Genomic DNA, 71,269 nt, shown 5'->3' with positions numbered 1-71,269 from the left:
AAAAGCCTCTGCTGATCAGGCAACTCAGCTGGAATCGTCAGAGCCTTTTGAAAGCATTTTTAAGAACCTCTTCACCGAAGAGGTTGTAGAAAAAATGGTTTTAAAAGTAAAAGAAAAAATTGGCCACGCCCACCGAGTCACATTACCCCACCACCACCACCAAGCCATGCCCACAGAACCGGTAGTAACAAATTTTAGATTTCACCACTGAGGGTGGGAGAGAGTGAAAGAAAGAAAGAGAGGGAGAGAAAAAGAGAGAAAGAAAATGAGAGAAAGAGAAAAAAAAGAAAGGAGAAGGGAGAGACAAGAAAGAAAAAGAAAAATACAAAGAAAGAAAGAGAAAGAAGGAAAGGAAGGGAGAGAGGGAAAAAAAGAGGAGCCCTGGTGGCGCAGCAGACTAAAGCACTGTTATTAACATCAGCTGCCTGCAATTACTGCAAGTTCAAATCTCACCAGGCTCAAGGTTGACTCAGCCTTCCATCCTTTCAAAGGTAGGTAAAATGAGGACCCGGATTGTGGGGGCAATAAGATGACTTTTTTATAAATATACAAAAGTATGAAGGTTATTGCTTAATGCATTGTAAGCCGCCCTGAGCCTCCGGAGAAGGGCGGCATATAAATCAAACCAAAAAAAAAAAAAAAGAGAGAGAGAATGAAAGAAAAAGACATAGAAAAAACAAAGAAAGAGAAAGGAAGGAAGGAAGGGAGAGACAGAAAGTCAGAGAGAGAGAGAAAGAAAGAAGGAAAGAGGAAGGGAAAGGGAAAAAAGAATGAAAGAAAAAGACAGAAAAAAACAAAGGAAGGAAGGAAGGAAGGAAGGAAGGAAGGAAGGGAGAGACAAAATGAGAGAGAGAGAAAGAGAAAAAGAAGGAAAGAGGAAGGGAGAGGGAAAAAAGAATGAAAGAAAAAGAGATAGAAAAAAACAGAAAGAGAAAGGAAGGAAGGAAGGAAGGGAAAGACAAAGAAAAAGAGAGAAAGAAAGAGAAAGAAAAAAGGAAAGAGGAAGGGAGAGAGGGAAAAAAGAAAGAATGAAAGAAAAAAGATTAAAAAAGAAAGAGAAAGGAAGGAAGGAAGGGAGGGAGAGAAAGAAAGATAGAAGAGAAAGAGAAAAGGAAAGCGGAAGGGAGAGAGAGAAAAAAGAAAATGAAAGAAAAAGAGACAAAGAAAAGAACAAAGAGAAAGGAAGGAAGGAAAGGAGAGACAAAGAAATAAAGAAAGGAAAGAGGAAGGGGGAGAGAAAAAAAAGAATGAAAGAAAAAGAGACAAAGAAAAAACAAAGAAAGAGAAAGGAAGGAAGGAAGGAAGGAAGGAAGGGAGAGACAAAGAAAAAAAGGAAAAGAAGGAAAGAAGAATGGAGAGAGAGAGAGAGAGAGAGAGAGAAAGAAAGAAAGAAAGAAAGAAAGAAAGAAAGAAAGAAAGAAAGAAAGAAAGAAAGAAAGAAAGAAAGAAAGAAAGAAGAGGAAGGAAGAACCACAATCTCTGGCACTAGAAGTGGCTTCAGAAGACGCATTGAAACAGGAAAGCAATCTAGGGCTGGAAGGGACCTTAGAGGCCATCTAGTCCAACCCCCTGCTGCAGCAGGAAACCTTACATCGCCTGGATTATTTGGGTGCCTCTAACAGAGAGGAAAATTGTCAGAAAGGAGGAGTTTACTAGGACAAGGCTGCCATGCAGAGAAAGGCAGAGATAGTCCTTGATTTATGACCAGAATTGAGCCCAAAATTTTGGTTGCTAAGCAAGAGCGTTGTTAAGTGAGTTTTACCACATTTTACTCAATCCATGACATCACCTGGCTCTAACAGTCATGTGCAGGCTACAGAGGTAAATCTGAAGGTGTGTATAATGTTCTAAATGTACAGAAGTTACAGTTAAATGGGTGGCAGAAAGTGGACTCTGGGTGTGTTTTTCCAAATGTAGTAAGGGAGGTTGAATGTGTATAGTTTTAGAAGAGGTGTGTGTGTGTGTGTGTATACACACATACCGTATGTATAGTAGATAATGTATCTTTTTGTGTGCCTATACACTATACTATGTAATATGTATGTACACATATGGCATATGTACACAGGATTGAATAGTATATTTTGGATGTTCAGTACTAATAAATAAATAGACAGGGAAATTGTATCTCATTGAGGCCTTTGAGGCAAGGAGAGGCCAGGCAGCCTAACCCTAACCCTTGATGTGAGTGACGTCAAGCTGGCCATGCCTACCCAGTCACATGACCACCCAGCTACGCCCACCCAGTCACATGACCATCAAGCCACGCCCACACAGTCACATGACCACCAAGCCTTGGTGACGCAGTGGACTAAGTAGCTGTTATATAGCACTTATGTGACAGCTGCCTGCAATTAGTGCGAGTTCAAATCTCACCAGGCTCAAGGTTGACTCAGCCTTCCATCCTTTCGAGGTAGGTAAAATGAGGACCTGGATTGTGGGGGCAATCAGCTGACTTTGTATAAATAAGAACACCACTTAGGGGGGGCCGAAAGCCCAAATAAGCAGCTATATACAAAAGTATGAAGGCTATTGCTATACTGCATTGTAAGCCGCCCTGAGTCTCCGGAGAAGGGCGGCATATAAATCGAACTAATAAATAAATAAATAAAGCCACGCCCACCAAATAAGCCATGCCCACAGAACCGGTAGTAAAAATCTTTAGAACCCACCCCTGCCTCTCACCTGCTCTCTATGTATCACTCTGTATGTGTGTCTCTCTATGTCTTTCTATGTCTCTGTATGTGTGTATGTGTGTCTCCCCCCCTCCCTTTGGGCGACCGTCCTCCTCCTTCCCCTCTCCTCTCATAACTCCCTGGCTGGGAGCAAAGGACAGTAAATGTGCATGTGGGGGGGGGGGCGGCCGCTCGCTTAAGGAGGGTCTTAACAGGACATGGCTTCTCTCCTCCACTAATGCTCCAGTCATCGCCTGGCCATGTCATCGCCCACCCCTGGCAGCTCTTCGGCCGTGCGTGGAGGGAACGTCTTTCCTGAGGGAGGAACCTGAACTCTGTTGAGGCCATTGAAAAGTTCTTGTGGATGTGTCATAGTTGCATATTAGGAAGTCATGGGAATTGCCAAAGCAATGTGTTCCTCTCTCTCTTGTCCAACATAGATAGGAATTACCTTGGGGATTTGTGTTGCCATTTCAAAGTGAGGAGTTTCCATTCCTCTCCCATCCCTGGTTGGCCCCGCCCCTCTTATTTCGTTTTTTGGACTCCATCCCGAAGCGGCAGGAAGCGAAGGCTGCCTTAGGTGCAAATGTGGGACGAAGGCAGGTCCAGGGCAGCTTCGCTCCTGCACTCTCCTCCCCTCCTTCTCCTCTTGTGACCCCCCTGGCCAGCTATGGCTGAGCTGGGAGCATGCGCACACATGGGGAGACCCTCCTTAAGCGAGCCGCTGCCCTCCCCACACCCACCTTTCCTGAGCTTTGGCGCTTGCTTGAGGAGAGGAGGGTCTCCCTGTGCCTGCGCACGCTCCCAGCTAAGCCACAGCCGGCCAGGGGGGTCACGAGAGGAGAAGGAGGGAAGGAGAGTGCAGGAGCGAACCTGCCACATTTGCGCATAAGGCTGCCTTCGCTTCCTGCCACTTCGGGCTGCAGTCCAAGGAAGAAATGAGGGACGGGGCCAACCAGTGATGGGACAGGGAGCCAGGGCAGAGGGCCCAAAGAGCCGCTTGTGGCTCCGGAGCCGTGGGTTGCCGACCCCTGGTCTACGCAATCTAACCCACAGGATAATTGTCCTGTACTATCAGTTTAAACCAACGTGTATTTAGCAAGTAGGAGCCTCAGTGGCTTAAAGACACTGGATCTGTTCTGGCAGTTCGAGTTCTACCACTGCATGGCGGGATGAGCTCCCATCACTTGGCAAACATTTTGTAGGGTTAAAATAAAACCTTGTGAGTTCAATCAAACTTCTCAAACTCGCCGAGAAGCCCTGAGGTGACCGGTGGAAGGGAAGGGCTGTCTCCTGTGCTGGCCATACTCACCCCGTCACTAGGGCTTATTTTTTGGGGAGGGCGTATATTTACGTCCATCCCAAAAATCAGGCTTAGCTTTATTTTCAGGACATGTCCTATTTTCGGGGAAACACGGTAGCAGTTGAAAAGCATGTGACAACACTAGTGGATAAATAGGTACCCGCTTTGGTGGGAAATGTGGCATGTTTGGTACAGATGTCAGGGCCCTAACAATGCTGGACTTGCTTGGATGTGACACCCAACTGTGAGGCAACATCGGTGGCGAGAGAAGGCCCAGATGATGCCACAGGACACCTCTCGGCTTTCTGGTATGGAACTGGTTCACCCCCTGTGGTGAACCCTGGAGAAGCTCATGGGCACAAACTGAATGGACTCGCACTCTTTGGCAGCGAAACAAATACTATGTACTAATATTGTAGACTCCTGGCTAATTATACCTTTGCCCTATGCTAAATAAGTAAATATTTTAGCACTTTAGCCATATACATGAGAATCCTTCCTTAGTCCTGGTAAGTCATTAATATCCAGACTGAAAAACAAGGGTTCAAATATTCATTCTTCTGCGTTACCCCTTGGTAAGTATCGATCCTTTTTCTCATGGCTCCATTGAGCCCCAACTGCCCTCTCAAACAAGGGCTTGGATCAGGGCCAACAGGCTAGTTACATTTTGTGGGCAATCAATTTCCTCTGTAATATTGATCTGCTCTTTGTGTCAAATGCTGCACTAACATCTATAAAAGCTAGAAAACTCTGGTTTAACTGACTGACATATTCTGTAATTAGATACTTCAAAACTAATGTGTTGACAATATTAGATTATTAATTGATTATTGTAGACTTTTCTGAAACTTTTTACTCAAACCTTTTTGTTCTGCAAGGAATTCACTTTTGTTCCACCCAATCCCAAATTTACTTAAGAGGAACAAGCAATATATTTCAGCCACATTATCTATTAGTCTAACTGGCTTGTAATTGCTTTTCAGGCCTTGTATGAGAAATTTGAACAAGAATTTAAGAGGAAAAAAACATAACTGACATGTTTGCTAATATGGAGAAAAGCAACTCTTGAATTCCATGGAGAAGACATGATTGCATCTATTGCTCACCCACCACTCACTTTACCAGAGAGAGAAAAAAGACACACAAACCTGTGGGACTTTGTAACGTGCTGATAATGCTGACGCCTGGATGGAGATGTCCCTGTTAGCTGCATCAAGAAGAGCCAGGAGGTTCTCCTTCCTTCCACAGCTGTAATTTGGGACATTGGCTTCTCCAGTGGAGAGCATGTCCAGCAAGGCATCTGAAGTGTGTAAAGTGTTCAAATAGTTGTCATGGATGTTGTAGCCCAGTGTGAGGTTGTGCAGGAGCTGGGAGTTCTTGTTGACCCCTTGAATGTTGAAAATGAATGGTAGGGTGTATATAAAATGGTAAGAAACCACACTGTAGAAAAAATGTTCAAGTTATTATCAACAGTAACAACAAACTTTTTAAAAGAATTTATTCCTTTTTGCGTCCACAAGCCTACTGAGTCTTAAATCAATATTGATCCAAAACCAACAATCGGTTATAGAAATCTGGGAATGGGCTGGGCAGAGGCAACTACAACTGTTTCAATCCCTCCTTTAAACAAAATGAATTCAAGTGATGAATTCAGGAGTGAACGGGGAGAGGAAAATAATCTGCATTGCCTTCAGGTTTTTTAACCCCATCTTTGGATTTGAGTCTCTTTTACAAAATAAGAAAAGAGGCAAGTTATGGAAATAAAAAATCATTCAGGAAATTAGAAAAGTCCTGTAATATAAAAGTAAGCAAAAGGAGAAGAAAAGAAGGAGAGTGTTAGGACTGCAAATGGAAGGGATGCAACTCCATCACCCTGAATGACTTACGCATGAGAAGGTATAGAAGGAGCACTGCTGAAAGGCAACATTATAGGCGATATTAGTGTTTCAGTTGTGACTATACCAATGAGATGGTCTCCTGGCCTGTAAAAGCTCCATGGTTGTTGTCCATCCTGGTGCTCCAAACTCAGAGGGCATTTCATTCTCAGCTTCCCAGAGACTGGATGGGACACCAGCAGCATCAGAAGCAAAAGCAGGAGGTCCATAATTCATGGAGCTTTATTAATCCTCTTCCTGTTTCTAACACCCACAGCAGGAACAGTTGGGAGAATTCAAAGCACTCTCAGAAGATGGAAATGCCAGTGACTTTCCTGATATAAACAGAGAAACACTCAGCTTCACCTGGAAAGGAGAGAAAGGTACAATCAAGAGCACAGATCCTTCCTGCCCCAAAACTTGTTCCCACAGAGCTTGACAAATTTATCCTTTTCTGATACAAGATCCTTTGCATATGGCTTCAATCTGCTCTCTCTATCACAGGTATGGAGATCTCCAAGGCCCAGATAATCATTATTAATTACAGGGAGAAGCAACTTCTCCTCTTGGGATCCTGAGCTTCTTCTGGGCTCCATGTGTGCAGAGGGGAGGCTGGAGAAAAAGTTGTTTGTGAAAAGCCACAACTACACTCCTGGGGTCAATTCCTGTAGTGGTTGTGGTCCTTCCTGTCAGGACATGTCAGGAAAGTGATGCTGGAGGAAGATAGTTCAATAACAAGGGAATTGACCTCTGCTGTCCTTCAACCGGGTCTCTTGTCTCGAGTCTGCTGGAGAAGGTCACCCAGAAGTATGGAGTTTGGTGCCACTCTAGGTTGGTGACCCTTAACTCTTGTGCTGCCTTTCTTCTAAGGCCAAGGAAGCAATCAGTGCCCTTGGATTCTGCCTAAGGTGAAGAGTGGGGCCTGTTTGGGCTTTTCTTTTATATCAAAACTTCATAAATTGGGGCTGATTTTAAAAAGGGGGACCCCTATGACGTTCCCATCTCTGAGGCTGTGGGGTGAAGCCCCCTTCCCTAAAAAGCCTCCGAGTGCTTTGAAGCTGCTCTTGGGGCACCTGAGTCCCTGGTTCATTGGGCTCCATTGTTCACGGATTGTGTCTCTTCTCTGGATGAGGAAGGCGGAGATGTCCCCCTTTGCCCAGGAGGAAGAACTGAGGAGGGGGCTGATCTGAAGGGAGAGGAGGGTCCCCATCCCAGGTTCTCCTCTCAGGGCCTGGCTAGGAGGTCCTGGGGGGCTCTGGGTGGAAGGCCAGGCGGAGGCCTGGGAAGGGGCTCCTCTCCTCCCGGAGGGTCTCTGCCGTGTCTCCCTGGAGCCTGGAGGGGCCCAGAGGGGAGGGAGCCAGAGAGAGACGGGGGCCCAGGAGAGGCCCAGGGGAGGGGGGCAGGGGTGACTGGGGCCGCTTTCCTCTCAGGGAGGCCGGGGGGACCTTTCCCCACACTGGGCGGAGGAGAGTCTGGGCTGAAGAGGAGCCTCGCAGGAGGAAGAGCCTCTCCGGCTTCTCTCCCATGGTCTCCATCCAGGCTCCCACCTTCCTCCCCCCCTGGATCCAGAGGCTTCGGGGGCCCCAAAGAGCTTCCTGGGCCAATCGGCCAGCAGGTCCCCCCTGAGGAGAGAAGCCCGAATGGAGGCTCTGAGGGGGGAAGGGAGGCCTGGCCCTTCCTCTCCCCTCGGCTCCCCCAGCTCTGCCTCTGCCTCTGCCCAGCAACGGAACCAGAAGGAAGAAGGTGGAGGCTTTTTATCCTCTGCTGATGGAAGAGAAAAATAAACATTTATATATATATGTTAAAAAAGAGGGAAAAATCCTTCATTCCCTGGTTGCCCCCCAGTGTCCCATATCCCCCTCCTGCCCCCGTGAAATCAGGGAAAAGGGGATGGGGGGGTTGGGCCTCCCCCCCTTGGGGGCCCTTCAGTGGAGGTCATCTGTCTGAGTGTCCAGTGCAGGGCCTCCCAGGGCAGGTGGCTCAACCTCAGCAAAGGCCTCTGGACTTCAACTCCCAGAATCCCCTGTCCAGCACTCGGGGTCCTCTTTCCATGCTTTAGCTGTCCCTCACGCTGCCTGTAGGGGGCAGCCTACAGTCCGGCCTTTCAGCCCCAGCTGGCCCCCACAGGCAGCGAACAGGACAGCTAAAGCGGGCAAAGACCCCGCAGCCTCCTCCATTTTGTGGCCTCTTTTTCCCTGAGGCGATTCTCCCTCCCTCCATTTTGAGGGGAGAAAAAAGCTGTGGGGAGATTTTCTATCCTCTCCAGCCAGGAGAGCTTTTTTTTTTTAATTTTTAAAAGCATTTTTTCTACAACCTCTTTGGCTGAAAAAATGCTTTGAAAAGTTAAAAAAAAAAGCCTCTGATGATTGCGTGGCTCAGCTGGGATCATCAGAGGTTTTTAAAAGCATTTTTTCTGCAACCGCTTCGCCGAAGAGATTGTAGAGAAAATGGTTTTAAAAGTAAAAGAAAAAGAAAAAGTTGGCCACACCCACTCAATCATATTACCCCACCACCACCACCAAGCCACGCCCACAGAACCGGAAGTAACAAATTTTTCATTTCACCACTGGTCCAGAGTCATTTTGCTCGCCATGAAATCGCTTATAGCCCGAGACGTGAAAGTTTAGACCTGGATAGCCTTGAACTAGGCCGCCTCCGTCCTGACCTCAGCTTAGTACACAAGATCATCTACAATAACATCCTACCTGTTAATGCCCACTTTAACTTCAACCGCAATATCACAAGGGCTATCCATCCCTTCAAACCACATGCAATCCATCCCCTCTAATCTTGACTGCAGAAAATACAACTTCAGCCCTAAGAATAGGAAACGTCTGGACCACTCTACCTGATCCTCTCACCTTTGACCTTCAACTGTCTACCATGGACCTTACGCGCTTCTTAAGAGGTCCCTAAGGGAGCAGGCAAAAGTGCACCAGCCTCCCTCCCCTCCCTGTCCGACTTTCCCCACTTGACAAACATACCTTTTCTTTTATGTACACTGAGAGCCTATGCACCAAAGACAAATTCCATGTGTCTCCAATCACACTTGGCCAATAAAGAATTCTATTCTATTCCAGGGTGAAGCCTGCTGCCTTTTCCTCCAGGGTAACCCCAGATCCCCCTTGGAAGACCCAGCCCTGCATGACTTCTCTCCCACAGGAGCCTGTCCTGGAAAGACACGGGGCCCAAGGGAAGCTGGAGAAACCCCAGGGGCTGCGTCCCCCCAACATGCAACCCTGGGAACCATAAACCAGGTTAGTCTCTTCCCAGTGTGGAAAGCTCCCCCCCCCAAAGAATGAAATATTTTGGGAAATATTAAAAAGGCAACATATTATATTTCCCCAAAGGAGAAATGGAGAAAGAGGCTTTTAAAGACAGAAAACAGACTCGGTCTTTCTTAATAGACCCCAGCAAATATTTTGTGCCCATTAAGAAACAAAAGACCTTCGCCTCCAACGATGGGACTGAAAATTTGCCTTCTCCTCCCAAATTCTAAGAACAGGACAGGACCATTTAGAATTAACCCACCACCATTTAGCAGAAGGCACAGAGCTCACTACATGGCTCAATTTCCTAAGGGAATTTCAGGCATTGCACAACCCCTCACCACCACCCCCCAGCAGCATTTCAGGACCTGCACAAAATCCTGGCATTCGTCCAGCTAGTTGTCCAGCTGGTCCAGAGCCCTGGTGGTTCTGCTTCATCAATCAATGGACCTTCTTCCCAAGGAGCCTCCATTTTATTTCCAGCGTCTTTCTCCGGATTGGAACTGAACCAGATGGATTTTCCCTTCCAACACCAGGAATGGGGGGGGGGGTGGAGGGGTGTAGCTGCCCCAGATCCCCTCCTCCTTCCTGGCCATCCTGGGCCTTCTCTATGGGTCTGGGCTTTGCTTTCCCCTGAGTGCCCCATACATGGAAAGAAGTGGCAGTGGAACATGGGATATGGTCTCCCCCGTTTCCAGGACTCAGAAGATGGAACCTGGAGGGAGATTTTGCTCTGCTTTCCTTCCCCAACACGAGGCTCCCCAGCTTCCTTCTCCCAAGAGGGGCTTCCCCACTCATCCAGGCAGAGTCCTGTCTGGCATCCCTGCAAGAGCCCCCTTGCCTGGCCTGGGCATGGGAAAGGGAGGCAGGGGAACATGGGATATGGGCTTCCTCATTCCCTGGTCTCAGAGAATGGAAGTTTGAAGGGGATTTTGCATCACAGCTTTCCATATCCCTCCCTCCCTCCTTTCCAGGGGTGAATTGCTTCCTTTATTTCTCCATCTCTGTTCACTTGGTTTTCTCTCACTTCTCCCTCTCTCTGTTTGTTCATGTGGGGGTTTTTTTCCAACTATGCAAAGTTCTAATAAGTAGTTTTTCACTATTTTTTCATTTAGTTCTTGGAGTCAGGCCACACTATTACATCAGCCCTTTTGTCATTGAGTATCAGCTTTCAAAGTAAAGTAAAGTTTGGCTCCAACTCAACAAGCAGATCCGTGACATGCTCGGGCATTAACTGTCCCCCAAGGTTTTCTCTCTAATTGCTATGCCAACAAATGTCACATTTCTTTTTATCTTCAGCCACAGGTGCCGTTTATTCCCTCTGGGGCCAATTTCAAGGCTGTAGATCCCAAAGCTCTCAATTCTAGATGACAGATATAATTCCATCTCTACTCTATCATTATGAACCACATGGGGATTATTTCCCTCTCACTTCCCTCCAGGGAAACGCCCAACAATCTTAGAGTCCAAGAACTCGTTGAATTATCCAGGGATCCCTCCTGAGAGGGAGAATTATTACCCTCTGAGTTTCTGCTCTGCTTTTTGGCCAAATCTTCTAGGGGAGACTTTGAGCAGAGACCCAGGGAGTTGTGGGCAGCTTCTCTCTTCTCCCCGAAGGCCCTGAATGGAAACTTTTCCTGCTGGAGAACTTGGCTTCAGGCAAAAAAGTTTCACTGAACAATTTCAGACTCTGGACTTCCCTTCCCACTGAAGATCAGGGCTGCCTGGATCCCTTCCCGTCAAAGGGGGCTACTCTGGGGAAAATAAGAGCTGAGGGCAAAGGGAGCCCTCTTTCTGCCTGCCAGGGTTACCCCCCAAAAGATCCCCCTTTTCCATCTTTCCAAATGAGAGCTCTGCTTTCTTCCAAGGGGTGCAAGTTTCTTCTTGAGTCCCTTGTATTGTCCCCCTTCACTACCCCCCTCCCGCAAGCCCCTCTTTATGGTGTAGAAGGGTTGGGGGTCCTGGGCCTTCCAGATGTGGTGGGGTAAGAACTTTCCCCTTCTTCCACTGGGAATGGGATCTTTGGGGCTCCTCCAGATGTGAAAGGGAGACATCACTTTGCTGGGCTGGGTAGTTATCAATAATTCTACTCTGCCATTTGTGATAGTTTGTCTTTGTGTGGGGGGGGAGGGGAAAAAGAAAGAAACGCTAGAACAACCCCAGAACTCCACCCTCCAACAGATATCCTGGACCACAAAACCCATAATTCCCTCTTAATACCAAATTTCTACCCCCTCCCCCCATGGGATAATCCACTGCTCCTGTCAGGTATGCTTCCTTCAATATCCAGGAAAGAAAAACCCAAACTCAATCGTTTAGAAGAGATTAGTACTTTTACTGAATATGAAATGAACGCAACCCAGGTAAAGCTGGAAGTGAGCAAAATGCACGAAATAGCATCTACTAAGTTTCTCCCCCCCCGTGTCCATTGGCCATCATCCAATCCAAAGGTCTCCCAAAGGTCAGGTGGCATCACGCCTGGCAACGTCATTCATCAGAATGTAGGGCAGTTGGTCAGCTGGCCCCTTTGGAGATTCACTTTCATTTCTTGGGAAGACACGTCCTACAATGGAAAAAAAAACACCTCCTGTATCTTCCCCCCCTTTGCCCCCTTAACTAGTCCCTTCCCTCCGTTTCTTATGGCAGCTGAAGCAGGCAAAGCTGAGGCTGACATTCGGCCCCTCTTGCAGAAGAGATGTTATTCCCAAATAAGAGGAAGGAAAAGAGAGAGAAATAGAATATATACAATAATTATGGTTTATTAGGGTATTTGGTATAGAATTGTTGTATTTTCTTGGGAGCTCAGACATCCTGTTTATTCACCCATTCAGCCTGAGACAAAGGGAAATGTTTCCAGGCTATCAGATATTGGACTTTACCATGGTGTTTCCTAGAGTCCAAAATTTCCTTAACTTCAAAATGTTGCTCCCCCTCTATGAGAATGGGAATTGGAGGGGTGCTTTGGTCAGCCCTTAGGGGAGACGAGTGTTCAGGTTTTAATAAACTAACATGAAATACAGGATGTATACGTCTCAACGTTTTTGGCAATTCCAACTCAACCGTTACTGGATTAATCAGTCTAATCACACGAAATGGTCCCACATACTTAGGGCCCAGCTTTTTGGACTTCTGGGTAGTCTGTAAGTATTTAGTAGATAAATAAACTTTATCACCCACTTTATAAATGTGAGCTGGGGACCTTTTCTTATCGGCTTGTGCCTTATGGGCCCGGTGTGCCTCATCTAATGCCTTCCGAGTCACTGCCCATGTGCTCTTTAATTGTTCAATCCAATCCATCAAGGAGGGATTCTGGGGATCATCTTGTGGTAGCTCGGGAATGGGTACGAAATCCTGGCCCAAAGCGACCTTAAAAGGAGTGAATCCAGTGCTACTGTGTACAGAATTATTATATGCCACTTCTGCAAATGGCAACAAGTCTACCCAATTGTCTTGCTGGTAATTTACGTAACACCTCAGGTATTGTTCTAGAACCCCATTGGTTCGTTCACAGGCCCCATTTGTCTGAGGGTGGTGACTGGAACTTAGCCCCTGGGCGGAGCCTATCAACTTCAAAAACTCTTTTCAGAAACTGGAAGTAAATTGCACACCCCTGTCAGAAATTATTCTTTTCAGAGATCCATGTAGTCAGTAAATCTGCTGAATAAACAGTTTTGCAAGGGTTTTTGATGAAGGGATCTTTGAACAAGGGATGAAATGTACTTGTTTGGAAAACAAATCAGTTACTACCCAAATGACAGTGCAGCCTTCACTCTCTGGTAAGTCCACAATAAAATCCATAGATATTTCCTTCCATGGGGCATTCGGTCTAGCCACACTTTGCAGCAATCCAGGGGGTTTTCCTGGAGGTCTTTTAGCCGAAGCACATACTGGATAGCTAGCCACATATGCCTCTATGTCCTTTTTAAGTGCAGGCCACCAAAATTGCCTCTTAACAAGATGTAGAGTCTTGACAAATGCAAAGTGTCCTGCGGCCTTGGCATCATGAGCATATTCCAATATAGTCGCTCTTAATGTGGTCGGGACATACAATTTCGATCCAACCCAAGCTAGTCCATCACGAAGTGTGCATTCATTCGAGTTGTTCTTAAACCACTCGTCAGTTTTTAGCGCTTCTCGCAATTTTTTGAGTAAATCCCCCGAGAGTTCTGGTTTGGTTTTTCCCTGCGCTCTAGTAGTGACAGGTGTTGCCAGTTGTGTCAAAGGGATCATTGGTTGAACCACGTCCTTCTTGAGGCTGTTGTATTGCGGCAATCTGGAAAGTGCGTCCGCCATGAAGTTTTTTCCACCAGGAAGATAACGTAAAGTGAAATTGAAATGCTTGAAGTGTTGGGCCCAACGAGCCTGTTTTGGTGATAGTTTGCGTGGTGTCTTTAATGCTTCTAAATTCTTGTGATCAGTCCACACTTCGAAAGGGTGTTTCACCCCTTCTAAAAATTGTCTCCACGTTAACAGCGCCCATCTAACTGCAAATGCCTCTTTCTCCCATATGGCCCATCTCCTTTCCGTTTCTGATAGTTTACGGGACGTGTAAGCACAGGGTTGTAATATCCTGTTTTCATTCTTTTGCAAGAGTATTGCTCCTACAGCTACGTCACTGGCGTCAGCTTGTACTACAAAAGGTTGTTCCATATCGGGGTGTTTGAGCACTGGTTGAGCCGCAAACAGCCGTTTTAATTTTTCGAAAGCGGCTTGACAGTCCATAGTCCATTCTAGTGGTTTTGAGGGTTTGGGCTTTACTTCCCCTTTCGTTTTTAGCAAGTCTGTAATTGGTAGTGCGATTTTCGCGAAAGAGGGGATAAATTGTCTATAAAAGTTAGCAAACCCTAAGAAGCTCTGTAACTGTTTACGGGTGCGTGGTGCGGCCCATTCCAGCACTGCCCGGACCTTTTCAGGGTCCATCTCTATTCCCTCATGCGATATACGATATCCCAGATAGTCGATTTTGTCTTGGTGAAATTCACATTTAGAAAGTTTGGCATAGAGTTCAGCCGCTCGGAGTTTCTTCAAGACCGTCCGTACCAACTTTACATGGTCAGCCATGTTGTCAGAATAGATCAGAATGTCATCCAAATAGACCAACACCCCCTTATACAGGTGCTCATGCAACACTTCGTTGATCAACTGCATGAATACAGCAGGGGCTCCCTGTAGTCCAAAAGGGAGTACTCTAAACTGGAAACATCCCAATGGACAATTAAATGCTGTCTTCCATTCATCCCCCTCTTTTATTCTCACTCGGTAGTATGCCTCTCTTAAATCAAGTTTGGTGAAAATTTTCCCTTCCCTAAATGGGCTAACATGTCCTTCATGAGTGGGAGGGGGTAGACATTTTCTACGCAAATCGTGTTCATATTTCTATAATCGACCACTAAACGAAAGGATCCATCTTTCTTTTCGCGGAACATTACTGGCGCCGCCACCTTGGGTTTGGCTCGTTCGATGAATCCCCGTAAAATTTCGCAATTCCCCCAATTCTCGAGGTGTCATGGGGTAAATTTTTGGCTTGGGAAGCTTCACCTCCGGGAGTATCTCAATGGTGCAATCGGTGGCCCTGTGGGGAGGCAGAGCATCCGATGCCTTTTCGCCAAAGACTTCCTTGAGATCCCAATATTCCTTTGGAATCTTCTCTTCTCCCTCAATGTAGTTGATAGCTACTGCCGCCCTTTCCTGTTTTATGTCGTCCCTCAGGGGGGGGCCTTCCTTTTCCGGAGTTGGTTCTGCCATGCGGATGCACAGGACCCCCGTCTTCCAATTTACCCGTGGGTTCCATTTTCGAAGCCAGGGTAGTCCTAGAATGAGGGGTCTCTCCATACCAGGTGCTACAATAAATCTGAGATTCTCTACATGATTCCCCAACTGCAATTCAAGGGGTTCGGTCATAAAGCTAGCTGGGCCCCCTCCTGCAATCGACCCATCTAATTGACAGAATGCAATGGGTCTTTTTAAAGTTTTCAGTCTCAGTCCCATTTCCTCCACTACCTTGGGGCTAATTATGCACCTAGTGCACCCCGAGTCCAATAGGGCTAACATTTGCCCTGTGGAGGGCACCCTTACTTCTACGGGGATGAGTAAGGGTTCTTCCGTGTGACTCCCCCGATTGTCGGTGTCGGAGTCGGAGTCCGTCTCGCTGTCGTCATCGTTGGTCGGAGTTCCCAACTCACCCTGGTTTCGGGGAGCGAACTCAACGACTTCCCCTTTCAGGGCGGTGCCGCGGGTTTTGGTGGGTATTTTGTCGCCTTTCTTCGGCCCGGCCCCGGCAGCTTTTGTCAGTGGCTTGGAGAAGCATTCGGCAGCCCGGTGACCCTCCTTCCCACATTTGAAGCAGGTGAAGGGCTTTGGCTGGGTTTGAATTCGGTCTTCCCCCCAGCCACCTTTGGTGTCCCTTTACGGTGGAAGGAAGATGACTGGTCCCCCATACGCCTTCTGCGGAGTTCGCTCCATCTCAGCTCGATCTCCACATCCTCAGCTACTATGTACCATCTCTGCAAATCTTCGGGGACCCCCATGCTTCTACAGTCTTGATATATCTCTTCATTCAACCCATCTTTGAAGCTCTCCAAAAGAGCCATTTCTGACCAGCCTGTCATATAGGGTGCCAGTTCATGAAACTCTTGGATATACTCTGCCACCGGCCTCCGGCCCTGCTGAATGCTCTTCATTCTGAGTCTCGCCTTTCGTTCAGCTAAATGGTCTTCAAAACGCCTCCTAAAGGCCCCCATGAACTGGTTGTAATCTCTCAGCAGGAGGGAGTTGTTATTGTGGAGAACCACCATCCACTCAGCCGCCACTCCCTCTAGGGCATTCGCAACGCTTCTGACTTTAGCAGCCTCTGATACGTAGTCCTCCCCCCAATCCTGCATGTGGTTCCACACTTGGGTTAGGAAAAATCCCAAGGTTTTAGGATTTCCATCATACTTCCCAGGAAGGGGGGGGGATTTTTGGCTTTTTACATCTGCGAGGGGGGGCCTGCAAGGCTGGGGTTCTTTGGATGGCTGCATCTATCCCTTGAGCTGCCGAAGCCTGGGATGTTCCCTCCTCAAACTCTTCCTCTCCCCCACAGGCTGTCTCTTCTGGCTCCCCCCTGGGGCCTTCTCCCCCCTTCTCCACAGGAATTCCAAAAGACTCACGGTTTTTTCTGCTCTCTTCCTCATCACGGATAAGTTGCAAGGCTTGTTCCATCATGAGACGTTCCTTTTGCTGTTGCATCCACACTGCCTCCTTTTTACGGGGTCTGGAAGTCGTCACTCCCCGGGGGTTCTCCCCCCAGTCCGGTAGCCTCCCCACTCCTTTCGACCATCTGGCTTCCTCCGGCTCCAAACGGAGTTGTTCCAACCATTCCGCATTCTCTTTCTCCGCTTGGAGGGCAGCTGCCGTCAAACTCGCTGCTCCTAATTGCTCTCCATCACTCTCTCGATCTGACATAATTTGGATTTACAGTCCCTGCGGTTTTGTCCGGGATGACTGGATGTGACTTCCAGCTTAATGTCAGGTATGCTTCCTTCAATATCCAGGAAAGGAAAACCCAAACTCAATCATTTTAAAGAGATTAGTACTTTTACTGAATATGAAATGATCGCAACCCAGGTAAAGCTGGAAGTGAGCAAAACGTGCGAAATAGCATCTACTAAGCTTCTCTCCCCCCCCGTGTCCATTGGCCATCATCCAATCCAAAGGTCTCCCAAAGGTCAGGTGGCATCACGCCTGGCAACGTCATTCATCAGAATGTAGGGCAGTTGGTCAGCCGTCCCCTTTGAAGATCCACTTTCGTTTCTTATGAAGACACGTCCTACAATGGAAAAAAAACACCTCCTGCATCTTCCCACCCTTCGCCCCTTAACTAGTCCCTCCCCTCCGTTTCTTATGGCAGCTGAAGCAGGCAAAGCTGAGGCTGACAGCTCCTTTCCCATGGGGAGGGGCACCCAGGCCCTTTTAGCAGCGCCTGCCAAGAGTCCCTCCTTCCCCCCCCACTCTGCCAAAGGGGGGACCCAGAAAGGCCCCTTATAGCCCCCCTCCCACAGGCCCCTCAAACCCCCGGCAGCGCCCATCCGAACAGTTCAAGGCAGGGAAAAGGGAGGGGCCAAGTTCCCCTGGCCCTGCCTCCTTGCGGGGGGGGGGCAGAGTTGAGCCGGATTACCTCTCCTTCCCCCCCTAACTCCCCAGTTTGAGGGAAGCCTCCGAGCCTCACGCGCAGAACGCCTGGGAGAAGTGGCCTTGGCAGCTTCAGAGGACAAACGGAGCATGCCCAAGAGAGCATTGCCCGCAGTCACTCCCGGATGGAGGGGGGAGAATTCCACGTGGGAGGGTCTTTTGCAAGGAAGCCGGAACTCCTTTCTGCTCTAGGACTCAACACCTCTCTGGCCTTAACCCTTGCGCTGCGCCTCAATCAGACCGGTGTAGATGTTGTGGCCTATGTATGCAGTCTACAGGCGGCCAGTTGGCATTGGTGCTTTTCTCCTCTGTGTCCCGTCATCCACTCCCCCCACCCGTCAGATCTCAACCCTGCTTGGATGGTGGCATGAAAGAGGAAAAGGCACGTCACTCGCAAGAGGAGCTGCTGTGGCCAGCAGGGACCATCAGGAGGCTCCCTCCGCAGGCGGTGAAGTCCTGGCAGCCTGCGAGCCTCAGAAAGGAACTGAGCATGTGCCTCTGCCTTTTGCCCATCTCTGCTTCTCTCGCTCCCCCACCTGATGGAAAGACATGGGGGTCCCTCACCCCTGCCCTTTGCACCCAGACACCCACCCAGCCCCCCCTCTGGGGCCAAGAGGCTGCAAGGGGGCCTGGCAGGGAGGAAGGGGCTTGGAGGAGCATCCCCAGGAAGGGGGTCCCACCATATGGAAGGCTGCAGTGAGGGGGGGGTCTTGCCAGGAGAGGGGTTTCCTATCTCCTCCCAGCCACAATTGCAGCCAACGCAGGAATTTCTCTCCTTTTAGGCTTCTTTTCCTCTCCATGCCAGGAACATTTGGATGCTCTCTGGGAGCCCCAGGTAGGAATCCCGCCCTTCGGGGGTCTCCCCAGCATTGCCAAGCAAAGGGTGGGTGGCCACTGTCCCCCCCACTCCCCCCCACGGAAAATCCAGGATTTCCCTGCAGGAAAGGAGTTGCTGGCAGCGTTGCTGGGGGTTCCCTGCAGGAGGCTGGGAGGGGGGCATTTTGGGACCCCTTCTGGGAGGGAGAGAGAAACAAGCCTTCCCCTCCCTCTGTCTGTGTGTGTCTGTGTGTCTGTCTGGGGCCCTTATGGATCTCCAACAGAAAGTTGGGAGGGTCAATCCAAGACTCGGGTGGGGGGAGGTTGGGGGACCCTCGTGGGAGGGAGTGGGATCCAAGCCCCCCCACTATTACATCTGTCAATCGGTCTGCTTGCCTGGCCCCTTATGGCCCCTCAAATGGACTGTGAGGTTGGTGGGCTAATCCCGTCCAAGACTCAGCCTGGCTGGATCCCCCTCCCCTCCGCAGGTGGGAGGCCAAAAGGGAGGGAGAAGGTTGGGAAGGGCCGTTTCTGCCCAACTCCAAGGAATTGAGCCCTGGGCAGACTCCCTCCAGCCACTTAGGGGACCCACTTGGGACCCCAGAGAGGGATGCTTGCCTGGTCCTGAAGAGCCAGCCTGGAGGGACCAGAGATCCCAGGCACTTTGGACGCCCTTCTCAACCAGAGACCCTGGAAGAACCGCTGGTGCTGGCCCAAAGGGACGGAGGTGGATTCTGTCTCCGGAGCAGGTGGGCAGAGGCCCCAGAATGTGCTGCTGGCTGCCCCGAACCCTTTCAGATCAAGAGAAATGAGAAAAATCCCCCTTTGCAAAGCCAAAGGAGAAAACAGCCTAGCCAGGACTGAGTTTGGGGGAATGCTGGTTATTTGGGGGGAAGAGGGGCAGCTGCATCCCATTGGATTGCACCCCCCAAAATACTCTTTAATTTGGAGGTGTTTTCCTAACAAGATCCCAGATCAGTGGGATTGGTTGGAGAGAGGAAAGGATCTCCTGTGACAAGGAAAGCTTCTCCCTGTCTGGAGGGGTAAAGAGCTCTTGGAACAGGCCGAGGGAATTCCTGGTCTCCAGAAACCACTTTCCTCTTGGCAGGTCCAGGAGGTTCCATGTCAGCCCCATGGAAAAGGGGCTTTGCAGGGCAGCAGAGGTGGGGAAAAGCCCCCCCCCATCCTGGGCCTCAGGGAAAACTCTGGCCAAGCCTCAGGACAAAGAACCCACAGAAAGGAACCACACAAGTTTTGGTCTACAACATCCCCACTTCCAGAGTTGTGTTACCCGGAGGGGCCCTGGGAAAACGGCATCTGCTTCCACCATCCTTTGTGGCTGAACCAGGAAGACCCCAGAAGCTCAGATGGGGCACCTGGGGGTCCCGGAGCAGCTCCAGCCATCCTGTCCCTGGAGACCAGAGCTGGATTTGGGAGGGGGGAGGGGAGACCTTTCCCCAGCAGAAGGCTTCTTCCTCAGCCCGGAAGAGGAGGAGGAGCCGCAGGGGGAGGATTCCCAACAGGGGAGAAGAGCTGATCCGTTTTCCTGCATCTTCCATGCCTCCCTTCTGGTCTTTTCTGGGACGGAGGCCGGAAAGAAAAAAATATCTCTTTGCTTTGCCCGGGTCGTTTCCCTTCTCCCGGCTGGCTCAGAGCTGGCAAAATGGCAGCAGAGAGTTCGAATTCAGCCCTTTTTTGGCTGCTGCCTTTGACTCCCCCTTTTCTTGGCTTCCAGGTGAAGAGGCTGTCAGGGAGGGGACCCCTCCCAGGCAAGAGGGAACCTGCACAGCCCCCCCCAACACCCACACTCTGTGTGTGTGTGTGTGTGTGTGTGTGTGTGTGTGTGTGTGTGTGTGTCTCCCTGGGGGATCTAACTCAGGGCTCATCCCAGGGGAGGAAGGGCTCCATCTGAAGGCAGCCAAATCCCAGGACTTCCCACCTGCCTCCATTCATCCCCTTCTGTCACAGTAGCACTCTGGCCCTTTGTGTGCGATTGTGTGTCTTTGCGTCGAATGTCACTTCACCATTTGGGAAGCAGGCTTCCAAATGAGGTTATAGACAGTCCTCGACTTATGACCACAATGGAGCTTAGAATTTTATGTTGCTAAATAAGGCAGTCGTTAAGTGAGTTTTGCCCCATTTTGCAACCTTTCTTGTCTCAGTTGTTAAGTGAATCACCACAGTTGTTAAGTTAGCAACATGGTCATTAAGCAAATCTGGCTTCCCATTGACTTTGCTTGCCAGGAGGTCCCCAAAGGCCATCACCTGAGTCCGAGACACTACGACCGTCATAAATTTGAGACAGTTACCAAGCATCTGAGTTTTGATCCCGTGACCATGGGGATACTGCAATAATTGTAAGCGTGAAAAAGGGTCATAAGTCCTTTTTTAGTGTCATCGTAACTTTGAACCGTCACTAAAAGAACCGTTGTAAGTCGAGGTCCCTTTGTTCTTTGTCCAGCGCTGTTTCAGCAGAGACACAACTGTCCTCGCAGCTGCCTTCTGCCTCAGTCGGAGTCCCCGGATGCTCTCCAAGGGCAGCCCCACAGAGAGAGCTCTGCAGTAGTCCATCCTGGGGGCGAGCAGGGCGTGAGTGGCCGTGAAGGGAGCCAGGTGGCCCAGGAAAGGGAGCGACTGGGGCAAAACCCAAAACTCTGCCATGGCCCCTCCTAACTACGGCTGCCCCCTGATCCTCAGGCAGGAGTTGTGGCTCCAGAAGGGCCCCCAGATCAGGCCCTGGGGGAGGGGTTCTGAGTTGGTGCCCCCCATTCATCCATTCTCAGAGATGATAAATCCCAGAACCAAAAGGAGAAAACAACTCAGGAGCCCCCTTCACTCCTGTCAGGTTCAGCTGAAGGTTTTGTCCCCCATCCAAAGCGCTGGGACCTTCAGGCGCCTGGAGAAGGACCCTGGTCTCTCTTCCCGGGACCCCTTTGTCTTCCCAAAGAGAGGAAAGGAAAGTTGTGGGTGCTCCAAGAAGCAAAGTCTCCCCTTGTGGAGGGGCAGAAACAAGGAGGAGGAGGGGGCTTTATAGAAGCAGGAGGGGCTCCTGGAGGAAAAGCTCCTTCAGGCCGAATTTCACTTCCCTCTGCAGGAGATGGAAAAAAAGGTTTATGGTCTCTTAGAGGTGACTTTTTCCTCTTTAGTCCGGTCTTTCCTGCCACTCCCTCATTCTCTGAGTCTAACGGAAGTGGGACCCACTTAGGAATAGAGACAAATCAGTTTCTCTTGTGACCAACAGGAAAGGCCCAGCAAGGAGGCCTTAAATTGTCTGGGACGGAGTCAGAAGGAAAACAACCTCAGGGTCCTCCAATTATAAGCAGAGGGAAAAATATATTGGTGGTGGTAAAAGAAGACACACAAAGTAGGTAGACGGATCTCTTGTTCTTGTATTTTAATGGGAATTTCTTTATTTGGGCCTAGGAGTGGATGAGCCAAATCTTACAAGGAACTGGATGTAACCCGGGAGGAGAATCCCCTCCATCTCAATGAGGACCTCAAAAGGCCGGAGGAAAAGCAGCCAAAGAGCCAAGAGGAGAAGCAATTTCAACCCTTGATGGGTGGAAAGAGTCTCAGGAAGAGGAGATCCCTCCCTTCCCATCAAAGGATCCCCTCAGGAGGAAACCAGATCCATGCATGGAGTGTGGAAAGTGTTAAGTGTAGGTCGAGTGAAGAGGCAGGACTCTCGGCTAAGACAACATCTCATTTATTTGGTAGACTGGTAGAAGAAGTGAGTGAGCTCCCTCTTTTAAAGGGCTGTCTGACAGCTCAGCCACTGAGATCTCTTGAATTTCCCACCTGTAGTGTGAACCAATCAATTTAAACCACATGTCAGATCCCTAAGAGTGTTACTGCCAATCAGTTGGGAGAAGGGGGAGACTTGCATTCGATTTACTAGCATTGCCTGTGTCAACAGATATTTTATTTATTTATTTATTTATTTATTTTTCATATTTGTATACCGCCCTACTCCCGAAGGACTCAGGGCGGTGAACAGCCATAATAAATACAAATACATATAGAAGTTAAAAACTATTAAGAAACAGATTAAGTAATTTAGGCTCAAAGATTAAAAAACATCCAAATTTATCTAAAGAGGTTTAAAACCCAATTTAAAAGCCAGTTTAAAAGCCAATTAAAAAGGGAGAGTTAGGCCAGACCAGCTTGTTGGAATAGAAATATTTTCAGGGCACGGCGGAATATGCGTAAGTCTTGGATGTTTCGTAACTCCGGGGGAAGCCCGTTCCAGATGGTAGGTGCCCCCACAGAAAAGGCTCTCCCCCTGGGGGCCGTCAGTCGACATTGTTTGGCCAACGGCACCCTGAGGAGTCCCTCTCTATGGGAGCGAACTGGTCGGTGAGAGGCTATTGGTGGCAGGAGGCGGTCTCGTAAGTACCCTGGTCCTGAGCCATGGAGCGCTCTAAAGATAGTAACCAAAACCTTGAAGCGCACCCGGAAGACCACTGAGAGCCAGTGCAGCTTGCGCAGGAGGGGGGTTACATGAGAGCGCCACATTGCTCCCATTACCACCCGCGCGGCCGCATTCTGGACCAGTTGGAGCCTTCGGGTGATTCTCAAGGGGAGCCCCATGTAGAGAGCATTACAATAATCCAGGCGTGAGGTGACAAGGGCGTGAGTGACCGTGCGTAACGAGTCCCGATCCAGAAAGGGATGCAACTGGCGAATCAGGCGAACCTGATAAAAAGTCCTCCTGGCTACGGCCGTCATATGCTCTTCAAAAGACAGCCGTGAGTCCAGGAGGATGCCCAAGTTGCGAACCCCATCTATGGGGGCCAACGACTCGCCCCCAATAGTCAGAGATGGCGCCAACTGACTATATCGGGACGACGGAAACCACAGCCACTCGGTCTTGGATGGGTTGAGTCTGAGTTTGTTCCTCCCCATCCAGATCCGTACGGCCTCCAGGCACCGGGACATCACCTCGAGGGCATCATTGGGGTGGTCTGGGGTGGAGATGTACAGCTGGGTGTCATCAGCGTACTGATGGTACTTCACCCCAAAACCACGGATGATCTCACCCAGCGGCTTCACATAAATGTTGAATAGAAGGGGCGAGAGGACCGATCCTTGTGGCACCCCACATATAAGGGGCCTTGGGGTTGACCTCTGCCCCCCTGTCAACACAGACTGCGACCGGTCAGAGAGAAAGGAGGAGAACCACTGTAGAACAGTGCCCCCCACCCCCAACCCTTCCAACCGGTGCAGCATGATATCATGATCGATGGTATCAAAAGCCGCTGAGAGGTCTAATAGGACAAGGACTGAGGAGCAACCCCTGTCTCGAGCCCTCCAGAGATCATCAACCAATGCGACCAATGCTGTCTCTGTGCTGTACCCGGGCCTGAATCCCGACTGGAACGGATCTAGATAATTCGATTCATCCAGGTACTGAGGCAGTTGTCGTGCAACCACACTCTCAACAACCTTTGCAACAAAGTGAAGGTTGGAGACAGGACGATAATTTGCTAATACAGCTGGATCCAGGGAGGGCTTCTTGAGGAGGGGCCTCACCACCGCCTCTTTCAAGACGGTGGGAAAGACACCCTCACTCAAAGAAGCATTTATAATCTCCTGGAGCCAGCCTCATGTCACCTCCCGGGAGGCCAGTACCAACCAGGATGGACACGGGTCCAATAAACATGTGGTCGCATTTAGTCTGTTCAGTATCCTGTCCACGCTTTCGGGAGTCACAGGATCAAACTCTTCCCAAATAATATTCTCAGGACCTGCCCCTGTCATCTCCTCTGGATCAATCCAGTCAGAGTCTAGCTGTTCACGAATCTGAGCAATTTTGTCATACAGATATTGTACAAAATCCTCAGCTCTACCCTCCAAGGGGTCTTCCCGCGTCTCTTGATGGAGCAGAGAGCGGGTCACCCTAAACAGGGCGGCTGGGCGATTATCTGATGATGCAATAAGAGTAGAAAAGTAGTTACTCTTCTCTACTCTTATCGCCACTAGGTAATTCTTAATATGAGATCTTACCAGTGTTCGGTCGGATTCAGAACGACTAGCCCTCCAACTGCTCTCTAGGCGTCTTTTCCGGCGCTTCATCTCCCTCAGCTCCTCAGTATACCAAGGAGCCAGGTGAGACCGGCGCCGGGTCAGAGGCCGCAAAGGCACGACTCGGTCTAAAGCATCAGCCGCCGCCCTATCCCAGGCGGCCACTAAGTCCTCAGCCGAGTCGTGTGCTAGAACCTATTTTACAACCTATATCAACAAAAGAGGCCTGAGATCCTCTTAATGTTGAGGAATGTTTATGATAGCCATGTGGGTTGTTTCACTTTAAAAGATAACGGTGTGAATGCATGTTGGTTCGGGTTCTCAGGGAAACTAGTAAGGAAAACATCTTCACACTTGTGTATTGGCTAAGATCTGCATTCTGACTTAAAGGGAGGGGGCTCTACTGCTTTAATCCTACTTGTCTTGCTTAAGGGTATTTTGACCTTGCTTTAACTGAGTTGCTATCACTTCTGCTTAATAAAAGGATCCTTTTGAACTATCACGTTTCTTTACTTTCTTAAGTTGGAAGGAGAGGCAATCATTACAGATGGAGAAGAGGCTGAAGAAGCCAAACCAAAGGGGGGGGGGTGTCAAATAAAGAGCAAAATTCAAAGCTTTGGGGGGGATGAGAAACAGTCAAAAGCTCCCAGAATTACAGAGGGTGGGGGGGCTTAAGACCAGAAAAGGCTGCAGTGAAGAGGGTCTCCTCAGTTGGGGGCTCTGGAGGGGCCACAGGGGACCCCCATATTCCTCAGAGTCACGGAGGGTCCCCTCCAGGGTGAGGCTGGCTGCCCTTTCCTCCCGGGCAATGTGGGATCCCCCTTGGAAGACCCAGCCCTGCATGGCTTCTCCCCACAGGAGCATCTCCTGGAAAGACACAGAGCCCAAGCGAGGCTGGAGAAACCCCGGGGGCTGCGTCCTCCCAACATTCAACCCTGGGACCCATAAACCAGGTTAGTCTCTTCCCAGGAATGCCCCAGATCCTCTCCTCCTCCCTGGCCATCCTGGGCTTTCTCCGTGGGTCTGGGCTTTGCTTTCCCCTGGGTGACCCATGCATGGAAAGAGGTGGCTGAGCAACATGGGATACGGTCTCCCCCCTTCCCAGGACTCAGACGATGGAAGTTGGATTTTGCAGATCAGCTTTCCATCTGCAACACGAGGGTCCTGAGCTCCCCTTCCCTCCTTTCTTCCCTCCCTCCCCTCCCCACATGGGGAGAGAAGCAGCCTTAATTTCTCCATCTCTTTTCACTTGGCTTTCTCTAACTTCTCTCTCTCCCTCTCCCCCCGTTCCCCCCTCTTTCTCTGTCTCCCTCTCCCTGTGATTTTTTTTTAACTCCGCAGAGTTCGAAAAACTAATTTTTCACTAAGGTTGATTTTGTTCTTAGAGACTGGCTGCACTATTGCATCAGCCCTTCTGTGCGATGCCCTTGAGCATTAGCTTTCAAAATAAAGTAAATTTTGGCTCCAACTCAGCTGGCAGCTATTTCAGATCTGTGACATGCTCCCGCATTAACTGGCCCCTGGGATTTTCTCTTTAATCACTATTCAAACAAATTCAGATTTATTTGTTATTTCAGCCACAGGTGCCGTGTATTCCCTGTATGGAGCTCCCAAAACTCTCAATTCTAGATGATGGATTTAATTCCATCTCTGCTCCTGTTATTTTGAATCACATGGGGATTATTTCCCTTTCATTTCCCTCCAGAGAATTTCCCAACAATCTCCAAGTCCAAGAACTAGCTGAATTATCCAGGGATCCCTCCTGAGAGGGAGAATTATGATAAAAGTTTCAGCTCTGCTCTTGGGCCAAATCCTTCAGGGGAGACTTTGGGCAGACAAATATGGAGTTTTGGGACAGGCAGAGTCTGTGCTCTTGAATGTACATCTCTCTCCTTTCCAGGTGAAGCTGAGTGTTTCTCTGTGTTTGAATCAGGAAAGCAACTGGATTTTCCACCTTGTGAGAGTCCTTTGATTCTCCCAATTCTTCTTTAGAAACAGGAAAGGGATTCATTGATTCACGCCTGAATTATGGACCTCCTGCTTCTGCTTCTGATGCTGCTGGTGTCCCATTCAGTCTCTGGAAAGCTGAGAATGAAATGCCCGCTGAGTTCGGAGAACCAGGATGGAAAACCATGGAGCTACTACAGACCAGGAGACCATCTAATCAGTATAGTCACCAATGGAGAGAAAATACTGCATACAAAGTTCCTTTTCAATGTGGCTCCTTCTGTTCAGTTTGTTCTCCATGATCTGTAAGTAATTCAGGGTGATGGAGTTGCACTCCCTCCATTCTAACACTCTCCTTCTTTTCTGTTTTTTTTTTTCTTCATTTATTCCTATATTGGGGAATATGTCGAATTTCCTGAATGATTTTGATTTCCATGGCTTCTCTCTTTGGTCTGATTTTGTGAAAGAGACTCAAAAAGGGGTCTGAAAAAAAGCTGAAAGGCCTGCAGATTATTTTCCTCCCTCAGTTCAATCCTTAATTTATCACTTGAATGATGAATTTTATTTAAAGTAGTGGTGGAATCAGTTCTAGTTGCTGTACCACAGCCCATTTCCATATTTGCGTAACTGATCTTTGCTTTTGGATCAATGTTGCTTTAAGGCTCAGTAGGCTTGTAGAGGATGATATACATTATATATAACAAAAGTATTTGTTCTGGCTGTTGATTATAGTAACTTTTTTTTCAATAGGACTTCTTACAATCTTTATTATTTCTTACTACACATTTTCAACATTCAAATAGTCAACAAGAATTCCCATCTTTTCCACAACCTCACACTTGGCTACAACATCCATAACAACTATATGAACACTTTCCGCACTTCAGATGCCTTGCTGGACATGCTCTCCACTGGAGAAGCCAATGTCCCCAACTACGGCTGTGGAAGGAAGGAGAACCTTCTGGCTCTTCTTGATGCAGCTAACAGGGAGATCTCCATCCAGATGTCAACATTAGGAGGCACCTACAAAGTCCCACAGGTTTGTGTCTTTTTTTCTCCCTCTGGTAAAGTGAGGGGTGGGTAGTGGTGGGTGAGCAATAGAAAAGTTGCTTTTCTCCATATTAGCAAAAATGTCAATATTTTACCCCATTATGTTCATGCTGAGATTAATCATAAAAGGCCTGAAATGCAAGCAATACATTCCCTGGAGAAGATATTCTAACAACTATTTAACTGATCAAAAAATATCCCTGGTTATTGGGACCTCTATTGGCATCTTCATTTTCACAGGTAAATAATGCCTGCCATATCCAGTTGGATTGAAGTTGCCAATAGTAGCATTTTATCCATCTAAAAAGTGGAATAAAAAGGACTCTAGCAATTATAGGCCAAATAGACTAGCAGATATTGTGGCTAAAATTTATGCCATGATCCTCTTAGTTAAACTTGAGAAAAATGCATTCCTTGCAGAAGAACCAGAATGTTTTAGGTAGAGTTAAATGCTATATAGATTTTATAAGAAATAATGCATAAGTTAATAATCTAATATTGGCAACAAGTTTGTCTTGAAATATCTAATCTATATCAGTGAGGTAAAACAAGGTTTGCTGGCTTTGTAGATGTTAGTGCAGCATTTGACTCAATAAACAGAGAAATATGATGGAGAAAATGTTTTGCCCTCAAAATGGAGCTCAACCTGTTGGCCCTGATCCAAGGCCTTGTTTGAGAGGAAGGTTTGGGCTCAATGGAGCCATGAGAAGAAGGATCTATGCTTACCAAGGAGGAAGGGAAAGATGCATATTTGAACCCTTGTTATTCAGTCTAGATATGAATGACTTACAAGGACTAATGCAGGGTCAAAAAACAGACCATAAATAAAAGTTATTTCATTCTTTGACAAAACTGACTAAATTAGTGGACCAATGAAATGCAGCGCATGTAGTATACAGTACTTGGATTTCAGAAAGGCTTTGACAAAGTAAACCACAACCTATTTCTCGGGAAGCTGAAAATATGTGGGATGGACAGCATCACCCCCAGATGGGCTCAGCCTGTGGTCCTCAATGGAGCTACGTCTGCATGGAGGGAAACAAGCAGTGGGGGACCCCAAGGGTCCATTTTAGGCCCAGTACTCTTCAACATCTTCATGAATGATTTGGATGAGGGGAGAAATGGGGAAATCATCAAATCTGAAGACAACACTAAAGTGGCAGGAATAGCCAACACCCCAAAAGATAGGCTCAAGATCCAGATGGATGTAGATAGACTTGAATCCTGGGCCTCTTTAACTAAATGAAATTCATTGTAGAGAAAAGTAATGTTTTATACTTAGACTAGAAAAATCAAATGTACCCTTAGAGATGAGGTGTAAAAAGGCTCCATAGCAGTAACTGTGAGAGGATCTTGGAGTCCTAGTGGACAATCATTTAAATATGAGCCAGCAATCCGTGGCAGCAGCCAAAAAAGCCATTGCAATTCTAGGTTGCATTAACAGAGGGATAAAATCAAGATCACATGAATTATTGGTACCACTTTATAATGCCTTGGCAAGACCACACTTGGAATAGTGCATCCAGTTTTAGTCTCCATATTATAAAAAAGATATAGAGACTCTGGAAAGAGTGCAGAAAAGATGATTAAGGGCCTGGAGACTAAAACATATGAGGAACAGTTGCAGGAATTCAGTATGTCTAGTCTAGTGAAAAGGACTAAGGGTGACATCATAGCAATGTACCAATATTTGGGGGGCTGCCAAAGAGAAGAGGAGGTCCACCTATTTTCCAAAGTACAAGAAGGCAAAACAAGAAACAATGGATGGAAACTAATCAAGGAGAGAAGCAACCTAGAACTAAGGAGAAATTTCCTAATGGTGAGGAATGGAACGTCTCCCCTTCAGAAATTGTGGGTGGTCCATCACTGGAGGCTTTTAAGAAGAGACTGGACAGCCTCTTGTCTGGAATAGTATAGATAGATACAGATTAACAGAGTTGGAAGGGACCTTGTAGGTCATCTAATCCAAGCAGACCCTACACCATTTCTGACAGATGACGGTCCAGTCTCTTCCTGAAAGCTTCCAGTGATGAAGCTCCCACAACTTCTGAAGGCAACTTTATCTCTTTATTTCCAGGTTGAATCTCTCCTTGTTCAGTTTCCATCCATTATTCCTTGTCCGGCCTTTGGGTGCTTTGGAAAATAGCTTGACCCCCTCCTCTCTGTGGCAGCCCCTCAAATATTGGAAGACTGCTATCATGTCTCCCTTGATCCTTCTCTTCACTAGACCAGCCATGCCCAGTTCCTGCAACCGTTCATCGTATGTTTTAGCCTCCAGTCCCCTAATCCTCTTGGTTGCTCTTCTCTGCACTTTTTCTACAGTCTCAACATCTTTTTTATAGCGTGGTGACCAAAACTGGATGCAGGATTCTAGGTGTGATCTTACTAAGGTTTTATACGGTGGTATTAGTACCTCCCTTGATCTTAATTGTATCCCCCTGTTAAGGCAATTTAGGATTACATTGGCTTTTTTGGCTGCCGCTGCACACTCTTTGTTAGATCAGGCGCAGGAACAGAAGACGTGACCAGCTCGATACATGTAACAGCTTTATTTACAAAGTAACAAGTAAAAGAAGACTGCTGGCACGCTGCCGGAGCTCTCCTTATATTCGCTCCCGGCAGACGCACCGTCCCTAGACAGGGATTCAAATCTCCCGCCCGATGGCTGGCAGCCAATCAGGGTGGATGTCCTTATAAGGACATAACACTCCTCCCCCCTTAGTCTGGACTGTCAAATCTCGTCCACAAAAGTCACGTAATCACGCAGGTACGTAGGGCGCCTCGGCACCCTAGCTGACCTGCGCAGTCTCACTTGTTCTCCGTCTCCGGCCTGGATGGACGGGGCTCTTTCGTCTCCCGATTCCCTATCCGGAACCGGGCTTGGTTCGGCTGTTGAGTGAGCGGGGTCACCCCCAGCGCCTCCGGCCGGACTGCAGACCTTTGATGGCTGGTTCTGATGGTCTTCCTCCTGGCCTGTGGATCTATCGCCTCGTCTCGGTGGCTCGGTTCCGACCCGGGAAGAGCGTCTGAGTCTCGGTAAGTCCATCTTTTGCTCCTCCCTGGTCTCCCGGGCGCTGCGGTTCGGTTGCGGTTGGGCCTGATGTCGGGTGAGTGGTGGTTCCGCTCGGTGCCCTCTGGACCGGCCCGCTGGCTGCGGGTAGTGCTGGCTTGTGTTGTGTTGTCCGACCTCGCAGGGGTGGTGTTGGTCTGCTAGGTCGGGCTGGCGTTGGTCTACCCCGTCTGGTTGGTGGTGGTCGACCTGGCCGGGCTGTTGTTGCGGCACTACCTCTGCGGGGCGGCGGAGGTCTCCCCTGCCGGGGTGGTGCAGGTCTCCCTGGCCGGGTTGTTGTCGGCTTTCCCTTCCCCCTAGTCCCTGGTCTACCGTCGGGTGGTGCCTGGGGTCATCCGGGTCGGGTTGTTGTGTTCTGGCTGCCTCTTGAGATGGGCGGGGGTCCCTCTTGCTGGGGAGCCGTGTGCCACCCTTGCCCATGGGTTGGGGGGTGCCCGTCTTGGATGGGTCCCGGTCTACTCGCCTGGATCTGCGGTCTTCTTGGCTGGGCTGGAGTAGGCTGCCGTCACTGGTGGGGTGCGCCGCTCCTCCCTTGGGTAGGTCCCGGTCTACTTGTGGCCTGGGTTGGTGGTCCCTGGCCCTGTATAGCCGAGTGCCCACCTGGCTGGGTTGGTGTTGACATCCCCCGTGTGGTTGGCCCCGGTCTACCTCGCTGAACTGCCGACGTGACAGTACCTGGTAGTGTGCCGGGCCGACCTCGTCGGGATGGCATTGCTCTGCCTCGTCGGGGTGTGGTAGGTCTACCTCGCCGAGGTGTGGTAGGCCTACCTCGTCGGGGTGTGGTAGGCCTACCTCGTCGGGATGTCGTCGGCCTACCTCATCTGGGTGGGGTAGGCCTACCTCGCCGGGGTGTTGGAGGCCTACCTCGTCGGGGTGTTGTAGGCCTCCCTCGTCAGGCTGGTTTTCGTGTGCCCCCCCACCTTTTCCGGAGTTGGTTGATGTGACGTCTACAGACCTGTCCATCTTCCAACTCGACGGTGTAGGATTTGGGGCCGGTTGTGCTGGCAATCTTCCCCTTCAGCCACTTAGGAGAGCCGTTGAAATTCAGCGTGAAAACTGAATCTCCTGTGCTGAAGGCGTGAAGCGGGCGGCTGGCGGTTGCGGTCACTTCCGGGCTGTATTGGGGGTGCAGCCGGTCCAGGGGTGACCTCAGTCTTCTGCCCATCAGCAGTTCGGCCGGGCTCTTGTGGGTGGTGGCATGCGGCGTGATGTGCTGGGTGAGGAGGAAGTTGTCGATGCGATCTTGCCAGTCCCCCGGGCCCATCTTGGTGAGGGCTTCCTTGGTGAGGCGGACCATGCGTTCCGCTTGTCCGTTTCCGGCCGGCCTGTACGGGGCGGACAGGGCGTGGCGGATGCCCAGTCCTGCCAGGAAGGACTCCATGGCCAGGGATGTGAGCTGGGGGCCGTTGTCCGAGACCAGCACGTCCGGTAGCCCGTGTGTGGCGAAAAGGCGGCGCAGGGCTCGGATCGTCGCTTCTGTTGTGGTAGATGCCATGGGTACCACCTCGAGCCACTTGGAGAAGGCATCTACCACGATGAGGAGGTGTCGCCCCTGCATCGGACCCGTGAAGTCTATGTGGATCCTCGACCAGGGGTTGCTGGGGGTCTCCCACCTCGCGACTTCGGATTGCGGCGGTGCTGGGCGGACTTCTTGGCACGGGTCACATCTGGAGACCCATTGCTCAATGTCTCTGTCCATAGAGGGCCACCAGATGTTACTCCGTGCCAGGGCCTTCATGCGGACGATGCCCGGATGCCCTTTGTGCAATGTCTCTAGAGTCCGCCGTTGCAGAGTGCTTGGGATCAGCACCCTGTCTCCCCATAGAAGACAGCTCTTTATGGTGGACAGCTCCTTCTGCTTCCTGGCGAACGGGCTGAACTTCTCTTCCGTCTTTTCCGATGGCCACCCTCTGAGGATCCAGGACTTCACTTGGCGGAGTGTGGGGTCCTTCTGGGTGTGGACGGCCACATCTGCGGATGAGACTGGGCAGCTGGCATCGTCGTCGATGTGGAATAGGTGGAGCGTGGGGGCTGGGTCTTCGACTGGGTTCTTAGACGGGCATCTGCTGAGCGCGTCAGCGTTTCCTATGGCTGTGCCTGGCTGGTGCACGAGCCTATAGGAGTAGCCGGCTAAGAAGATGGCCCATCTCGTCATCCGCGGAGACATGAAGGTCGGGGTGGGTTGGTCGCCTGCGAGGAGTCCCAGGAGTGGCTTGTGGTCGGTGACTATGGTGAAGCGTCTTCCGTAGAGGTATTCGTGGAAGCGCTTCACTCCAGCCACGATGGCCAGGGCTTCTTTGTCCAGCTGACTGTAGTTCTGTTCCGCGCCGGACATCGTCTTGGAGAAGTAGGCGATCGGGGCTTCCGTGCCGTTGGGCAGTCTGTGGCTGAGGACTGCCCCCACTCCGTATGGCGATGCGTCACAGGTCAGCTGGATGGGGAGCGTCTCGCTGTATTGAATGAGTACGCTCTTGGACGTCAATAGTCCTTTGATGGCCTGGAATGCTGCCTCCTCTTCCTGGCCCCACCTCCAGGAAGCCGATTTCCCCAGCAGGCGGTGAAGTGGCTCAGCAACTGTGGCTTTCTGTTTTAAAAAAATGGCGTAGAAGTTGAGCAACCCAAGGAAAGCCTGGAGCTCCGTTTTGTTTTTTGGGCTTGGAGCTTCATGGATTGCTTCTACTTTTGATTTGGTGGGGTGGATGCCAGTGCTATCAATGAGGTAGCCCAGGAACTCGACTTCCTGTACTCCTATGATGCACTTGTCCCGCCTGACCCTCAAGCCCTTGGCCTTGAACCGCTGCAGGACAAGCCTGAGCCTTTCAAGGAGTTGAGCTCTTGAGCCACCAGAGATGAGCACATCGTCAAAGTATGGCACCACCCCTGGAACGCCTTGGAGAAGGCGTTCCATCATTGATTGGAAAATGCCGGGGGCAGCGCTGACTCCAAATTGGAGACGGTTGCATTTGAATGCCCCCCTGTGCGTGACAATTGTTTGTGCCTCCGCCGTTTTTTCATCCACTGGCAGTTGCTGGTAAGCCTGGGCCAGGTCCAGTTTCGCAAAAATTGAGCCAGTTCCCAGGGAATGCAGCAGATGTTGCACCACTGGGACTGGGTATGCGCTCTGTGCCAACGCCTTGTTGATGGTACAACGGTAGTCGGCGCAGATGCGCACAGACCCATCATGCTTCAGTGGGGTCACAATGGGAGTCTCCCATGAGGCATGATCGATCGGTTCCAGGACGCCCTGGGCGATCAGCTTATCCAGCTGTTCGTCTACTTTAGGCCGCAGGGCAAACGGAACTCGGCGGGGCTTGAGCCTAATTGGGGTGATTCCCTTATCCAGATTAAAAGAGATTGGCCTCCCTACAAATTTTCCCAGCTTACCATCGAAGACTTCTTTGAACTCTTCGATGATGGTGTCGAGTTCGTCCCTGTGGATTTCGTGGATGCCCTCGATGGAAAGCCCCAGCGGCTTAAACCACTCCACACCAAGCAGGTTCGGTCGGCTGTGCTCCACGATGGTGATGGGCAGCTCTCCGTTGAAGTCGTTGTACTTCACGTGGATGGTGGCTCTGCCCAGGATTCCAATGGGGTTCCCGTTGAAGTCCACAAGCCTCGACTTTGGGTTTTTCAGCTGTGCCTTTTTGTAGGATGGCTTCAGCTGCTGTAGGTGCTGCCAGTCCATGATGGAGTAGGCGGATCCGGAGTCTACCTCCATCTTGCACGGTGACCCCTCTGCTAGCAGCGTCACGTGGAACTTTGTGGTTCCCTCGTCGCTTGTGTGAGCGATGGTGGTCTGGTGCACTGTTCTACTTCGGGGGTATTCCTCCTCTCCGCGCCGGGACTGGTTTGAGGACCATTTGGATGTCCTCTGGTTGTCTTTGCGATTCTCCTGGAATCGTGGTCTGGATGGTTCCGGGGCTGGATCTGTGGCTCTGCAGGCCTCGGCGATGTGCCCTCTCTTCAGGCATCGGCGGCAGGTTGTGTCCCTCCATCTGCAGGTTGCCCTGGGGTGGTCGCCTTTGCAGCTGCCGCATCGTTCTCCCCGGTCGCCATGCTGTGGGTTTTCCCACCTGGGGGTGCGGGAAACCTTGTGGACGGTCCTTTCCTCATCAGACTCAGAGTGTGTGGATGAGTCGTCTGATGAGGTCAGGCCCGCCTTGTGGATCTTGTGGATCCCTCTTGCCTTTATCATTGCGGCGGCTGCTTGCTCCGATGTCTCAGCCGCTGTTGCCTCGTCGAGGACGTCTTTGAGCGGGATCCTCTTTCGGCTGAGGAACTTTTTCTGCAGACCCACATCTTGCATCCCAAACACAACGCGGTCTCGGATAGCGTTGTCTACGTTATCAAATTCACAGTTGGCAGCGATTTGGCGGAGCGCTGCCACGAATTCTTTGATGGATTCACCTTCCCGCTGGTTCCTTTGCTGGAAGGTGAATCTGTTTGCGATTGGTGTGCCTGTGGGTGTGTAGTGCTCCTGTAGGACTTCTTGCAGGTCGTTCCAGGACATCTCCTCAATGTCCCTGGGCGCCACGAGGTCGATCGCCATCTCCAGGACGTCCGATCCGCAGTGAGCCAGGAAGAGGGCTCTTTTCCGCTCATCGTTGAGGTTCTGGTAGCCATTACCTCGCAGGAACTGCCGGAATCGGACCATGTACGACCTCCACTTCTCTCGGGATGGGTCGAATGGATTCAGCGCGGTCATCGGGGCTTGCGGAGTTGCCATTCTGTCAGTCGCTGTGTTGTAGTGACTTCAGCTCGGTGGCGATCGTGCCGTGAGTCTTTCTCAGGTTCTCTTCTCTAGTCCTTCGTCGCCAGTGTTAGATCAGGCGCAGGAACAGAAGACGTGACCAGCTCGATACATGTAACAGCTTTATTTACAAAGTAACAAGTAAAAGAAGACTGCTGGCTCTCCTTATATTCGCTCTCGGCAGACGCACCGCCCCTAGACAGGGATTCAAATCTCCCGCCCGATGGCTGGCAGCCAATCAGGGCGGATGTCCTTATAAGGACATAACACTCTTGACTCATATTTAATTGGTTGTCCACGAAGACTCCAGGATCCCTCTCACAGTTACTGCTATTATGCCTGGTTTACGTACTGCTTGAACAGGGGGTTGGACTAGAAGACCTCCAAGGTCCCTTCCAACCCTTTTATTTTGGTATAAATTCTGTTAAAGGTACACATGTTTAGCCTGCTAAATTCCTATTGGAATACACTGATTTATACAGATAATGTGATATTATCATACTTACATATTGGATTGTATAGACTAGGATTGTTTTGTCTTAATAATTATCTGATAATTTATAAAGCAAGTTCAAAAGTTATGGTCTTTGTGAAATGACATCATAGCCATAGATGGTCAGCCATTAGAGCAAGTAACACCTTTCCTTACCTGGGGTTGTTTTCTCTGAGCCTGAGTCTTGGCTCCCTCATCATCCAAGGAGCTCAGTTAGAGAAAGGGCAGGAGTGAAAGTGGTGCTTAAAGGAAAACCTCACAGCTCTCCAGCTTCCTCAGCCCCAGTTATTAAAGTATCTGAGGCCCAGTTTTCCCCCATGTTCTTACATCAATCTGATGTTTGGGGCTTCAGAGAAAAACCACTAGCAGAACCAACCCAATCTCAGCCTCTGAGGAGGATCTTGGGGTGGGTAAAAGAACTCCAGCTGCTGCCCTCAGAGCTGATTTGGGAATTTCCACAATTTCTGCTTTGTCTAAATTCAGAAAATGGACATTGGCATAAAATGTAATCTATGGAAACTGGCAGACTCTGAAAATTGTGGCTCTTGGAACAGACAAAACTTCAATGAAAGACCGAATTTGGATTATGCAACTGACAAATCTTATTAGGCTTTGAGGTCTGCCTGTTTCTTGTATAACTGGAGAAAGAAGTTAAACAATTTTCTACATAAAGAATCTGCGATGACTTCCGGTTGGCACCGCAGGCTCCGTGGACGGTCTTTTAAGACCGCCAGCCATGTGTCTCCGTAAAAGCCGCCTTGACAGTGCAAACCGGCTGTCTGGCAGCTGAAAAACTCTCCTTCGGGAAAAGAAGGAGAGGAGAGCCGGTGGGCGAGAGTAGAGCCCCCCAAAAGCCCTCTGGAACATTTCCAGAGGCTTGGAGGGTGAAAGCTCCCCTGCCAGCCCGCCAAGAAGCTCCGGAGCCAGGACGACTCTGTGAAAGCAGAGCGAGAAGTCGTGATCCAATCCTGCTTTTAAAAGTGAGTTTGACTGATTACAAGTGCAGGCAGAGCGGAAAACAGGAGAACAAGCTTTAAAAGTACAGAGCTTAACTCCGAAGTTACTTTGTTTCAATTTGAATCTTATTGAGCTGGAGGCTGAAGATGGCATCTTTGTTATGGTTTTGAAAGTGAAAGCCAGAAACGAAAGTGCTTGAGAACCTTGCTCTGGGAGAGTGGATTAGCTGCTTATTAACTGCTGGGAACTGAGAGTTTGTGGAGGAAAGAAAAAAAAAACTATTTTGCCTGGCAAATTAGAGATTATAAATTACAAACATCTTCAAAGACTTTGTGGCTTTTAAAGATCTCCTTAAAAGGGGGGGGGGAATGGCTTCTAGACAAGTGAAACTAGGAGTTGTTAAAGGAGGGAGAGGTTCTCCAGTTGTGTCAGTGGTGACACAGAAAGCACAACTTCCGGCTGATTCACAGAGCCAGACTCAGAGTCAAGATGCAGCACTTAATGATTTTAAAGAATTTATGAAAGAAGCCATGAATAATCAAGCAACAGCAATAAGAGAAGCTATGAATAACCAAGCCACAGCAATTAATAATTTAACACTACTTGTGGAAGGGAAATTTAAGAAAATTGAGGAGGATATAAGTTCGATCAAGGAAGCGGTTGCAGAGGAACACGATAAAATAAGAGATGATATTGTTTATGCTGTATCAGGATTGTCAAACCTTGTTATCCAGCTTGATGGGAAAGTTGAAGAAATTAACCAAGCCAATTTAAATTTGGAAAGCAAAATGGGAGATGTTATGACCAGAACAGAGAAAGTGGACGATGAACTGATAATGTTACAATACAGGTCCGTGGAGTTTGCTTTGAGATTGAGAGGCCTGAAAGAAAATAGTAAAGAAAATCTAAAAGATATTTGTGCTGATGCTATTGCAGAGATAATTAAAGAAAGACCAGAAGATGTGGCAAGCCAAATTGATAAAATTTACAGGGTAAATTCCTGGTTGGCAAAACAAAGACAGCTGCCAAGAGATGTGGTGATTTATTTTACAACGAGGAGGATTAGAAATGATATCTTACAAGCTTCCTACAAGAATAAAGTTCAGGTGGCTGGGCAGGAGGTGGTGGTTTTGAAAGAGATTCCTCCAAAGATGTTGAGAAGCAGAAAAGAGTTTGGTTTTTTGGTAAATGAGCTGAGAAATCAACAAGTGGCATACAGATGGGACGTTCCAATTGGTCTAATAGTGACTTATAATGGAGAAAGATACCGGTTAAACACAGTCTGGAAGGCAAAAGATTTCTATGTAAATGTACTAAAGGCTGGATACCCACCCTCACCGGGGGGGGGGGAGGAAAAAAACAGAGATGTTACAGCAAGAAAAAGATGGAAAACAGATACAAACCTATGCTGAAGTTGCAGCTGGAGGAATTATCGTGGAAGAAGATTTGGATCTTGGGGGTTTATCCCCAATTTTGGAACCACCTAAGAAGGGAGAGCCGAAAGTACAACAACTGACCCGATCAACTTATAAACTTCAAGAACAACAATCAAAAAGGCAACAATCTCAAGATTTATCTCAAGAAGTTCAAAAAACAGAAGCAGTGTGTGTGTGTGGGGGGGGTGCTAGGCCGAAGAGTAACCTGAAAATTTTAGGCCAATTTCACTTTTGAACACGGATTATAAAATTTTTGCTAAGATATTAGTGAATAGATTAATGCCAGTTATGCAACAAGCAATTCACAATGACCAATCAGGCTTCATAAAAGGGAGGCAGATGAAATATAATGTTAGACAAATTATAAACCTATTGGAATACTTGGAAAAAAATAACCAGGTCCCTGCAGCGTTCATATTTTTGGATGCAGAGAAAGCATTTGATCGATTGAATTGGCAATTCCTGCTTAAGATAATAGAAAAAATGCATTTTAGGGAGTATTTTATACATTCAATTAGAGCAATATATCAGGAACAAACAGCACAAATAATAATTAATGGAGGTTTAACAGATGTGTTTAAAATTGAGAAAGGTATGAGGTAGGGTTGTCCCTTGTCGCCATTGTTGTTTATTTTAACTTTAGAAGTTTTGTTGAATAAGTTACGTGACTCTGATAAAATAAAAGGAATTGTAATTAGACAGCAGGATTATAGACTAAGAGCGTTTGCAGATGACCTGGTTGTTACTTTATCTCAACCTATAGAAGCGTCTCCCTATATGTTGGACATAGTAGCTCAATATGGTAAAGTATCTGGATTTAAAGTAAATCTTCACAAGACAAAGATGATAACTAAAAATATGTCCATAACTCAAAGAGAAGACTTAGGGAGAATAACGGGGTTTGAAGTAGTTAAAAAGGTTAAGTATCTAGGAGTATATATTGCAGCCTCAAACACAAAATTGTTTAAAAAGAATTATGAAATTCTTTGGCAAAAAGTACAGAAAGAAATGGAAAATTGGAAAAAATTACAACTATAATTACTGGGAAGGATAGCAGCAATAAAAATGAATGTACTACCTAGGTTTTTATTTTTGATACCAGTGCTTAAGAAAGATGGAAATTTGATTGAATGGCAGAAAGGGGTTAATACTTTTATCTGGGGTGGGAAGAAACCAAGAGTGAAATTGAAAATTATACAGGATATACGTGAGAAAGGAGATCTTAAAATGCCTAATTTAAGATTGTATTATGAAGCAGCTGCTTTATTACAAATTAGTGATTGGTTTAACTTAACTGAAGAAAGAATGTTAAACATAGAAGGTTATGATTTGTTATATGGATGGCATGCTTATTTGTTGTATGAAAAAAAAGTGGATAAAGTGTTTAAGGGTCATATACTCAGAAATGCATTGTTGAGGGTTTGGAAAAAGTACCAATATAAGATGAACTATAAGATACCCATATGGGCAAATCCCAGACATGCAATAGAAAATATAAGTATAGAGCAAAAAACAGAGGTGATTACTTATAAAGAGCTTCTTTTTTTGGAAGGGGGTAAGATGCAATTGAAATCTTTAGATGAATTAAAAGAAGAAGGGATAATCTATACTTGGTTTCAATATGGTCAGCTTCAAGCTAGATGGAGGGAAGATCAAAAAATTGATGTCATGCAAAATGAGGAAAATCTGGTGAAACAGATTAGAAATCAAAGCCAGATGCATATTAAAAGGTTGTATAATGCATTATTGGAAATAGATTCAGAAACGGAATTGATAAGGATTGTATGATAAAATGGGCACAAAACTTTCAGGAACCAGTGATGATGGAAACGTGGGAAAAGATTTGGGTCAGAAATGTTAAATTTACACAAGCACAAAATTTGAGAGAGAATTTTTATAAAATGTTTTCTAGATCGCACTTAGATCCTAAAAAATTATCATGTATGTACTCTAATTTGCAAGCTAAATGTTGGAGATGTGAATGTGATGATGCAACTTATTATCATATATGGTGGACCTGTAAGAAAATCAAGGCATTTTGGATAAAAATTTGGTGGGTGATGCAGAATATTTTGAAAAGAAGGTTGAAATTTACTCCTAAATTGTTCCTATTGGGTATAACTACGGACTGTACAGTATTAGAGACTAAATTGATTTTGAATCTAATATCAGCAGCTAGGCTGTTGATAGCGCAATACTGGAAGAAGGACTCTTTGCCTACTATTGAAGAGTGGATACTGAAAGTAACGAACCTAGCAGAAATGGCGAAAATCTCAGTGTACTTGAAGGACTATACACAAGAAAGATATATTTCGGAATGGAGAAGATGGATTGACTATATTCAAAATAAGTATCAGACAAGAAAATATCATATATCTTATGATTGAACGTTAAGTATTAGAGGTATTTAGTTATCTATAGTGGAGTTAAGGTTACAGGGGGGGAGTTAGTAGTCTGAGGATAAGTAGGTTAATCTAGTTTATGATTGTTAAATGAAACACCTTGTATTTTGCTCTGGGAAGTCTGGGGGGGAGGGGGGATGAGGGGAGGGAAAGGGTGGGGGGAATATGAGGAGAAGAAAATTTTTGTTTTTTGTAAAACTTTTCAATAAAAAAAAAGAATCTGGGATATAGAAGCAAAAAAAGATGCAGCAATCCTCGAAAATTATAATAAGCCCTTTATTGGAATAGAATACTCCAGTTGGCATTTGCACGTGTTAATCTAATTGTGATCAATTGTAGGGGTGATACAGTAATATGATTTACAATTTTATTGTTTTTTAATTTGCTTATTATTTTCCATTATTATGATACAATCTTGCTAATATTCTGTCTTTAATATTTTAAACAATGTCTGTTTAACAAACTATTCTAACACATATATGAGAACCAGGTTGGGTTTATTAAAATCTAATATTTTGGACTTGATCTGACCCCAAATGTAACACAGCATTCTTCATTGCTTTTTCAGATCAGTCTTAAAACTGTTTCAGAGGCTCTGAGGGATAAAAGGAAATTCCCCTTTTTCCACCGGATGCATCCCAAAGAAGGGATCCAGTACCCAGCAATTGTCCAACTGCTCCTCCATTTCAGATGGACCCTGATTGGCCTCTTTGCTTCAGGCACAGAGAACGGAGAGAACTTCATGAGGATTTTTCCTCCTATGCTTGTCAGGAATGGAATTTGTGTGGTTCTATCACAACTGTTCTCAACAACTGGATATACAGCATCCCTCAGGGAGGCCCTCTCTAAGTGGAGACAAGTCAATGTCTTTGTTCACTTCATAGAATATGATTCTATTTGGGAGAGAATTCTCCCTTTCCATTTAACATTTATGCATCTGCCAGGACCCATTGAAGGGAAAGTCTGGATCCTCACAAATTTTGCAGGGTATGAAATAAACAAGCGTAGACTTCTCAAATACATCCATAGTATTTTGAACTTTGGTTATCTGCAAAAAAAAAAAAAGCCAAAAGATTCTGCCTTTGAACCCTATTTATTTCTGGAAAGAAAGTTACAAGATCCTTATTTCCGCTGTTCTCTTTCAAAGAACATCTTTTCTGTCAAAGGCCGCAGAAGATGCACCCAGAAAGCTCCACTGGAGACCCAATGGAAATGGAACAGGATCCGGGCCCCAAATTACTATGGTTATTACAGTATAATGAAGACTCTGGCCCAGGCCTTGAATGCCGCTTATTCCTCCAGATGGAGGAGGGGAAGGAAGGAGGGAGAAAAGACTTTGGGGTCTTCAAGGCTGCAGCCATGGCAGGTATGGGGTCCCGATAAGGATCCATCAATCTTAGATCCTTTGGAGGACGAATCCAGAGGAGAAGGAGGGGAACCATCTCAACAGATCTGTCCAATTCAATTACTCAGGGAATAATGGTTCCAAAGAGTAGATACCATGGCATTTTGATATTAAACTCTGCTAATTTGAAAATGCTGTGTTCTTTTTTGAAATGAATTCCTGTATTTGTGGGTTTGTGATTAGGATGTTGGAATTTCCCGTTTGTTTCGTCTCCACTGCAGGTGGGTCTGTGTGCAGCTCAACAGGCAGCTAAACCCCCCTCTTCTCCTCCAGTGAAAGGGAGCCTGGGGTGGATCTGGGTGTTTCATTGGGAGAAAAGGGAGAACGGAGAAACTGAGGAGATGCAAAGAGAGAAAATATAAATATAAATAGGAGATAGGCAGCATTAACTAACAGCCAACAAAGAAGCAGCTGGAACCTCTCCAGGGATGCTCCGTGTGAGGAACGGAGGCCTCCGAATGACCGTCTGTCTCGGTCAAACCTGCTGCTTCCGTCTCCTCCAAAGGCTGAGAGAAAAGGGAGTCTGGCTTCAGACCACACAGTTAAGCTTATCTGCCCCCGGCCACTAGGTGGGGCTAGAGCAACAACAGCACAATAGATACATGTTGTGGCATGACAACCTTCATAAATTTGGAGGAGATCCTGAGACCATCTAGCCCAGCGGTTCTCAACCTGGGGGTCGCGACCCCTTTGGGGGTCGAACGGCCATTTCACAGGGGTCGCCAAAGCCCTCTCTCGCCCCCCCCCATGCCTTCACTCACCCTCACCCTCTGCCTCTGTTGGATCAGCGGCCGTTCACTTACCCTGCCCACTCCCAATCTATTGCTGCCTCCGGAGTCCCAGCTGATGGTTAGAGGGAAAAAAACTTTAAATTCTTGCCGCGGGACTTCAAAGAGCTAGCTGCAGAGGTTAGTTCCTGGAGCAAATTTTTTTCCCCCTAGCTATGCTGAAAAAGCGAAATTGAAAGTAAGGAAGCAGGGTCTTTGCTGCAACGTGACAAAATGAGGCAGAGAGATTTCTTTTTCTTTTTCCTCACCAAAAAATGTAGGTGCAAAACTGCAAACAATGGAAATTTAGGGCAAAAGAGGAGGTTCAAGATTTTAAAACACAAAAGAAAAAAAAGCTCTATTTAACTAGGGAATTGTAATAATTGAGATACTATTAATTGTATATTGTGTTGAAAGCAGAAATGGTTAAGTTGTGGTTTGGAGGAATATATGGGGGAAATTATTTGGTTTATTATTATTGGTAAATATAATTAATTGATTTGTAAGAAATTGGATTGCATGGAAATAATTGGAATATTCATGTTCATATTGATTAATATACAAAAAAGATAGTTATATAACTAATTGATTTATATTAAAATGTTGAATTTGTATTAAACAACTGTATTACATTTGTTACATAATTAACCAATGTGAGGATGGATATAAAAATAGATGCCAATGCGAAGGGGTATAATATAGAATAGAAGGGAAAAATTGAATTTGATTAAGATTAGAGATGAGGATGAAGGGTAATATTGTTTTTTTAAACAAATAGATGAGGAATAAATATGGTAAAAAGGAAATATAGAAATTGTAAATTTAATTGAAATGAGTAAACACTGTGTTGGAAGAAATATCCTTCTGGGTTCTGCTCCAAGTGGGGAAAAAGACACTGGAAACATGGAGACTGCTTGGAAAGATGGTTTAATGGTGGACAGGATCACATGGCTTGAGTTCCTGAACAGAAAAGGGGCAGATACAGTAAATCCTGGGGTTTTTATGCTCTCTCTGGCTTTTCATTTCTTGGAGCCCCGAAAGAGTATCCTGATTGGTTGTCAGACTCCCAGGGGGTGGGGGTCTTAGCTAGCCTTGCTGGCTGATGGTCACATGTGCTTCCCAGATCACATGCTTCCCAGGTCAAGTGTGGTGAGTTTCGGTTGCTAGATGGGGCCCATTGTGTTAGTTTCTGTTGCTATTGTGTTGCAAATGTCCTTTGACAAAGGATTGACTTTCTGCCTCTGGCCCATTAACAAAGGGTGGGGGGCAGGAAGGTGGGAGCTGCTTTGTCTGTAAAATATGCTTCTCCATTTCTCATCCAGGTAGGGAAATATAATATTCTGCCTTTTTAATATTTCCCAAAATATTTCATTCTTCTAGGAAAGGGGTGGCTGCTAACCTCCTACAACTGTTTAAATTTGTGAACCGACCAAATACTCTGTTCAAAGAAAATACATTGTATGTTTGTATGTGTGTTTCTAATTATTGCTATTTATTGCTATTTGTTCTCTTTTATTCTTTAAAGTTTAACAATTCATTTTTTATCTTAATATCTTTATATTTGTTTGGGGTTGCCTTTCTTCCATTTCATCTTTTTTTATTGTACAGCAATCTTTCTCCTCAAACCTACCACCTCTCTCTTTTCTTTCCTTCTTACTTTCTCTTCCCCCCCTCTTCTTCTTCTTCCTACTTCCTCTTTCTTCTTCTCCTCCTCTCTTCCTCCCTCTCTTACCCTCACTCCTACTCTAATTTCCCTTCCCTTCCTTCATCCCTCTCTATTGCTGTATCCTTTTATGCATATGGACTACTCAGAGGGCTGAAAAAGTTATTTTTGACTGGTCCTCGCACTTTTGACCAGTCCTCGAACTTACGACTGTCCTCACAATTTACGTTTTTGCCCTATCTTGTCACCATGGTGAAGAGAAGCAGTTGTGAAATGGGTGACACGGTTGTTAAGAATGGTACAATGGGCATAAATGATGACCAGTCATAACTGCGAAGACCGGTCAAAAGTGCGAGGACCTGTCAGAAATCACTTTTTTCAGCCCTCTGGGTAGTCCTTTTGTGCACCGGGACTACTCAGAGGGCTGAAAAAGTTATTTTTGACTGGTCCTTGCACTTTTGACCAGTCCTCGAATTTACGACTGTCCTCACATTTTACATTTTTTGCCCTATCTTATCACCATGTTGAAGAGAAGCAGTTGTGAAATGAGTGACATGGTTGTTAAGAATGCTGCACGGGGGGCTTCCGGTTTGCTCTTCGTAGCCGCCAGATGGTCCCTCGGGACCGCCAGCCCCTTCGCCTGTAAAGAGCTGCCTTTACAATGGAAAGGCGGCTCGAAAAACTCCATTTCCAGGAGGAAATGTGAGAAAGAGCAGGTGAGTGTAGGTAGAGCTCTCCGCGTAGTCCCCAGAGGTTTTTTTTTTTACTCTTGGGGGCGAGCGGATGCGGCTCCCTATGGCACTCGCCGTTTGCTCTGGGCGTTGGGAGACCTCTGCTTTTTTGCAGAGCAAGGCTACGAAAACAAGCTTTTCAAGATAACTAACAGATTAACCAAAGAAGATGAGATCTGGATCTGGACCTGTGACCCTAAATTGCAAGTATTAATACTTATTTCGCAAAGGATATTCAATAAAGTAAAAAAGATCTTTTAAAATGGCGACTGCCGAAACTGGAGCAGGGAAGCTGAAAAGGGAAAGTCCTTCCGTTTCTTATTAAGCCACAAAGTAGCGGAATAAATGCTCCTGGCTACATTTGAAGAAAAAGCTCCACTTTTGTGTTTTCTCCTTCCTGGAGATTTGATTTGATACTGATCTTGTTTGGAAAGAGGCTTGGTTTTTTGTTTTTTGTTTTTTCTAAAAAAGTTTGCCTGTGTGGAAATATGGCGTTTAGGCTTACAAAGCTGGACAAACAAGCAGGGGGGGGGAATTCCCCCATCCACAAACTATATGAACAAGTTCTTAACTTACAGTCTCAGAAAACTGATTTTAATATAATTGAATTTCTTCTGGAGGAGATTGTAAGAAGGGATGAGATTATGAATCAGAGCTTTGAGAAATTTAAACTAAAGAATTGGTGCAATCAAAGTTTGATATTTTGTATCAAAAGATTATAAAAATGGCTAATGGTTTCTCAGAATTTATGATCAGGCTGGATACAAATACTAATCTATTAGAGTCTAAAGTGGAGGAAATTGAGGACAATTTGGAAAATAAAATAGAAAAAATTGAAAATGATTTGATAAAAATTCAAGACAATAGCTTAGAAGAAAAACCTGAAATGGATTGCAATGTAGAAAATATACAGCAACGTATTGAAAAGGAAGTTTTAATGATGCAATATAATTTTACTGAATATGCGATCAGACTGAGAGGATTACAGGAAAATAACATAGAGGATTTAAGGAAAATATCTTCTGAAGTTCTGGCTGGGATTTTAAAGGTTCAACCTGAGGAGGTATTTTGTAGGATCGATAGAGTTTATAGAATAAACTCCTGGATTGCAAAGCAAAGGCAATTGCCTAGAGATGTGGTGATTTATTTTACAGATAAAGATATAAGAAATAATATTGTGCAGAAATCTTTTAAGTCTACTTTGCAACTCTTTGGAAGAAAGATTTGGATTTATAAAGAGCTCCCGCCTAAGATATTATTGGAAAGAAAGAAATATGGTTTCTTGGTGGCTGAGCTTAAAAAAAGAAATATCTTATTCAGATGGAATGTTCCAGTTGGTATAATATTGAGATATCAAGGAGAAAGATATCAATTAAATACTGTTGAAAGAGCGGAAGAATTTTATCAAAAAATTTTAAAAATGAACTTAACATCTTTATGCACAACACAAGACAAGCAGAAGGAGTTAGAAATAAAGGAAAAATATCGAGTTACAGAGGCCCTTGCAGATGAATTGCCTTTGGATTCTCCAGATACCTCAGCTGGATTATTTATAAATAAGAGAGAAGTGGCATCGGATTCTAACGTGACGACTCGCCAAGTTACAGATAACCATGGAAATCAACTAATTGATATACAACTTATAGAAAAGAAATATGAGTCACAAAAACAAAACCAACAAGATCAAGTTATAAACCAGAATGAAAACCGATCAGTTGATACACAACTTGCAGAAAGGAAATCAGGATGGAGATCAAACCCACAAAAAGAAAGGAAAAAAAGAAATAGGTCTCACAAAAATAATTTTTTTAAATTAAGCAATAGCGAAGCCAGTTATGTGGTTAATATCATCCTGAGGAGAGTGACAGACCTCTGCAATGCCGTAATTTTGGGATGTGAAAAGGGCCTTGAATTGTTGGATTGGAATTATCTATTTTTGGTTTTCTTTTTATTGATCAACGTATTATATCTATGCTAAGCTATAAGGCAAGAGAGTTATGCTGGGGCATGCAGAAGATCTGGTTGTTACCCCATTATGAGAATGGGAAATAATAATCCTGAAGAAAGCCACTATTACAGATATTATATGGATTACAATTATAAAGTCACTCGGGTGGTTGTTTTCTTTTTTATATATATATATGAAGATATTCATTATTGATGGGGGCAGATGATAACTGAGGATTTTGAATATTCTTGTCAGCCTCAGCTTTTCTGCTTTAGCTGCCATAAGAAACGGGGAGGGGTTAGGTATGGAGCAAAGGGGGGGAAGAGAGCAGGAGGGGGTTTGTCTTTGTAGGAGGGGACTTCGTGGGAATCGAAACTGGATTTCAGAAGGGGATGGCTGACCAACTGTCTCGACATTCCTGATGGATGACGCTGCCAGACGTGTTGCCACCTGACCTTTGGAAGACCTTTAGATTGGTTGAGAAATTATAAACACGAGGGGGGGAAGAAGCTTAGTAGATGCATTTCGCGCGTTTTGCTCACTTCCAGCTTTTCCTGGGTTGTTAATCTTTTCATATTCAGTAAAAGTACCAAATTCTTCAAAATGCTTGAGTTTGGGGTTTTCTTTCCTGGATACTGAAGGAAGCATACCTGACAATTCTGTTGCAACTGGGATGTTATGTTACCCTAATCCGGATGATGGAGTCAGCAATCCAGTGGAAAGATATCAAAGAAGATATTATATGGATTATAAATTTAAAGTCATTGATTTTGTTTATATAAGGGAATATTTTTTTTAGTAGGACGGGCAGAAGAACAAAGATATTAAGAATTGTTATGTATGGTAATTTTGTAGGAAAGTGGGTGGAGACAGGCTAGTGTATTGATTGTATAGATTAAGAAAAGGGATGCTTAAGAGATATATTTATGGGAGTGGAGGAAATGGATAGAGTAGAACAAATGTAAAACTAGAATTCATGGGGCAGGCTGCTTTGAAATGTCATATTAATATACACAAAAGATTAAATGTTAAAGTAGGATTTATTATATAGTTTTAAAGTGGATGGTTGTTTTGAAATGTTATATTAATATATAGACATAAGTATGGGGGAGGAGAAAAAAGGGCAGATTATCGATAAATTGGGAGTTATAATAATGTTACTGTGTTAAATTAGAAGTTATTACATAGTGTTATAATGGAATGTTAATTTGAAGTGTATGGTAAGAGGGGGAAGTAATAATATTAATAATATTACTAGAAGTAAGGGTCAGTATTTGGAGGAGGGAGTAAGGGTAAAATATTATATAATCTGTTATGTATTAGGTTTTTATTTTGAAGAAGTCACAGGGGGGAGGGGGGTTGGGGTGGTGAGGGGGGGTTAGGGAGGAGGGGGGAAAAAGGGGGAAAAATTTGTAATTGAAAACTTTTCCAATAAAACAAAAATAGGATCAACCATTAGGTGATGCAAGCTTGTTGACTGCTTTTTCCTCAAGTTATTGATACATTGAAATGGAAATTTTTAATACATTTGCTTTAATGTAGAAAAAATTCTTATAAATAAATAGATGGGAAAAAAAATAAGAATGCTGCACGGGCATAAATGTGAGGATGGTCATAAGTGTGAGGACCAGTCAAAAGTCCGAGGACCTGTCAGAAATGACTTTTTTCAGCCCTCTGAGTAGTCCCTATACACATAGCCATGGCCACCCGGTCCCATGACCAGCTAGCCATGCCCACCCAGTCACATGACCTCCAAGCCACACCCACAAAATAAGCCACGTCCACAGAACCGGTGTTAAAAAATATTAGAACCCACCCCTGGTTGGGGGTCACAACAACGTGAGGAACTGTATTAAAGGGTCGCAGCCTTAGGAAGGTTGAGAACCACTGAATTAGGATCTTTCCCAGCAACTGCTTTTCATTCCCCAAAGTCACAGGACCTTCTGTAAATTGAAACTCAATGACTTTTAAGATTTGTTTTCCAGTTAAATATGACAAATCCATTCCCCAATCTCCCTCAATCTTCTTGAAAGAATCCATTTCTTCAGTCATCCGTTCTGTCCACGTTGAGTCTTCAGGGTCCATGGCCTCTCCAGCCATCTCCAAACATCCTGCCTAACATCCTGATAGACTCCCCAAGTTATGCTTACTAGAGCAGATAAACTCACAATCACAAACCTCTTGGGTCACTAAACTGATTAATCTTGGAAGTAGCTGTGGCCTTCCTGTCTCTTGCGTAACAGGAGAACAATTCAAAAAAACAGCTGCCCAAAGAATTAAGGATGTAGAAGCACAAAATGACAAGGCTATTCTTAGTAAGGTGGGTAAGTTGAAATGGCTGAGCAAATACAAACCTACTTTTCAACTAGACAATTGTTTAAAGTTACAACTGCCAAAACATCTTAGGGAGAGATTTACGCGAGGGAGATTCAAACAGCTGGACACAATGGTCAGATATGGGAGATTCCACTCTAGACCTTATAATGGACGTCTCTGCATTTGCAGAGTGGCAGAGGCAGAAGACCTGGTTCACATCCTATTTGATTGCTGCCTGCATAAGAGGGAGAGAGGCAGGTACCTTGGTCCATAGACCAAAGGAAGGACCCATTGGGAATCCCATATCAAAACGACTCACCTTATCTGCAGCCAGAATTGGAAACAACATTTAATGCAGCTCAGTACTTGAGCAAAATGGCTCGGTTGAGATCGGCATTTGTGGGGCTGATTGGGGTAGACTGAAGTGGTGATACTAAAATATAATTTTATCATATTTTATGTATCCATATATTATTGTATTCTATTCCAATCTCATTTTAAATTGTATTTTATTCAAATTCCATTTTAAAATGTTTTTATCGGATTTTAGTAATAATTTGTGTTTGGAACTCTGCACTTTGATTTGGCCCATGGACTAATCAATCAAGTAAACAAACATAACCTTCAGGTGTCGTAGGAAAAATTTAAAAAGATTAAAAATTATTTGAGTATCACTTTGAAGACAATTTTTATCCACTTAGTTATCATACCATCCACCTCTCAGTTTTCTAATCACATCACACAATTGTTTGTGAGTCCGTTACTGAAATCCAGTGCTATCACCAGAGTTCCCATCATCTATTTAGGAAGTGGAATGATGTGTGAGAATGACTTTTGGGATGAGGGGGAGAGAGGCTGCCTAGGGAAGGATCAGAGAAGAGGGGAGAATCCAGGGGTGAAATTCACTTACCTTCCCTACCGGTTCGCAAATGTGTGCGCACTACCACAGAGCCCTCATCAGAGCCTCCCCCAGACTCCAGGACTGGCCCATCTCCCTCCCCAACCTCCTCACTGTCCGAATCTGCTGCCAGCTCCACTGGCCACTGGTGGGCCACAACAGCTATACGGATTCTTCCTTCGGCTTCTGTCAATCCTGTCTCCAGGCGCAGAAGTACATTTGAGACACAACGTGGCACTTGGAGAATTGATCTGGTGAATTTGGATTGAACTGCTTCTAATGATGTAAAACATGAAGCTGATGGTCCGAGCAACGTCCCATAAAGGAGCTGTGCTGGCGACTTGGGCACAAAAAGCTTAAGAGCAGCAGGGACATAGTGGCCTCCCTTTCTGCGGAAACAATGAAGAATGGTGCTGGCTGATCTTTGGCCCAGGGCAGCTGCATGTTTCTTGAACCCTTGGCCTGAATGGCCACCCCCAGGGATTTGAAGGGGCTTCCCTGCTCTATTTTGTGGCCATTTAGATACCATGAATCAAGTTTTGGCCTTTTTGATCGTTGTTTTCTCATCATTTATGCCCAGTTGATTGTAATTACAGTGCTGGAGAAGGGCTCGCAAGGCTCTTTTAAGGCCTTCTGGTGTCCTGGAGAGGATCACAGGGGCATCTGCATAGAGCAGGAGGGCGATGCTTCTGTCACCTATTTTTTGGGGGGGATGATATGGTTTGTTTAGCCATTTTACCATGCCAGTTATGTAAAAGTTGAAAAGCAGGGGGGGCAAAATGCCCCCGTTTAACCCCCTTTTGAGTTTTAACTGACTTCGAGAGGGACCCCTGCATATCACACCTCACCTTGAGGGATGTTTTAGTATGTAGGGCAGTAAGAGATGAAGAAGCCTGTGGTCAATTGAGGCAGCTTCCAGCTTCTCCCATAGCTTAGTCCTGGTAGCCGTATCAAAGGCTGCCTTGAGATCTATAAAGCAGGCGTAGAATGATGCAGGTCTATTTGATATGTATTTTTCAATCAGTTGATGAAGAACTAAGCACTGATTGGTAGTGCCTCTCCCCTCTCTAAACCCGGCTCCCTCTTCAGCGATCAAATTCTCCAGAGCCAGCCACTCTCCATCTGGAGGTGTTTTCCATCAGGATGACCAGGGAGAAGATTAGCCTGGCAACTTTCTTCTTGATTTTTTTTTTTGATTTTTTGATTTTTCTTCTTTGATTTTCTTCTTGATCAACCCATGCTTTCTGGGAATCAACCTCTTGTTTTCCAAGAGTTTATGAATAAACCTTTTTCCCCCTCTCTTCATTTTATTTGTCATCTGCTCTAGAATGTTCCCTATAATTGACCAATTGTGTCGATTATATTTTCTCTGTATTTTGTCAGTATATGATGGACAAATTTTTCTCAAACTTTTTCGTTCACTTCTGAAAATAATAGCAGTATTTGTATCCTATTTAACCATATTTGGAGATTAGACAATTGTGGAAGAAAGATTCAATGTGGGATAAGAAACAAAGTTTTCAACTTTTCAAATTCTTGGATGTTCCCATTCTAGTTTCATCCCTTTCTGGAGAAGAACGAGTTTTTCAATATTTCTCAAAGAAAAATGTACGTGGACCAAAATGGAGAGATAACGGCAGATCTGGGCATCAAAATCTTCTTGGTTCTCCCCAAGGAGGATGTCAGGAGAGAGACTCTGGCGTATTTTGAAAGACAGAAACTTTCTATCGACCAAGATGTTCTTTCACAGCTAAAGTTGCTCAATAAGGTGGGAGAAATTTTGGTGTCTTTTCTCTGTTTTCCAAAGCCTGAGGTCCCATTTCAAGTGGGCAAAGCCTGGAGTCTCCAGGGTGGTTGGCCTTCCATGACAGGTGGTGTCATCTAATGGAAGTTCTTCAAGAGACGGGACCTAAGTGGAGTGGCTTTGCCATGTTTTATGGAAGCCTTTCAAGATTTTACTGGTCTGAGCTTTTTTTCTTCATCACAGTTTAATTTCATATTAAAAAATCTAATGGAAAGAAGTTTCCTAAATCTTTTACGGTAAACTTTATTCTCAGTTGTAATATGAATATATCATCATACTTAAGTCTTTTTCAATTCTATCCCTCTAGACTTTATTAAATGGAAAAGTACTTTATTGTAATGTTAAATTCTGAAAGCAAAAGGGAGGAACTAAAGGAAGAATCTGCCAGTTGTTATACCTCCTGCATCTGTTTAGAAGTAGTCAGAGGTTTCATATTTACCTCAGTGAAGACCAGAGGCTACTTATCTCCATCCATTTCTCCCTCCATTTGAGTCCTAACTTCTTTTCTTTGTCATTCCTTGTTTTTCTGCTCAGTCCCTGCCTCAGTCCAAATGTGTGGAAAGTTGCCATCCTGGGTTTGTCAAGAGGGCTCGAGAAGGAGAGCCAGTTTGCTGCTATGACTGCGTTCCTTGTCCGGAGGGGACCTTCTCCACTCAGGAAGGTGGGTCACACTGAGGAAAATGGGAGTCTTTGTGGAATTGGATCCATCCAGAACCTTTTCATGAAAGTGGAAGTTAAAAGACAGATTGAAGCTCACCTCATTTTTTATTTTTAACCTGCACAATTTCTTACCTAAAAGGAAGTAAATCAAAAAGACTTTGAAGGAGGTGTTGGGAAGAGATGGGAGCTGAGAGATAGTTGCTGCCCCAAACCTATCTATTCAGATTTCATGTTTAAAGTGAAAATTTCTCTTTAGTGTGGATGTTTGCTGCCACATTTACCTCTCTGGAACCATCCGAGTTCTTTGAAACTTGAGGAACTGTCTTAGGTCCATCACCTGGAAGGAATACTATGATACCTTCTACATGGGCCTCCCCTTAAGGATCTCCGAGTTGCTGGTCCACAGGGAGGTAGTGTGGACCATTATGGGGGAACCTCATTACACGAATATTCTGACAGCCAATTAGATATCCCAGGATAGGAACCCTCTGAGTCAATATATTAAGAAGTGCCATGGGTCAGGTCTCAGGATGTTTGCTTAGAAAGATTAGCTGATTCATTATTAACCTCTAATAATGTAGGTTCCTATGAAGATTCTGCACATTAACCAGGAAATTATTAACATCCTAGGACTTCCTCCAGTTTCATAGACTTCGCTCTACATTTGTTTGAAAATACATATTGTTTTGGTGAAATTGTTAAGGAACACATCTTGCAAAGTGATCTTGCTATTAGTTTAAGATCTTTGTTGAAAGATAGAAGGATAGAATATTAAAGAAATATTATTTTTTGGCTTTCTCAGATACACAAATGTGCACCAAGTGTCCAGATGATAAACATCCAAATGTGGACAGAGTCCAATGTATACCCAAAGTCATAACCTTCCTCTCTTATGAAGAACATCTGGGCATCATCCTGGTCTCTTTTGCTCTACTCTTGATCCTAAACTCAGGCCTTGTTTTAATCATCTTCATTAAATATGGAGAAACTCCCCTTGTCAAAGCCAACAATCGGAACCTCTCCTACATCCTCCTGGTCTCCCTCCTGCTTTGCTTCTTGTCTCCCCTTCTCTTCATTGGTCAACCAAGGAAAGCCACCTGCCTTCTCCGACAAACGGTTTTCAGCCTCATCTTCTCGGTTGCTGTTTCTTCTCTCTTGGCCAAAACCATCACGGTGGTGCTGGCCTTCCTGGCCACAAAACCAGGCAACCGAGTGAAGAGATGGTTGGGGAAGAGCTTGGCCAACTCCATCATCTTCTCTTGTTCTGCAGTCCAAATTGTCATCTGCTCCACCTGGCTGGGAGTTTCTCCTCCCTTCCCTGACTCTGACCTCCACTCCCAGCCTGGAGAGATCATCCTGCAATGCAACGAAGGGGCCGTTGTCATGTTCTACGTCACCCTCAGCTACATGGGCTTCCTGGCTGCCATCTGCTTCACGGTGGCTTTCCTGGCCAGGAACCTGCCTGGGGCCTTCAACGAAGCCAAGCTGATCACCTTCAGCATGCTGGTCTTCTGCAGTGTCTGGGTGACTTTTGTGCCCACCTACCTGAGCACCAAAGGGAAATCCATGGTGGCTGTGCAGGTCTTCTCCATCCTGGCCTCCAGTGCTGGTCTGCTGGTCTGCATCTTCATCCCCAAGTGCTACATTATCCTTCTGAGGCCAGACCTCAACACAAAGGAGCAGCTCACAGGCAGAACAAATGTAAAAGCATGAGACATAACACAAATATAATATTGGAAGAATTATTACATTTTCTTTTATTTGAAAGGAGATATTAAGTTCTTATATAGTATGCAGAAGTCAAAGAAAATCATTTCTATATGTTCCACAATGGAAATTTTTGAATAACTGGAATTCTTGTTGTTCCCTCCCCTTTCAATAAATCTTGCTAAAGAGAACTTTGAAAGTTATTCAGAGGAATTTGCCAGCTACTTTATGTGACACTTATAGAAAATAATGTGGGCACTTGTTCCTACTGACAGCAGCTAAAAGCGTGTTTGTGAGAGGGAAGGAGTAGGAGAAGAGCCCAGGAGGAAGCTGTGGGAACCAAGCACCAGCTTGGTTGCATGATCCTCTCCGTGAGAATTTTTTTTATTTTTTTTTATTTTACTTCGAATTTATATACCGCCCTTCTTCCTGGGAACTCAGGGCGGTGTACAGCCAGATAAAAACACATAATATAAACATTAAGAACAAATTAAAAGGAAATATCTCAATTTGGCCAAAAAATTTAAGAAACATACAAATTTAAAATCATTTAAAAGGCATTGTTAGGCCAGCCCGGCTTGTTGGAAAAGGAAAGTTTTAAGGGAACGGCGGAAGGCACGGAGGTCTTGGATTCTCCTTATCTCTGGGGGCAGCTGATTCCAGAGGGTAGGTGCCCCCACAGAGAAGGCCCTCCCCCTGGGGGTCACCAGCCTGCATTGCTTGGCTGATGGCACCCTGAGGAGGCCTTCTCTGTGGGAGCGCACGGGTCGATGGGAGGTCATCGGTGGCAGAAGGCGGTCTCGGAGATAACTAGGTCCTATGTCATGGAGCGCTTTAAAGGTGGTAACCAACACCTTGAAGCGCACCCGGAAGACCACTGGGAGCCAGTGCAGCTCGCGCAGGAGCTATGCAGGTGTTATGCGGGAGCGCCATGCAGCTCCCATAATTACCCACACAGCCGCATTCTGGACCAGTTGGAGCCTCCGGGTGCTCCTCAAGGGGAGCCCCATGTAGGGAGCGTTGCAGTAGTCCAGGCGAGAGGTGACGAGGGCATGAGTGACTGTGCACACGGAATCCCGATCAAGAAAGGAGCGCAACTGGCAAATCAGGTGAACCTGACAAAAGGTCCCCCTGGCAACAGCTGTCAGATGTTCCTCCAAGGACAGCTGCATATCCAGGAGGACTCCCAGATTGCACGCCCTCTCAACGGGGGCCAAAGACTCGTCCCCGATAGTCAGCGATGGAGTCAGCTGACTATATCGGGATGCCGGGAACCACAGCCACTCAGTCTTGGAAGGGTTGAGATTGAGAATGCCGGAATGATGTGAAATATGCCATGTTTGACTGTCTCTCAGCTGGGTAGGGAAATCTTATATAATTCTTTCTTGATTTCCAAATGAAACCTCCTTTGCAGAAAGAATTCAGCAGGACAGCTGTCTGGGATTTCAGTTTGGGATTGTTTTAATTTTGGTACATATGTTACACTAAAATAATAATACAAAGTAAATAAAAAAATAAAGTGTGTAAAGAAATTTAAACTGTATGTTTTTTTCCTTTCCTCAACCAGAGAAAGAAAATAGCAGTTTTCAGGCCCTTTAATTTTCAACTCCACAATTTCTACCTAAAGCATTTTCTCTGCTCCTCTTCCAAGCTTGTCTTGTCTGTGAAGGGCTGGAGAAGATTCCCAGAGAAAGGGGAGCCTGAGACTCTCCCCAGGAGGAGGTGGAAGGCAGGGGTGAAATTCAAAAATTTTCCCTACCGGTTCTGTGGGCGTGGCTTGGTGGGTGTGGCTAGGTGGTCATGTGACTGGGTAGCCGTGGCTTGGTGGTCATATGACCAGGAAAACCCACTATCAGACTTTACACAAAAAAACACAAAAGCTACACAACTGACTCAGACATAATGCAAAAGCAGCTGGACTTCACACAAAAAGTCTGTCACAGAGAGCTCAAAAACAAACTATCACACTTTACACAAAAATTGTGTTTTGTGATGAGCTTCCCCCCCAAAAAATGTGCATTTCCAGCTGTGGAACAAGAAGAGCTCTGAAAACAAAATGTTCCTTTTTATTTTTTATATTTTATGAAGATGATCATGGCATAAAATAGAAAATAAAGGTCGGAAAGGAATGGGAAAGGGAAAGGGAAAGAAAGGAGAAGGAGAAAAAGAGTGGAATAAAGGGGAAAAGAAAAGAAGGGGGAAGAAAAGGAAAGGAAAGGAAAGGAAAGGAAAGGGAAGGGAAGGGAAGGGAAGGGAAGGGAAGGGAAGGGAAGGGAAGGGAAGGGAAGGAAAGGAAAGGAAAGGAAAGGAAAGGAAAGGGAAGGGAAGGAAAGGGAAGGAAAGGGAAGGGAAGGAAAGGAAAGGAAAGGAAAGGAAAGGGAAGGAAAGGGAAGGAAAGGGAAGGGAAGGAAAGGAAAGGAAAGGAAAGGAAAGGAAAGGAAAGGAAAGGAAAGGAAAGGAAAGGAAAGGAAAGGAAAGGAAAGGAAAGGAAAGGAAAGGAGTGGAGTGGAATAGCTGAAAAGTCCAGAGTCTAAGAAAAAGGCTTCTTCCCCCCAATTCAGAACCGCCGATTCCTCCTCTGGGGTTGGAAGCATCTGGCCAGGACACCCCCCTCCTCCTCCCTACCCCCCTCCATTAACTGAAGGTGAAGATTCTGCAGTAGGAAGAGTTGCTGTCTGGATGAGGAGGGGGGAGAGGCAGAGGGGGGAGAGACTTGGGGGCCACAGACAGACACCCCCTCCCCAATCTGAAGGGAAGACAGGAAACCCGTCAGCTAAACCATGAAGAGGCGGAGAGGATCTGCAGGGATCCCTCCTAATCCAGAAGGATCCTCCTTCCCTCCAGCCCCCCTCCCAATAACCCCCCCCCCGTCTGACAGCTGCTGTTGCTGCTGCGGCTGTTTTCTTTTGCCTTGTCTAGCCAGGCTTTTTGCCTCTGCTTCTCCCCCCCCCATGGAATTATAGGGGGGCAGAAGCAGCCCCTTCCTTCAGTGAAGCCCCCTCCAGGTTTCCAAGGCCCAGGAGCCTCTGCGATGTCCCGCCGACTCTCCGGAGTGGACTTCTCCGTGCAACCCACCTTCTGACAGAAGCAATTCGGAGATCCAGTAGATTCCGCTCACACCCGGCCCGCCCGCCCATTGTGTAGCTATTCCTGCAGGATTCGCACCCTCTGCCATCGGAGGTTGAGAATCCACCTCTAGTATGTATGTATCTATTTTGTGCGGGAAATTCAAATGTTCTGTGAATTCTGATTGGTTAATGGTTGCCTCTGAAAAGTATATAAAGAGGACTGTTGCCTGTGTTTCTTTGCTGAAGTCTCACTCTGAATTAAAGAGCTGTTGTCACTAGCTTGCTTGTGCCTCTCGTTATTTCCACGCTACAACATTGGCGACGAAGGTGGGATTGAGGCCACAAGAAGCAATTCAAAAAAGAGCTCTAACTTCCAGCCAGGGTAACGAACACTCGTTTACAGAGGCGCCTTCTGACCAAGCCAGATCTAACGTTAGCCGGCGCGCTTGACGAAGCCAGAGCACACGAAGCATCCACGAAGGCTTCTGAAGCGCTACAGCAGCCACTACCTAGCAAAGATGGCCTGAAAACAGCCCCCGTTCACAGAGAGGAGGCGTGGACCAGCACAGAGGAAGAGTCAGATGAGGACATCTTCCACACGGAAAAGAAAAAGAGTGAGCAAAGCTGCCACCACAAGAACTGTTCTAGCTGTGGCGGGGATCACGAGAGACAATAGTGTAAATACAGAGACGCCATTTGCAGGCGTTGCGACAGGAAAGGCCACCTAGCACGAGTTTGTAGAGCTCAATTTCCGTGTAGTCGCAGGCCACGTGACTACCACGACCAACCAGAACCAGCACGTTCAAAACAGCCAAACAAAGATGATGGCGCGAGAAAACGGCGCGAGAATCAAAAGCGGGAGACCTACAGCACAAGAATCAGCCAAGCCAGCATGACCGACGATGAAAAAGTCTACATGAAAGTAGAGATCAAAGGCAGACCATGCGAAATGGAAATCGACACCGGGTCTACACTGTCTATCATATCCTGGACAACACTCAAAGCACTCCTGCCTAAGTTCCAGAAAGCCCAGCTGTCTCGACAAAGAGTTCGCCTCCTCGACTACCAAGGAAACCGAGTTCCTGTGGAAGGCGTGGGCACATTCCGGGTCACCTACGGCGAGTTCCAGAAAGAGCTGCCCCTGACCATCATAAGCAAGCCGCTACCAAGTCTCCTGGGCATGGCGTGGTTCCGAGCCCTCGGCATGGGCTTCACGGGTGTCCACAGCATCGGCGGGCCATCCCTCAAGGAAACCATCCTTCACGAGTTTCGGGACGTTTTTGAGGAGACTCTAGGCAAGTACGTGGGGACCCCTATCTCCTTTAATTTAGACCCCAACGTAGCACAAATCAGGCTAAAAGCAAGACGGGTTCCATTTGCGTTAAAGCCCAAAATCGATGCAGAGCTCGACAAGATAATAAGCAAGGGGTGCTAGTTCCCATAGATCACGCTAAGTGGAAAACCCCAATAGTCACGCCAGTTAAATCGGACGGGTCAATTAGAATTTGCACTGACTATAAATGTACGATCAACAAGGCGTTGCAGCAGAGCGCCTACCCTGTTCCGATCGTCCACCATCTATTACACTCCCTTGGGCCTGGCAAGCTATTCGCAAAATTAGACCTTGCGCAGGCGTACCAGCAGCTGCCAGTAGATGACGCTACAGCAGAAGTGCAGACCATAGTAACTCATAGAGGTGCCTTTAAATGCACTAGGCTACAGTTTGGGGTTAGCATCGCCCCAAGGATCTTCCAGAGCACCATGGAGCGCCTTCTACAAGGCCTCCCAGGAGTCGTCCCTTATTTCGACGATGTCCTAATTAGTGGCCAAGACGAAATACAGCTAGGGAATAGGGTTAGACAAGTCCTAACCAGATTCAGAGAAGCGGGACTCAAACTCAAACGATCAAAATGCAAAATAGCGGTTTCATCCATGGAATTCTTAGGCTACCGAATTGACAGCACAGGCATTCACCCCACGGAAAGCAAAGTCAGGGCCATTCGGAACGCGCCCACCCCCAAATCGAAGCCCGAACTGCAGGCTTTCTTGGGCCTTCTTAATTTCTACACCATGTTTTTAAAAGACAAAGCCACCATTGCAGAGCCATTGCACAGGCTCCTAGGAAAAAACGTTCCCTGGGTGTGGGGCAAACGAGAAGCGGCTGCATTCAACGCAGTTAAAAAACTTTTGTCTAAGGACAGCTTCTTCATTCAATACAACTCACAACTGCCTCTAGTACTTGTGTGTGACGCTTTCCCTTTTGGCGTAGGCGCAGTGTTAAGCCATAGACTGCCAAATGGGTTAGAGGCGCCCATTGCATATTATTCTCGCACTTTATCTAGTGCCGAAAGAAACTACAGCCAGTTGGACAGGGAGGCATTAGCAGCTGTAGCTGGGGTCAAAAAATTTCATGAGTACTTGTTTGGCCAGAATTTTGAACTTGTCACGGACCACCAGCCTCTCTTGGGACTTTTGGCTGGAGACAAACCGACCCCGGCTGCTCTCTCCCCCCGGATGACCAGATGGTCCATTTTCTTAGCCACCTATTCCTACAGACTGCTCCACTGGCCGGGCAGAACTCTGGGCCATGCTGACGCGCTAAGCCAATGCCCCTTGCCTGAACTGTTAGACAATCCGACTCCGGAAGCCCCCGTTTTACTCATTGATGTTGTGTCCCTGGGCCCCATTTCTTCAAGCGAGGTGGCGAAGGCTTCTGCCAGGGACTCTGTTTTGCACACTGTAATGGGCTGGGTAATGCGGGGTTGGCCTACCAAGGTGGACAGTGGGGATTTTCAATTGAATTTTAACAAAAAAAATGAACTGTCAATGTTGGGGGGCTGCTTATTGTGGGGAGACAGGGTGGTTATTCCTTCACGGTTAAGGCCTAGGGTTTTGGAAATGCTGCATGAGGGACGCCCTGGTATTGTTCGCGTGAAAGGCCTAGCTCGTAGCTATGTTTGGTGGCCACACCTCGACCAAGACGTCACTGAGTGGGTGGGGAAGTGCAGGCCTTGCCAGGAATCCCGCTCAGATCCTCCTATAGCTCCCGTTCGGGAATGGGAAAAACCAAAGGGACCGTGGGGGAGGATTCACATCGATTTTGCTGGCCCGTTCCATGGCCAGAATTTTCTAATCATTGTAGATGCCTATTCTAAGTGGCTAGAGATTGCTCTAATGCCATCTACAACTTCTGAGACCGTAATTAAAGTACTCAGGAAACTGTTTGCAACGCACGGATTACCGGACACCCTAGTGTCCGACAATGGGCCCCAATTCACGGCAACTCAATTCAAGGGCTACCTGGCCGAGTTAGGCATACGACATGCATTATCTGCTCCTTTTCATCCGGCTTCGAATGACCTTGTAGAGAGATTTGTGCGAACGGCCAAAGAAGCACTGTCCTGGCTCGAGGCAGGGGATTGGCAAACTAGGATAGACCAATTCTTAGCAATTCAGCATGCAACACCATGCCCCACATCAGGCCGCAGCCCAGCCGAGCTATTAATGGGCCGAAAGCTTAGGTGCATTCTCGATCGCTTACACCCCAATTACTCCTCCGATAGCTTCAAGGGGGAAGAGGGGGGATTAAGACAATTCCAAATTGGAACACCGGTATTCACCAGGAACTACACCAACGGGCCATTATGGGTAGAGGGAACCATCATAGGAATCACCGGTCCAAAATCATACACAGTCGATATAGGGCATGGTAAAATTTGGAGGAGACACATAGACCAATTGCGTAGATGATTACAGCAACTCAAACACTGTGAGCCCTAACTTCCAAAGTTTTCCTGACACAGCTACCTCAAGCCCGAGTAAGCCGGAATACTTATCTGGCAAACAAGAGTTCCAGCGCCGCCCCAGCGAGTTGGCGCTCCCAGCCGGGGATAGCCACACCTCCGGAGAAATCCAGGAGGTTCCATTGGCGGAGCCAGGAGAGACAGGAGGTCCCTCTGACCGGCTCGACACCTTGCCAACAACTGAATTGCACAGGTCAACCAGAACTAAGACACGCCCTGGTCACCTGCGTGATTTTGTATGTAAATATGTAAATAGATAGGATAAGTGCCTTCTGGGAGTGGAGGGGTGTTATGTAGGTATCTATTTTGTGCGGGAAATTCAAATGTTCTGTGAATTCTGATTGGTTAATGGTTGCCTCTGAAAAGTATATAAAGAGGACTGTTGCCTGTGTTTCTTTGCTGAAGTCTCACCCTGAATTAAAGAGCTGTTGTCACTAGCTTGCTTGTGCCTCTCGTTATTACTGCACTACAACAACCTCCCTTCTAACCTGGCTGCCTTCGAGTTTGATCCCGGACTGAACCCCACTCGCAGGGTTTGCGGAGCTGATGCTTTCTCCCACCCACCCCGCCCCTTCTTTTTGAAAAAAAGAAACAAAAGACGGGAATGAGAAGTTTGAAGAGGGATTTCTCTGTCACCACCAAAAAGACAATTGCAAAGCAGGAGGGGGGAGCTGGCACAGAATGCAAGGAAAGCTTCTCCCCCCTTAACAAAGGATCCTCAGGAAGAGAGAGAGGGAGAGAGAGAGAGAATGCCAGCACAGCCCCCCCACCCCCCAGGCCAAGGGTGCCCCGCCTGCCCCCACCCCCACCCAGCGCCTCCAGGGCTCAGAAGAGACCCCTCCTTGGAGCCCCAATTGGCCATGGAGCCCCTCCAGCGGAACCTGAGCGCCGGGGGCTGTGCAGGGGCTGGAGGGTCGGGGCCAAGGCTAGGCAAGCTCCCCGCCCAACTTCTCTGGAGGGGCTGTGGAGTTCCCGGCCCGGCTCCTCTGGGGCAGGGAAAGCTCTCGGGGCCGCACCTGGCGCTCTGCACATGCTCGGGTGCCCTGAGTTGCTCTCGCAATCAGCCCGCTCAGTACCCAGCGGGGCAGAAAGCCCCCCCCACCCGCCGCAATGAAGAAGAACCAGGGGGAGGGGAGGTGAAGCCGCCGCCCGCCTTCCTCTCGGCCCCCACCGCCCCCTTGTCTCGCTCAGCCGGACGGATGAGGCAGCCCCCCACCAGCCGCACCTGGCCTGCCCCCCCTCCTGCCACAACCCCTTCCCCGCCTCCTCTGCCATCCCTGCTGCCAGCCCCTCCCAACTGGAAGGCCGGCCGGTGCCCAAAGAGGCCGAAGTGGAACAAGGGTTTCCGCTGCCCAAAGATCCTTCCTCCCACTCTCTCTTTCCCGGGCTTTCCAGAGACCGCAGAGGAAGGCAGCCATGAGGAAGGCAGAGTTCCCCTCCTGGGCAAGTTGCTTAGAGGGGCGGAGACCCAGCCCAGGACATGGCTGCCCCTCCCCTCTCGGCTTCCTCCACTCCAGGTGGCAAGGCCTCCCGAGGACCCACCCTAGCTTCCCCCCCCATACACACAGGGAGGCCCCCAGCCCCCAGGAGCAAGAGGGGCTCCCGTGGCAGCCCCATCGCCCTCCAGCCACCTGGGCTTTCCCACCCACAACCAAAAACCCCCGAGGAAGCCTCCGGATCCGCCAAGCAACAGTTGGTCTCCACTGAAGTGGTTTGTGTCTTCTGTCAAACTGAGGATGGCCTCGAAGAAGAAGAGCTGGAAGGGCTTATGGGCTCTCGAGTCTCTCCAGCAATGGGTTCATTCAGTGGGCAATGGCTGATTTTGATGGGCTGGTTTAGAATGTTGGGTTCTTTGCCTTTGGGCTAAACCAATTTGACGCGGTTTCCTACGTCTTTTCCCCCCATATTCCATTTTATAGAACTTTATTTGGCTTCCGTGACTCAATAAGGGAACTTTTCCTGGAAACCTCCCCTTGCGGAAGACTGCAGCTGCCCAGCAGAGGAGGAAGAGTCGACCGTTACTCAAATCCCGGTCAGTGAAGCCCTTTAAACTTCCTCTGAGCATCCAAGGACGGATAAGACCATCCAGGTCCTTCAAAGCCACCCAGGGATTCTGAGTCCTGCCTTCCATCTAGGATCTACTCCGTTTATGGATTTCTGGTTCTTCCTTTCATCTCCGACTGCAATGCCTTCCCTGGGGGTCAAGGGATCAACAGCTGCTGCCAATCAGGATGTTTCCTATACTGTTGTGGATTTAATAAGACCAACACAACTTTTGGGTTAATCAGAGACAATTTGTATATTGCGCAATAGGTTCAAAGCTCTGTACATGAAGCGTTGAACAAAGACAGAAATTAGGTACAATGGTTTTTATACCCTTCTAGACAAATTCTGTTAACTCAGCAATTCATATGGTCATATACATTTGTCATTTTTAATTGACATTTCCTAATTACTGTTTCATTTTATTCTTTGCCAACAGTTATAATTCTTTTTGTAGATTACTGAAGCATAGACTCAAATCATCTTCTGATGCTAGACAACTTTTAACTCATGTGGATCCCCTTGACCTAACCAACCTTTAAGCTGTATGTCATTAGAATGTTCCTTTCTTCTGACTCTTACAACAAAGCAACACATTCAGTATTTCTCTAATTTCTCACCTTATCAACACACAGGCTTTCACATTTGTACTGCAATCAGACTTCTTGTTTAAACCAATTTCACATACAAAAAATCCCACTTCATGCAAACCAACCATTACAATCATCTCAAACATCTCCCACAGCCTCAAGCACAAATCTACTCACTTTGCTGGCCAGCCAAATATATCACAATCAATTCAATTCCATTCAATTTTACACACTATCATTATATATATATATATTTAACAGAAATCACACCAAATTGATCAAGTCAAATTATCTGTTTTCCCATTTAGACAGGCTTTACCTTTTTACTGCCTGCTAAACCCCAGGTGGGAAGAACAATAAACAATTTCTTCTTTATTCTTAGTTCTTTCAGAGTTCTCTGGCTGTTTAAGAATGTCAGTTTATCAGAAAATTTATAACACTGCAATTAGTTCTTTTCTTACCACACATAAGATTACACACAATACTTAGTTCCTTAATTCCAATACTTAAATACTTAATTCCAGAGACTTCAGGATGACACCTGGTCTCCCAGGGGGTTGATCAGGCCCCACTCTTCTACCCCTTAAAGGGTAGGCACCTCTAAACAGAGAGAGCTTAACTCTCGATTTATACTTACCTGTTTTCTTTTCCTCTTTCTTTCTTTCTTTCTTTCTTTCTTTCTTTCTTTCTTTCTTTCTTTCTTTCTTCTTTCTTCTTTCTTTCTTTCTTTCTTTCTTTCTGTATTTATGTTGAGTCTCTGTGTCTGATTATCCTTCAAGGATTCTTGACTGGCCTGTTTTCATCAGCGGGTTTACGGCACCTCCTCACTGAATCTCCGTGGACTTCAAAGGAGTCCTAAAGGAGCCAGTGGATTTTCCTTGGAGAGGCGTTGATTCCCGCTGAGGCAGGCTGTCTGGTAGAACAAAAGTTCTCTGCCTTTTAGTCCCATCTGCAGGGTGCCATAAATGTTGTGGATTTAATAAGACCAACACAACTTTTGGGTTAATCAGAGACAATTTGTATATTGCGCAATAGGTTCAAAGCTCTGTACATGAAGTGTTGAACAAAGACAGAAATTAGGTACAATGGTTTTTATACCCTTCTAGACAAAGGATTCTGTTAACTCAGCAATTCATATGGTCATATACATTTGTCATTTTTAATTGACATTTCCTAATTACTGTTTCATTTTATTCTTTGCCAACAGTTATAATTCTTTTTGTAGATTACTGAAGCATAGACTCAAATCATCTTCTGATGCTAGACAACTTTTAACTCATGTGGATCCCCTTGACCTAACCAACCTTTAAGCTGTATGTCATTAGAATGTTCCTTTCTTCTGACAACTTAGAGGCCTCCTAGAGGTACCAAAAGGATTTTGGCTGAGTTTGTACTTTTTCCAACCGGATGCATTTCCTGCTTTTAGAATAGAGTGAATAGAAATTTATCCAGTGGTCATCTATCAGAGCCCGCTTCATTTACATTAATACAATCCTCCCAGACCCCCCCCCTTCAATACAAATTCCTAATTCTCCAGGGTGGCCTTGATGAGGCCCTTGGATAGGAGACTAAACAGAAGTGCAAGGCAGTGGGACAGGCAAAGGGCAGAAGCCACGGCTGTAAGTTTGGGCAAGGCAAGAGGGGGTCATGGGGAGAGCCTTACTACCCATCTCTTCATCCATCCATCCATCCATCCATCCATCCATCCATCCATCCATCCATCCACTTATCCATCCATCCATTCACCCATCCATCCATCCATCCACGTGCATCTGAGACTAGGTTGAGTGTCCACCTCTCCACTAAATCAACAAAGAGAAGATGGGATTTCTCTTCCATCTCCAACGGCCTCATCCAGGCCCCCCTGGAGAAGGAGGAATCTGCATGAAGTCTGCGTGAGTTGGCGGAAAACGGGAAGGGAAAGAGGGACTGAAAGAGGAGGGAGAGGGGAGGGGAGGGGGAAGGAAGGGGAAGAAAGCCCTGTCCCTTTCCCTTGTCTTTGGATGATTTTCTAAGTACAAACACCCGAAGAAGAATCAGCCTGACCTGATTGAATATTTTGTAATATTCAACAAGGGGGTAAAATACCCCCATCTTGGACAACTGCTTATATATTTTTGATACCAAAAGAACAAGTTGGTCCTAAAAAAACAGAGAATTACAGACCAATATCTCTTTTGAATACAGACTATAAAATTTATGCGAAGGTATTAGCCAACAGGTTGATGCCAGTAATTCAAAAGGTGATTCATGAGGACCAAGCGGGATTTATTGAGGGCAGATATATGAAGGACAATGTAAGGCAAGTAATAGACTTATTGGAATATCTTGATAAGAATAAACAGATTCCTGCAGTGCTGGTTTTTTTGGATGCAGAGAAGGCCTTTGATAGAGTGGATTGGAATTTTCTACTAAAGACTTTAAAAAAGATGGGCTTTGGGGACCAATTTATACAGGCGATCTCAGCAATTTATCAAGAGCAAAAAGCACAGATTATTATTAATGGAAGTCTGACGACAGAGTTTAAAATTGAAAAAGGAACAAGACAGGGATGTCCGTTGTCCCCACTTTTATTTATTTTAACATTGGAAGTCTTGCTAAATACAATACGGGACTCTAAAATTTTGAAAGGCATAATGATAAGGCAAGAGGATTATAGAATAAAGGCATTTGCAGATGATCTGGTTGTTACCCTATCACAACCAATGGAATCAACAATCTTGATGAACGACATTATACAAGACTATGGTAGAGTTTCAGGTTTTAGACTGAATTCAAAAAAGACTAAAATGATAGTTAAAAATATGACACAAGATCGTAAACATGAGCTTGAAAGGAGGGCAGGTTTTGAAATTGTACCTAAGGTAAAATATCTTGGAGTTCAGGTTGCAGAATCAAACATGAAATTGTTTCAAAATAATTATGAGGTGTTGTGGCGAGAGGTCCAGAAAGACATGGAGACTTGGAAAAAGTTGCAACTGTCTTTACTTGGAAGAATAGCAGCAGTTAAGATGAACATTTTGCCAAGATTTCTGTTCTTGTTTCAAATGATTCCGGTGCTTAAAAGTGATAAACAACTGAAAGTTTGGCAGTCTGGTGTGAATAAGTTTGTCTGGAACGAGAAGAAGCCGAGAGTGAAATTGAAAATTATGCAAGATGTTCCAGAAAGAGGAGGCCTTAAACTCCCAAACCTACAGTTATATTATGATGCAGCAGCTTTAACTTTAACAAGTGATTGGTTTGGAAGTAAAAAGACTGGAATACTGAATGCAGAAAGTTTTGATCTTGAATTTGGATGGCATGCTTATTTATTTTATGACGACAAAGTAGATAAAGTATTTAAAAGTCATATACTTAGAGAATCTTTGATGAGAGTTTGGAAGAAGCACCGACTCAAATGGGATTACAAAATACCGTTATGGCTGGATCTTGGTCATACTATGTGGAATACAAATATAATGTCACTCGGGGGGGTTTTATATAAAGAGGTTCTTTTTACAGATGCGGGCAGATGGCAGTTGAAGACATTACAGACACTGTTGGATGAAGGAATTAATTTAACTTGGTTACAATATAATCAACTACAATTGAGATGGAAAGAGGACCAAAAAACTGGTATTATGTTGCATGAGGAAGAATTGGTTAGACATATAAGAGAGAAAGGTCCAATGCATATTAAAAGGCTTTATAATGTTTTGCTAGAAAGGGATTCAGAAACTGAATTAGTTAAAGATTGTATGATTAAGTGGGCACAAAATTTTGAAGAACCAGTGATGTTGGAAACATGGGAAAATATTTGGGTTCAGAATGTTAAATTTACACAGTCGCAGAACCTGAGGGAAAATTTCTACAAAATGTTTTATAGATGGCATTTAGATCCCAAAAAGTTGTCATGTATGTACCCTAATGTTCAGCCAAAATGTTGGAGATGCGAATGTTTGGATGCTACGTATTATCATGTTTGGTGGACCTGTAGGAAAGTTAAGGCTTTTTGGATAAAAATATGGTGGGTCATGCAGAATGTTTTGAAGAAAAAAATTCAATTTTCTCCACAATTGTTTTTATTGGGTATAGTTAAGGGTTTTACACGGGGTGAAATAAAACTAATATTGTATATGATAACAGCAGCAAGATTGTTGATAGGTAAATATTGGAAGAATGAAGCTTTGCCTACTATTGAGGAATGGACTTTGAAGATGGCTAGTTTTGCAGAGATGGCGAAGATTTCAGCATACTTAAAAGATTGTTCACAAGAGACTTATGAATGGGAATGGAAAAGGTGGATAGAATATGTTCAGAACAAATATCAAACTAGAAAGTATCAAATAGCTTTTATTTGAAAATAATGTATTAGAAATATTTTAATGTAAAGAGACAAAGAGGAAAAATTATACAGGGGGAGGGAGGGGTTCAGGCTTATATATCAGTGTTATTAGTTATGATTACATAATAGGGAAGTCTGGGGGGGAGGGTTAGGGAGGGTTAGGGAGGATGGGAAGTTTGGGGAGGGAGGTGGGGGGGTGAAAAAAAGGGGTGAAAATGTAATTGTAAAACTTTTGCAATAAAAAAAAAAGAATCAGCCTGACCTGCTCAAAACTTCCGAGATCAAAGCAATCCAAAGGCCACCCTCTTCAGAAGGGACCCCCTGCAGCTGTCTCAGCTTCTGTTGATTTCCCTCCCCCCTCCCCCTCTTTCCCCCTCTTCCCTCCTCCCTCCTGTCTTTTCCTCCCTCCTCACCTGCCACCAGGTGTCTGCCACATATTTGTGACGTTCCCTTACGCAGCTCTTACGCAGCAGAACAAACCCAACCCAGCCAGTGGACCTCAAAACCAACCCAAAATACCCAGGAGCTGCCAATCATCCCCGGCCAGATCGAGGTCCCTGCCAGAGTTGAAGAGGAAGGGATCTAGCAGGACGGCCAGTCTGAGCCCTTTGACCGAGGAAGGGAGGGTCTCCTGGGACTGAATTGAAGGGCCCTCGTGAAGGGGCCTCTGCAGATCCCCAGAGCCGGAAGGTCTGGAGGGGAGGAACCGGGTTCACCTGAACTCAGACAAAAGGAAGATTTTGGTCCCCTGAATCTGGGCAGCTGCCCTTATTTCTCTCCTCCCCCAAGGCAAAGGAAGCCCCGCCTTCTCCAGATGTTGCTGTCTACAGTTGTGGGACTGAAGAAGGGCCCAGTTGTCCCAATCACCCCTCCCCCCACCTGCAACTTCCCAATAAACCCCACCCCAAGGTCGGGCTGTGGGGGAGGTTCGGGAGCCCCCGGGACTCAGCCCAGCCTCAGTTGACAAAGGCAGAGGGGGAAAGTGAATTTTCTGGCCTTGGGCATAGTTCCACTCGCCCTTCCCTCCATTCGCTTCTCAGCCAGCAGCTGCGGGGAAGAAGGAGCGCAGCGGGCGAGAGAAGAGCTGAAGAGGGAAAGCGGGGGTGGGGGGGGATGGGAGGGGGTGGGTGGGCTGGACTGCCTTCCTCCCAGGCCTGCTGCAGGATCTGCGCCTCTTCTCCCCAAGGCCAGGTCTGCTGCGGCCCCGGCAGGGAGAGGGACCGGGCACCCATTGCGGGCGGGTGAGCGAGCAGGCTGCCTAAGGGGGGCTTGAGCCCACGCGGGACCTTTACGCGGAGGGGGAGCCTCACTCAGCGCCTCAGGGCTAGATGGTGGATCGGCCACCCCAGGCTCCAGACCTGGCCTTTCTGGGAGCCCCTTGGATTTCTCGCCCTTCCAGGTTGTGCTGTGCCGGGATGGAAGGGCGCTGGGTCTGCCGGGGGCTGCAGGCAGTTCAGAGAGGCAACAATGGCCGAGTGCTGGGTTCGAGAGTCCCAGAGCTGCCCGTCCCTCGATCCCTCGGAAGAAACCTTCGGCCCTTCCAGAAGCCCTTCTGGCAAGTCTTCCTTTGCCCCCGAAAGAACACAGAGGGATCCTGAAAACAGGCTTTAAAGTCAGAGCATCTTTGCGGGGGGGGGGTCCTCTGTCAGCTCCCCCAACCCCAAAACCCCTCAGCCTCCACCGCTCATGGCGACTCTCTCAGTGGGCAGAGAAGAGGAAGGAAGAGGGTGGGGGGTCCGGAGGCTGAACCAGGGTATGACGGATGAAGGGACGGGGGGGGGGGAATGTCCGGTCTAAGGAAGGGAAGGGCTGCAGGGGATCGGACAGCATCGCCCAATACTTGGGTGGCTCTCACGGAGAAGAGGGGCTCCATTCATCCTCCGGAGCCCCTGAAGGCAGGAATAGAAGCAACGGGTGGAAGCCCAGCAAAGAGAGATCCAACCTACAAATAAGGAGAAATTTCCTGACAGTTTTAAGCTTTAAGCTTTATTATTAATTCAAGCAAATTAAACAAAAATGCAAATGCGAAGCCTAAGAAACATACACCCGAAGGAGGATGATACCCAGCCTCCCCCAAAAGTTTCTTACTGAGGACAACCGAGAGACCCGAAGAGGGCGGCCAATTTCCAGAGGACCCAGCACCAAGCTCCATCCAGAGGCTCCCAGGTCAAAGGCAACTTCGGGGCTTCCATCCCAGTCTGGACTCAGGACCTCCTGTTTGTTTGCAGGGCACCTCAATTGGGGGAGCCCAGCCTGGCTGCATGGAGACCCTGGTTGAGGCCCCCTCCCAAATGCCTGGGAGACAATGGAGAGGAGTTGATGCTTCTGTCCAGGCTCTCAGGGTTCTCTCTTCCTCCCCTCCCAGCCCAACTTCAAGTGGAAAGAAAGGCAAGCAGGTGAGCTCAGAAAGAGCTCTAAACTTCTAAGAGACAGATTGTGATTTCTTCTCCACGCTAAGGAGATTCTAGAATCCAGCCTCCCACACTCGGGCAACGGGGCAAGGCGAGAGGGGAGCCGCTGCCTGGATGGTCTCTGGTGCTAAGCAGGGATGCTGAGGGTCTCCTCTGGATGGGCGACCACAGCGATCTCTGAGGAAAAGCCAGCCAGCCAGCAGGGAAGCCTGTTTCCCCCCAAGAAAAGCAGCCCCCCTCCTCAAAATCCCAGCTCCTCCTTCCCCTTCGCTCTGCCCCCCAGATCCCAGGTGAGCCCCTATTAGGACAGCTCCGCCACCCACCCACCCCCGCTAGTCTAGCCAGATCGCTGCCTCGCCCTTCCCACAGGGGGCGCTCTTCCTCCCCATTGGCCAAAAGCCTTCAGCCCCACCGAGGCTCCCTCCGCAGCCCCGGAGAGCTCCAGCCCCCACTCCGCCCCCCACCCCCCACTCTTTGGACTCCAACGCGCAGGGGCTCTTCCTGCCTCCTGTCCGCCTTCTCAACCTGGCCGTCCCTCGGCCTCCCTCCTGCTTCTCCTGGGCCACGGAGCCCACTCTGGCCGGGGATGATGGGCGCTCCCGGGGATTCTGCCTTGGTGGTTGAGTTGGACTGGCTGGCTGGGCTGAACTGGTTGAACTGGCGAAGTCTCCACCTGACCGACTCAAACCTTCAGAGCTCAAACCAAGGAGAAGCTTCTGGGCATTTATTCATTTCTCTCCCCCCCCCCCACAGTGTTGCTAGTTTGGTTATCCTGGTTAGGCCCATATATAAGAGACTGTAGACTTTCTTGTAATAGTAATATTTATTTCTTTTCTTCCTCAGGAACACAATTAGAGAGAGTTAATCTGGGAGGAGCGAGAACTTATATACAGAGG

The 71,269-nt window shown here is 46.9% G+C and overlaps 1 protein-coding gene across 1 annotated transcript; it reads left to right on the top strand.

The window, feature by feature from the left end:
- The first annotated feature begins 26,158 nt into the window (after nucleotides 1–26,158).
- Nucleotides 26,159–58,098, top strand: LOC139318737 (vomeronasal type-2 receptor 26-like). The gene is made up of 8 exons (XM_070946316.1): nucleotides 26,159–26,382; nucleotides 26,828–27,116; nucleotides 40,804–41,601; nucleotides 51,519–51,731; nucleotides 52,302–52,428; nucleotides 53,230–54,128; nucleotides 57,606–57,816; nucleotides 57,962–58,098. Exons 1-8 carry the CDS (start codon nucleotides 26,159–26,161, stop codon nucleotides 58,096–58,098), a joined length of 2,898 nt encoding a protein of 965 aa, XP_070802417.1.
- The last annotated feature ends 13,171 nt before the right edge of the window (nucleotides 58,099–71,269 follow it).

Source organism: Pituophis catenifer, unplaced genomic scaffold (assembly GCF_029215685.1).
Source record: "Pituophis catenifer annectens isolate HBS135680 unplaced genomic scaffold, rPitCat1.0.hap2 SCAF_6, whole genome shotgun sequence".
NCBI lineage: Eukaryota > Metazoa > Chordata > Lepidosauria > Squamata > Colubridae > Pituophis > Pituophis catenifer.
This window is presented reverse-complemented; position numbering and strand designations above follow the sequence as displayed.

Coding starts and splice junctions, on each gene's coding strand:
- LOC139318737 (XM_070946316.1), top strand. CDS start 26,159: ATGGACCTCCTGCTTCTGCTTCTGATGCTGCTGGTGTCCCATTCAGTC. Junction 26,383..26,827: donor CAGTTTGTTCTCCATGATCT/GTAAGTAATTCA, acceptor TTTTTTCAATAG/GACTTCTTACAATCTTTATT. Junction 27,117..40,803: donor GCACCTACAAAGTCCCACAG/GTTTGTGTCTTT, acceptor TTGCTTTTTCAG/ATCAGTCTTAAAACTGTTTC.